The following is a 72,089-nucleotide window of genomic DNA, read 5'->3' as shown; positions in this document are numbered from 1 at the left end:
GCACACGTCCGGCAACGGCGCCAAAAATTAATGGAGAAAAAATCGTCGGTAAAGAATTTCACAAAAGTAATCGCGTTGCAAGTATATATCTAAACCGACAATTAAACCTCAATCAAATTTAATTTGTTTGTCACTTAAGCAAACCCAATAAAATTAACCGAAGTATTAAACCTCGGGTCGTCTCTCAAGGAATTACAGGGAAGTGTACTTATAATTGGTTATGAGATTGTATCTTTTTGGGTTTTGAAATGAGGAACAAGAAAGTAAAATAACAAGGAAATAAAATAACAGTTAAGAAAAGTTTTAGCAAGGATTGATAATTAGAAATCCTATCCCCATTATCATAGTCACTTGTGATAGTAATTGCCTTTTGTTCTCACTTAGTTAACCTCTAAAAATTGAAGGTAAGTCAAGTGAGAAAATCAACTTAAATTCACAAGTCCTAATCAAAGACTAGAGTTAGTGAAGCTCAAGCCAACTTATGATGATTCAAGAATTTCCAATTAATTAATTCAAGCTAAGAATATAAAAATCTAACTTAAAACCCTCCCAAGCATTTTATCAAACACTTGGAAGGCACAACATAAAAACATAGAAAACTAATAAGGAATATTAAATCTAAACAACCAATTGTAAACATCAATAATAACAAACGAAGAAAGGAACAATAATTATGAAATACTTCAAATTGCATTAAATAGAAAATTGAATCTAACATGAGAATTCATAAACCAAAATAGCAACATAAAGAGATCAACAAGAGAAATAGATAACTAAAGTACTAGAACAAATAAAAGTAGAAGAGAAATTAAATTGAACTAAGATAGAAATCTGAAATTGAAAAGAATTGAAACTAAGAAACCTAAAACCTAGAGAGAGGAAATAGCCTCTCTCTCTCTCTCTAGAAAACTACATCTAAACCTAAAATTATGTGAATGAATATTGAATGATTGATTCCTTCACTCTGCAGTCTCTAATCAGTATTTTCGGGCTTGAAACTGGGCCAAAAACAGCCTAGAAATCTCCCCCAGCGTTTTCTAATACGTTCAGCACGTGGCTCTGTCACGCGTACGCGTCGCTGAACTTTCGCAAGGTCACGCGTGTGCGTCACCTAACTGCATGGAAACTATGACAAATTGCATATCATTTTGAAGCCCCAGATGTTAACTTTCCAACGCAACTGGAACCGCCTCATTCGGACCTCTGTAACTCAAGTTATGATCGATTTTAGTACAAAGAGGTCAGAATTGACATCTTAGCAATTCTTTCAATTTCTTGTATTTCTTCCACTTTTATATGCTTCCTTTCCATCCTCTAAGTCATTCCTTCCCTATAAACTCTGAGAATACTTAACAAACATATCACGGCATCGAATGGTAATAATTAGCAAATTTAAGGTCAAAGAAGCATGTTTTTAATCATAGCACAAAATTATGAAGAAAAATGTAAAATATGCGAATTCTATGAATAAGTGTGAGAATAATGGATAAAATTCACTCAATTAAGTACAAGACAAACCCTAAAAATGGTGTTTATCACGTTGCCATCCCTAGGCGTGGATTACGCCCACTATTCCTAGCAAGGGATTGCTAACCGTCACATTCTCTTCCAACATACTACATTCCATATGTGATGTTAACTTTGCCGAAGTTTGTGCAATTATAGGAACGTTATCATTTATGGATAATCCACTATTAGTATTAGAGATTTGGTCCACCATATGTATAATCCTTTCACTTCTAAGTTGCATAAACTAAATCATCACAAAAAATTTTTGACACACTTTCTCAAAACTGTCCCACCGGACGTGCCAATTTATTATGCAGATTTTTAGCAAATCTAGGTTGGTTCAATATCTAATAATTTAGAAGCGAAACCTACTCCTCTTATGAGTACCAGTTTCGAGTTGTACATTAAAAGGTCCCAATTTTGGATGAATAAAGAAGAGGAAAAAATTCAAAACGTAAATAGAATTTAAATGACTTGAAATTAAAATTACAGAACCAAAATAAATGACTTGAAATTAAATTAAAGCAATAAAATACCTTCAACAAAAGTCAAAGAACTTTGAATTCAAAAGACAATATGAAAATGTTAAAGAAAAAAAAAAGGCTTTGCAAAAAAGTAAATTTGCATAAATGAAAAGATTACAAGAAAGTTAAAAAAATTTAAAAGGCTTGGAAGAAATCCTACAGAAAAGAAAGCTTTTTGCAAACTCAAAAAATCGCTGGAGATGTGAGTGTGCGAGAGTGTTTTCTGAAACCGAATTACAACTCCAATTCCTTCCAAGCTATGTCTATTTATAGCCATCTTCAACCAATCAGATTTTCTTTACGTACTCCTTATACAAGGAAATCAAACATAACTCCTTAATCACTGACATCTCCATGGCTTCGATCACGAACCTTTATTTTCAATTTACACTTTCGATCAATCTAGCTTATTCATTGATGATTTTTTCCGATTACGTTTAAGTACTTTTTCGACATAGTCCAAACAAATATCTTTAATTTACTCATCATCAAATTATTATTTTTAGCCAACACTAAATTTTCACTCATCTTCATTTTAATATTTTGGATCTTTATCCATCTCTATTTTTATAAAGTAATTTTATTTTTCATTCTTATATGTATTTTCTTATATCTTTAAGATATTAAGATATATATGAATATATATGAATTTTTATTCATTTATAATTAGAATTTATTTTTGATATATCATCAAAAATATTTTATATAATTATTTAATTATATTTATTTTTTAAATACATATATAAAATTATTTTATATTAATAATATGTTAAAATTAAATTCTTGTATTTATATAAACATAAAAATACATATGAAGAATAAGTTACATTGAGATAAAAAAAAAAAAAGATATAATTAAAATATACTATCTCATTATGTACTCCATGTAAAAATACTAGTATTTCTCTATTTTTATTGTCCGAATATTTCCTTTTTCTCAGTCTCTTGTTCCAAAAGGGCCACGACTTTAAACATGATTCAGGTTAATTTACATGACTTTCCACAATTGGAAACTTTTCATAAATTTTCAATGTCTTTTATCTTTGAGTTTAATTATAATTAATGGTGTAAAATATTTTATATAATTATTTAATCATATTTATTATTTTAAATAATTATTTATATAATTAATATAAAAAATAATTATTTTTATTAATTTAATATTATATAATTAAATACATATATATAATTATTTTATATATAGTGTATTAAAATTAAATTTTTTATTTTTACAATATATTAATTAAAAACTGAATTCTTTTATAAAAATATTGAGAATCATAATATGTAAATCATAAAGAGTCATTTTTTTTTACTTTTTAAATGTATTTATTTTTATTTTTTATTTATTATTAAAATAAATAAATAATTTTAAATATAATAAATATATAATTATAAATATTAAGTTAAATAGAATAATTTTGTGTTATTAGCATTATTCTTCTTTTAAACTATTAATTATTCTAAAAATTAAATAAATATAATGATATGTGACAAAGAAAAACATATAATTAAAGAAGAAACAATAATAATAAAACTATAAAAGTAGGAGTTTGACAGGGGAAGCGACAAGTGCAGGTGGGATAATCTTGTCTCGTGGATTTCCGATCGAAAACAAAGGAGATCTCTCGCCAGATATGGATCCTCAGAATCTGTCACCTTTCAACCTATAAAGCAAAAGCAACTTCCCCTTCTCTTTCTCAACTAACCTTTTTCTCTTCCTTCTCCCTTCTCTGCCTTCTCAGCCTTCCTCTTTAGTCTTTCTCTGCTTTTCTTCCAAACACACTCTCCGTCTCTCCTTTCTCATTTTTCTTCAAACTTCAAAGGAATATTCTCTTGATCGGAGATGGCAGCTGCCGCCGATGTTTTCATTCAGCGACTGCCTGAAGTGTCCGCGCGTGAGCTTCACGTCCTTGCCGTTGATGACAGCCATGTTGATCGCAAGGTCATTGAACGGTTGCTCAAAATCTCTTCATGCAAAGGTAACAAAATTCGTTGTAGTTGTTTTTATTTTATTTTCATTCCTTGGATTGAAAATTCTGAACTCTAAAAGCTTATTGGAACTTGGTTTTAATTTTGCAGTGACAGTTGTGGACAGTGGAACTAGAGCTTTACAGTATCTAGGGTTGGATGGAGGAGAGAAAAATAGTTCAATTGATTTTGATGTAAGCAAAAAAAAGAACAAAGGCTTTAAAATTGTGTTACTCTTAATGAATTGAATTGAATTCCACCACGGAAGTGTTGCTTATTTTTTTTTTTCATTTGTTTGACAGAGCATGAAGGTTAATCTGATAATGACTGACTATTCCATGCCGGGGATGACAGGATTTGAACTCCTAAAGAAGATCAAGGTGAGAATCTATGCTGTTATATTATTTTTGTATGGATTATAAAAGGGGATTTTGAATCTTTGACTGTTAACGTATACCAATTTATGTTTGTTTAAGCAGGAATCATCGATATTTAGAGAGATTCCGGTGGTGGTGATGTCTTCTGAGAATATCTTGACCCGAATTGATAGGTAAATAACACCTTCACCTTGTTTTGTTCTAGCTAAGCATGGTTTAGGGTTTAATGATGGTGTTTGTTAATTTCTAGCTGGTTTATAATGATCTAGAATTGTAAAAAAATTGAATTCTATTACTCTTTTTGTGGAACATATGTATATGTATGTGTATATAGAACGCAGATCTCTAATTGTGAAAAAGATGTATATTTGGATGATTAGATTAGTTCAAATTACATTATATTCCTTATATTTTCTAATTCAGGTTTGCTCAAACAAAAAATTGCTTGATGTAAAGATGCAAATCTTCCACAAATACAACAATTATAACATTAACACCCTTGTGGGGATCCAGAATTTAGAAATGATAATCGGGAGGAAAGGGTGTCAAAGTTTCTAAGATCTTTTGATATGATAGCCACTTAGGTTTAGGCTGGCATGGCAGTTTGGTTGGGTTGGGGTTAGTGCTAACAAGACATGAGGATAGCATATGAAACTTTTAATAACACTAAAAAGTTGAAATTTTCAATGCTTTTCTATTTAGTAAATCTTCTACAAAAATGCTTCGTGTACATAAAAAATCAGCCCCCAAATTAGCCATCATATATTTGTGTATATATACATGTGTTATTCAACTTTTTTTCATTGTATATTTTATATTTTAATATGTATTTTATATTGGTAGGTAATTTAGTTATTGATTTTTTATTTAGTTGAACTTTCTATCCTAGGTAGGGGCACTTGTTGGCTAGATTAAAATATCAACCCAAGAGTAAGGTCTAAAGGAATTCTGGGATTGCCAATTATGCTAGGCTGGCAACAGTTATTGTTTCTCGGTGAAAACAATAATTCACTAGACAACACATGGCCAAATATGATTTTCCCGGGATTTGAGGTTATTGACATTATCACATCCCATGTCCTTGATTTTACAAGCAATCTTGCAAAGACCATTCAAGTGATACAAATGGATATCTAAAGCATTGAGTAACATGCTGCCCTTAATTGCCAATTTTGACCTCAATGATTGAAGCAGCAGGATCAAATACTGATTCTGACTTGTCTGCTTGTCCACACAGATTATCGGCAACAATTATTGTCATTGCAATATAATTATTAATTGCCATATATAATTGAAATTTTTGTTGCTTGTTTGAATGGCCATTATTTATAGAATCACTGATCATAGTTCAATTTAATAATTTTCAGTTGCTTGGAAGAAGGAGCAGAGGAGTTTCTGTTGAAACCTGTTAAGTTGTCCGATGTAAAACGTGTGACGGATTTCATCATGAGAGGTGAAGGGATGAAAGGAGGCAAAAGATCTCAAAAACGAAGGCGTTCCGTTGATTGCATTCCGTCTCTAACAACTGAACTTTCACCATTGTCTCCATCCACCTTGGCCTCAAAGAAATCTAAACTATGAGAAGTTGTATTTATCTTATTATTTCTCCATTTTTGCCAGAACCATTGTTCATATACCAAAGCCTCATGATGTAATGTGCATTTTACACTATAGATTGCTGACAATGAGAACTAGGAAAACAAAAGAGACAGAGGATTGAGGTTTTTTCTCTCCCCCCCCCCCCCCCTCTCTCTTTCCTTGGCTGATTTTGTTGTTGTACATATAAAAATTCATTAATAATTTTGATTAATGAAACATTCTATTTTGAGTCTACTTTATTTTCTATCGTATACTGTTCATCAGAAATTATGTATCCTTTGGAATTTACCAAAGTACTCATTCTGAGCCACAATGTTAGTGTTGTGCATAAGCTTTAAGAAAATGGATTTGGATTCTCTAAAGTTTGAATTTTACTTTAGAGAGTAAAGTGTGATCTCTTACCATTTATTTTATAAGTGGGATTAAAAATAAATATAAGAGAGAAATCATTTAAAGATAGAATATCACACTTTATCTTCTAAAGTATAAATTTAAAATTTAGAAGATCCAAATTCTAAAAAAATCATTATGTTCTAAACTTCTAAGAACTAAATAAAAGACTAAAATATCCTTCGCTCTTTTCCATATCATAATTTGTAACTATATATCCCAAAAGGAGTATAAGGATAAAATTGGTCTGAAAATTGTGTTGCATTGAAATTCTATACTGACAATCAATTTAAAATGTTAAATTTTTAACAGAGACTAGCATTGTGGAGTGTGGACTTGAGGAAATATATGAATAAATAAATAAATAAATAAAACAAAAACATGTACGCAGAGCCTTGAGATTGTAATTTGCTGCTTCGTAGTGCTAGATAAAGACAATAAAATTGTTTCAATGACATCCACAAAACCTAAAGAGATAAACTACCTAAAATAATATGAATTTTGTAATTAAAATCACAATAGCATTATTGTGAAAATAAAGAAGTATCTTATCAAGTGCTACTACCAAAGGAATGATTACTTACGCATAAAGTGCATGTAAGGAATCCTCACCAAAAAGAAATTGCATATAAGGAATAGGTTTCCAAGTGGATACAACTCCAATTGTGACAACTCTACAATTTATATCCATGATATTGCAAGATAAAATCTGCCCAAGATAGTAGTGCATTCTCAATGCGAACAATCATTTTGGGCATTTAAAGGATGCCTTAAAGAAAGACTATACTGCTGATGTTTTTTTTTTTTCTTTTTTTTTTTCTATGTTCTGAAATCTTAACTAGACTTTGTTGCTGAATTTTCATAAAATTAACCTCAAAATTAAAATTAATAATAATAAGAATATTCATTGAAACATGTATTATTTTAAGAGTGCAATATATTTTCATGTTAAGACCTACCAAAAAGCTATTTTTAAATTCTAGTACAATTTTGTCTCGATTCTATTATGGGTCTTTATTTAATTTTTTTTTTTGAAACAAAGAAAGTTCAACATAATAGAGTGGAGCATAAATAAACAGAAAATAAAAGGTGGCTGCTTACAAAGTTATCAATTTCTTTGGCATCTCCTGTATTGCCATCAACACCCAAGGGGATCCCTGGAAGTCCATTCTTGGTAGCTCGACACCGTCCTACTTTGTATGATCTCAACACCTGCTTCTGTATTCTTGAAAATTCTGTCGTTCCGTTCCAACCAGATGTTCCAGATAACTGCAAAGAACCCAGTCAACCACGTCCTCTGCTCTTGTTTTCTATTGTGCATGCCAGTCCAACTTTTAAACAGCCCTTTCATTGTTCCAGGAACAACCCAAGCGGTACCAAAATACCTCAACCAAGTGCACCACACCTGACATGTAAGCTCACATAGGAGAAATAAATGCTGAACCGATTCTATCTCCTTTTTACACAGAACATAAATACTATCACCATGAGGAATAACACCCAATCTGCTCAGTCTCTCCTTGGTATTCACTCTACCAACTAACACAAAGCATCCAAAAAGCTCCACTCTCGGAGATACCACTCCTCTCCAAATCGAACTTGTAAAACTATAGCTCGTGATATCGTCCGACAGAGTTTCCGATTGTATGACCTGCATAAAGGAATTCGTAGAAAAGACACCCTTGTTATCAAACTTCCAAACAACATTATCCTCCCTGCCAGTTGATAGCTTCACTGGCCTTAACCTATCATGAAGTTGATGAACTAGTTCCAACTCCCATTGGAATAACTCCCTCCTCCAGTGAAAATTCCAAATCCACTCTAACCCATCCCAAAACCCACAATCCCGTATCACATAGCCCTGTTGGTTTGAAATAGAGAAGAGTCTTGGAAAACTCACTTTCAGAGGACCGCCTTGAACCCAGTTATCTTCCCAAAACCAGGTTTTGCTTCCATTCCCTACCTCCATTGCCAGGCCACTAACCATTTTCTGTCGTACCTGATGTTCTTTTATATTCAATTGGCATATGTCTTTCCAGGGCCCTCCATGTACCGTTAAGGCCTGATATGCTAGCATAACATTCGGGTTCAAATTGTTACACAAACAAACAATCTTCTTCCACAATGTGAAATCCTCCTTTGAAAACCGCCACCACCACTTAAATAAGAGCGTTGTGTTCCTAAGCACTGCATCTCCAACACCCAAGCCCCCAACCTTTTTCGGTGCCTGAACCAGCTCCCACTTAACTAGAGGTATACCAAAATTTCCATCCTCCTTACACCACAAAAAGCGCCTCTGTAATGCAATCAGCTTATCAGCAACCGCCTTCGGCATCTTATACAGACTTAGGTAGCACATTGGTAGGCTATTCAGCACGGATTTAATGAGGACAAGCTTACCTGTCTTGTTGAGAACCTTCACTTTCCATAAGCTAAGCTTCTCTTCCACCTTATCTATGATCGGTTTCCAAGTCTTCACCAGGCGTGGGTTTGCTCCTAAAGAAATTCCGAGGTATCGAACAGGTAAGACAGCTTGCTTGCACCCCAAGAGATCACATGCCTGATCAACCCAACCTTGCTCGCAGTTCACCGAGATCATATTCGACTTATCAAAGTTGATGCTCAACCCGGACATCAGTTCAAAGCACTGCAATAGCCTCTTGTAATTCACAATTGTCTCTGTCTCAGGAGGACAAAACAAGATGGTATCATCTGCGAATTGGAGATGTGACAATTCGATATGACCTCCCCCGATCAGTAGCGGAGCAATACGTCCGTTCCTGACAGCTTTCCCTAACATCCTATGTAAAACATCGACCACAAGCACAAACAGAAGTGGTGAAAGAGGATCCCCTTGTCTCAGGCCCCTTTCTATGTTGAACGGCTTGGACGGTGACCCGTTAACCAGGATTGACATAGGGTCTTTATTTAATTTTTCTCATAAAAAAGAAAGACGGATATATGTAGATATTGATGTGAAAATTTGCAACTCTACAACTCGACAAATGCACCAAATCATATTAAGTAATATCACGGTGAATGAGTTATCGTTTTCACGAGAATTAACAGACTAAACAACAATGATTAATTGATTATTCTAGTTAGACAAATCAAATGAACAGAGGAATGAGGAATTAAAAGCAAACGTGTAAAACAGAGGCAATAAAAGTAGCAAATAGTGAGTTGTGAAAACAATGATGGTGAGAATGTTAAGGTTTCAGAGAAATTCACTTCTTAGGAAGACAATCCGTGTGTCCATTTATTTGAGGCATGCAATGATCAATCACGACAAATAATAAATAATCCAATTCTAATTCCTTGGCAATTCAATTTCTCTTAACCTAATTAATCGTTAATTTCTTAGTCAATTATTTAAGAAAAGATGTGAAGCACAATTCTGATTTAATTTCAAATAAGATTCGAGAATAGTTCTTATGTTGAATTATATGTCACTTATCTAAACTACTCCTAAATAATTGAAACTTACAAAAAAGAATGATTTTCAAAAGTTTTCTAATCCGAATTATACGTCACTTATTTAAACTAGAGTGATTGAAAATCACAAAGTGTCGCACACTCTTTAAAACATTATTCCTAGTTAAGATAATTCCTATACTACATTTTCCAAAACAATATTTAGAATCTAAAATGGAGTTAGAATATTTTTCAACAATTCTAAAGAGAATCTTTAGGGATGAAGAACGAAAACTCAATCATGAAATAGATCAATGCATAAACTTCAAATAAAGTAAACACTTAGATTAATGATCCATAAAAAGATGAACAGAGCTCCTAACCTTAACAAAGGAGATTAGTTGCTCATGATAAAAAAAAAATCTAGAATTATGAATTGTAAAAACTGCCGAAGAAGGAGAGGAGAGGAGAAGAGAAAAGAGAACTCACGTATGTGGCTCCTCTCCTTATATATGTTATCTTAAAACCTAAAATTCAAAATTCAAAATAGAATCAAATTAAAATAGAATCAAATAAATCTAACTAATTAATGTTTTCCTTCTCAAATCAAGCTTTAGATCCTTCTCCAATTGATCTTCAATCAATGTTTCACATGGGTCTTATGCCTAATCTTCAATCCCTCATTTAAACTTAAAGGCTTAGAGATTAGTGAAAAAAAAAATTAAGAAGCCCGGGAGGGAGAAAGACCCATGAGTTGGACGTGCTATGAAGAAGCTTGATGGTATGTTAGACTTGAGCTTTCTCACGTTGGACGCATGGTAGGAAGTGAGACCCTGGAGGGAGCCAAGAATGGCACGTCCAATATGCCCTTCCTTGAGTTGAATGTGGCTTTGGATTGAGTCCCTAGAGAGTGCCAAGAATGACACGTTGGACGTGTGTGAGGGGGAGTTGGACGTGAGATTTGAGATGAGCCACTAGAGGTGCATTGAAGGAGGTATGTTGGACATGGTGTGGCTTACGTTGGACGTGAGGTAAGGAGGCTTAGAGATGCATTGGACGTGCTACTAGGCACATTAAACGTGTGGCTTGAGTGAACCACTAGAGGGTGCCACCAAATGGCACGTTGGACGTGCCCCTTCTTTGGGTTTAATGTGGGCTTCTTTTGGCTACTGGATGAGGGATTCAAATGGTATGTTGAACATGCTATGATTTATGTTGAACGTGAGCTCAAAAGGTAAGTCCCTGGGAGTGTTTTAGGATGGCATGTTGAACGTACTATAAGTCTATGAGGCACGTTGGACATGGCAAGGGATTGTCATCTCTTGGAGCCTTTCTTTTGAATTCAGCAACCTTTTTGTTCAGTCCAGCAATTTTTTTGTTTGCTTCCTCCTTCTCTTGTTCTTGCTTATTTCCATCACTTTTCTATACATACCAAAACTCAAAATAACTTCAAAAAATATTGATCAAAAGCACTAAAATCTCAATTAAGAATAAGAAAAACACTACTTTATTCAAAGACTTAATAAAAAAATAACTAAAGATGCTCATGCATTAGATATCTATAGATATTAAAAAAAAAACATAATCCAATACGATTTAATACAATTTAACATAATCTAATACAGTTCAACACAATTTAACTTTATTCACATAATAACAAAACATAATTAAAATCCAATATAAATCTATAAGAACATTTTTAATGGAGTGTTTTTAGAGTATCACACACTTTCAAGAAGTGAATTGATTTAAAATTAAAATTTACATTGGAATTGATTTATCAAATGAAATCGGTATCATCTTAGAGATACGGTACTGTTTTGGACCTAATCCTCGGGTCCCCCTAACGACCGAGCTAAGACCCAGCTTCCCGGGTCCAAGCCATCACTACGGCTCAAATTGGTCAGAGACCCCAAAAACCTCTAACTAATATTTAAACTCAACCCTTATCTTAGCTGACAAGATAAGATAAGATAGCAACGCAAGCTATATAAGGAGAGTCAGGAGCTCCTTCAAATACATCACACATTCCTACCCTCACCTATACCTCTTAGACTCATTCTGACTTGAATATCGGAATGTCTTTGCAAGTACCATCCCTCGTTGCTTCAGAAATCCAGTCCTGTCGTTATCTTGGTCGGCGAGTCCCTGATCAATCTTACAACCCGTACCAGAAATTTCATGTACAAATATCACTTTAATGAAAAACCAATAAAATTTTGTCACTTGTATATATGTTGATGAATATATTTAAAAATAATATAAAATTCTAAATGAATTAAGACTAAACATTAGAAAAACAAATTTTTCTTTTAATTTGAGATGTTTAACATATTCATGGATAGATGTATATATAAAGAGAAAGTATAGTGAAATAATGACTTTTGTGAATAATGTGTACAATAGACTTAAAAAGAAAGGTATTTTAAAAATTAAAAATCAGATTCTTAATTAATTATTTAATAATTATTTAAATTCAAATTTTAAAATTTAAAAAATTAAGATTAGTAGTTAAATTCATTCACATTACGTATGATAACTCTAATCTCATAATAGCCGTCGGATATCCCCTCCCTCTCATGCCACCGCACCCTCATCTTTGCCATTCCATCCCCTCCACGCCAACCGTGTCGCCGCCGCTGGAGGAGACTGCCTACACCACCAAAGCCAGCCCTCGTGCACTTGTTCATTCGTAGCAGGGACGGATCCATCCGCAGCCATATCCGTGTCTCCCTTTGCCGCCGCGACACCCGTCGGACGTGCCGTTGCTGCCACAACCACACGCCAACTCTCGCCGGAGTGATGATATTGGGATTCGTGATGGACCTGATCGGGATCCACTCGATCTTCGGTGCACTGGTGTTCGGATTGACGATTCCGAAGGGAGGGAATTTCACGGAGAGGCTGATAGAGAGGATCGAGAATTTCGTGTCCGGGTTGTTGCTGTCACTGTACTTTGCTTCGAGTGGGGTTGAAGACTTACGTGGCAGGAAGGCTGGTGCATCGGATTCAAGATATCAAGAAGGCGAGTGCTTTGTTTCATGGTGTTGCGGAGGTTTCCAGCGAACTTGGCTTTCTTGCTTTCTTGGATTTCGCTCCACTTACGTCTTAAAGGTATATACATCAACGGACGAATTTAGATGCTGAATGTTCAATTCACTAGATACGTAGATTTTTATTTTAATTCTTAATTTGATGGTTATTTTGTTTGATTCAGTTTAAGTATATACAATTAACAAATGTTAGATGGTCATTTCACTAAGTAGTCGGATGATTATTTTAATAATTACGTGAGTGGTTGTTTGATGGCCAATGAGGCAATTTCTAACGCCGGAGAGGTAGGATGATTAATGAGGATGGGGTAGCAGACGGTGGGAGAGGAGAAAGAGAGTGTTTGGATAAATTCCATTGGTAAATTAAGGTTGGGATGGTTAATTTTTTAAAATAATTGTTTGAATTTTTTTTTTTGTATTGAGCTAAATTTAAAATTCATTGTACACATTATCAAGATTTTTCATTGTCTTCCTAACGGAGTTGGTATATAAATTCGGGTAATTAAAAAATTTTACATTTAAAAAATTTTAACAGGTCGTATGATGCGGGTATCTATACCCCGTCCTTGTTTCCATTTATTAGTTGATCGTAGTTTGTATGTTGCGAGTCTCCATTTATTCCTCCATCATGGATAATTCTAGCAGATTGACGGACTTTTTTTCCTTTTCCAAACTTGACTAACTCTTAGACCTTATTAAATTCCGATAAGGGAAGAAATAAAAGTCTTTCATCAAGGATTTTACTATTATCAGGTTCAAAATCAAAACATTAATTAATGGATTAAAATATTCATCATCTTCAGTCTTGACCAATTTATGTTCATGGACGCTAATTTTTTAACTCGAATGTTGATATGATGCCACTCGGCAGCTTGCAAGTGAGTCCGAATTCTTTCATTGATTGTTAAAATGTCCTAATTGATTGTTTTTTGACAGATCCTAAGCGATTCTTGAAGATGACGCCATTACAATACGTCAACAACCAAAAGAAAATGAGACAATACCTTGAAAACATGACGCACATTTGCATTGCCAAATTATGGTTCGCCATAACAACTAACCATTAGTACAATAAATAAGTTGGTTGATAACCTTTCAGCCTTCAAATGGATCACAATCCACAATCAATATATATAGTTTCCTCACAAGAAGTTATCATTTGGCTCGTGCATGTAGTTATGTAAATGATCATTAAAATAAGTCAAACATCAGCTATGTGCACAAGCACAATTAACAATTCCAATAAAAAATTCAAGTTAGGACGGCTTTAACCATTATATTGCACCAACTATGAACAATGCGTACATTAAGATTTGGCCGACTATGTATTTTTTTTAATTATTATTTAAAAGATAAATTATTAGATGTCACTGCTTAAAACTAATAATAATAAAGTCACCAAAAAAAAAAACTAATAATAATAAAAGAAAAGGTTATTAGTGGGTCATATTAGTTTTATGAGCATCCAAGAATAATTTTTCTAATTTACGGTTCACAAACTATATTATGAGTATATGTCACTTTGGTGTTATGACTTTGATAGTATCTACTATCTATAAAAATTAACTGCAAGAACAGTTAAGAATAATAAATTAAGAAAAGTGGCCAGTTATATTAAAATTATTAAAAAGGACCTAAACCTATTAATTAGAAATTAAGGGGAAAAAAAGATTACATATCTCTTTTACCTATTACACAATAATGCCCTTTTATTTATGTTTAAAGTTTTTCTCCACCTTACATTACTGAATTTTCTTGTCTGCCTCATTGAGTGGTTATTGCACATCTAGATAATTTTTGAGATATTGGATTGCGTATAAAATCGTGCTGAATAATTTCTTGATCTTGTTTGAAGCAACTAATTTTGACGATATGAAGATGGTTGAAAATCATTATTCATAAAACTAACTTTTGAATTTTCTTTGAATTTGAATTTAAATTTTCATAGTTAGGATGAATTACTATTATAATAGTAAGTTTTAGGGCAAAAAACCATAATGAGCCAAAGCAAGAATCGTGTAACCAAAATGCGCCAAATCCAATTTCGTTTCAGCAATGAGCCAAAGTGTATTTTAATATAATTCGAACCAAGCTGGTTCGAATTGCTCTCCTTCATAATTCGAACCAACCTGGTTCGATTTAGTGTTGTACGTATTTGAATAATTCGAACCAATAAGGTTCGAACTCCTCCCATACATAATTCGAACCACCCTGGTTCGAACTTCTCTCATACATAATTCGAACCAGGTTGGTTCGAATTATGCTTTGAAATCGATTCCATGTAATTCGAACCGGGCCGGTTCGAATTACTCCTAATGCACTCCTTCATAATTCGAACCAGGCTGGTTCGAATTAGGTGTGATTCGAGTATATAAGGAGTTCGAATCACCCTCATTCGAACCATTATCCCTTCACCCCTACCCCACAAAATCTCAGAGAAAACGACCCAGATTCTCTCCGAGGAAGACCTGAACGGACTACTCTGCTGATGGGGGACGATCCGGCACAGTTATATCGGTTGGACGGAGTCGCTCATATAGCCGGGGTCATCAACGACGAGGTTAGTACGGAAATATTTTTGATTCAAGCGTTAGTTGTGCTTTAGTGGTTTTGTATCCTGGTTAGACGGTACTTTATGTTAGTGGTTTATGTAGGTGGTTTAGGTGAGGGGATTATGTAGGTGGTTTATGATAGTGGTTTAAGCTAGTGGTATTAGTTAGTGGTTTATGTTAGTGGTTTAGGGTGGTGGTTTAGGGTAGTGGTTTTTGTTAGTGGTTTAAGTCAGTGGTTTTTGGTAGTGGTTTATGTTGGTGGTTTATGTTAGCGGTTTTTGTTAGCGGTTTTTGCAAGCGGTTTTTATATGTGGTTTAGGGTAGTTGTTTAATGCTAGGTGGTTTAAGTAAGCCGGTTTATTGAATTTCTTTCTTGTTAATGGCTCTCGTTAATTGTGGTATATGCTAGCGGTTTAGTTGTGTGGTTTAGGGTTTGTTTTCCAGTTAGTTATCTTTCATGTGATGTTATGCTGTTTAATTTAGCGAAATGGTTAATGTAAACCGGATTATGGAAACCGTTTTATGTAAACCCGTTTATGTAAACCGGTTTACTTTAAACCGGTTTATGTGAACCGGTTAACTGTAAACCGGTTTATGTGAACCGGTTTACTGTAAAACCTGTGTAGTTATATATCTCAGTATGCGTTTCTTTTCATGCGCAGCCCGAGCGATGCATTAGGAGCATGAGGCGGCAGCAGGGCATGCGTCTTGATGACAGATACGTTCCATACTTGCAGATGGCAGGGCTATACCATCTTGCAAGGCTGAACGACCGGTGGTTCCGGCTAGACGAGGCGCTCGTCAGTGCATTCGTGGAGAGATGGCGTCCCGAGACGCACACATTTCATATGCCGTTCGGAGAGTGCACGATCACACTCCAGGACGTGGCATACCAGCTGGGTTTGCCAGTCGATGGCCGTTACGTGAGCGGGTGCCTGTCAGAGTTTCATATATACATCGATGGCGGCCGTCCACCCTGGGTCTGGTTCCAGGAGTTGCTAGGAGTTATACCTCCTCCCAGTCAGGTTCAGAAGTATGCAGTGAACTGCACCTGGTTTCAGGAGACCTTTGGTGAGTGCCCTGAGGATGCAGATGATGACACTGTTCGCCGATATGTCCGGGCGTACATCATGATGTTGCTGGGCACGCAGCTATTTGCGGACAAGTCTGGCAACCGGATTCACATTAGATGGCTTCCATATGTAGCGAGGCTGGAGGAGCTGGGTACGTACAGCTGGGGTTCGGCAGCACTGGCCTGGTTGTACCAGTGCATGTGCAGGGTGGCAAACAGACATGTTGTGAAGTTAGCGGGCCCGCTCCAGCTACTGCAGTCTTGGATCTTTTGGCGGTTTCCTCAGTTTAGGCCTACAGGATATGAGGCCTTCAGCTGGCCTTTGGCGTCGAGGTACTATACTGGGCCTATTCTTTTTCAATATGACTTACAGAATTGCGTGTATGTTAATACTCTGTTGCATAATGTAAACACATATATCTGTATATGTAACTCATATGTATGGTGCAGATGGGCAGGTTACAACCCTTCCGGTAGCGAGAAGGGTCCGAGAGTGCGGGCATGGAGGCTTAGGATAGACCGGTTACAGTCCAGGGAGGTTAGTATGCTAATTAATAACTGATGCTCTTTTAGTTAAATATTTTACACTTGGCTCGTACAGTTGCCCTGATAATTGTGGGTTTGTTCTGCAGTTTATATGGATGCCGTACAGTAGCCCCGACGTACTTCAGTGTTGCACCCGGAGGTTTTGGAGCCTCGGCACATGGCGGTGTGGCGCTCTGTGACCGCGCTGATCTACTTTGCTGTCATAGAGTGGCATCAGATAGATCGTGTTCTTCCTCAGTTTGGAGGGGTACAGGCCCCTCCGCGTCCCGCCTTGAACATCGACTTTCTGATGTCCAAGGACGGGAGAGGCGGCGATCGATGGTTCCCCTCTTCCATGCCGAAGTGGCATGCATACTGGGACGCTCGTCAGGACAGTGTATTGAGGTTCGATGTTGTTGCCGACCCTGGACCGTCTCATCAGTTCCTTCAGTGGTGGAGTCAGCATGGGAAGAGGTTCCTGGCACCGGACACTCAGCTGGGGGATCCGAGATCAGTTCCTATACCAGTTGAGGCCTCACAGCGGGGTCCGGGGCGTGTGCCTGACATGGATCCTCCGGATGACGTGCCTGACAGGCGCAGGGTTGAGAGGAGGATGGGTGTAGGGACACGGAGGAGCCAGCGTCAGTGGAGGTGGCCGGATCATACGGCGAGGAGTGGTTCTGACCATGGGGACGACGATGACGACCAGCCTGGCCACGTTGGAGGATGCACACACGATGGAGGTACTAGTACACACGATGGCGGTCATGGAGGTGAGTGGTATGGCACAGGGCTCGGTGACGGGGCTGACACTGGTGACGCTGGACCTGGACCTGGAGCGGGCCCGCTTGGAGATTACTTCGTTGGTGTGCCAGCGGATGATCAGGCTGAGCAGGGTGGTACACCTTGGCGCATATCAGGATCACAGTGGGCAGACTTTGTTGGGTCAGACTCGTTTGTTGGAGACTTCGGGAGTCCACGCTTCCTAGATGAGATCACCGCCATCATGCAGGGTGAGGTGACCCCCCGCAGAGCTGGCCAGACCTCAGGGATCCAGGCCCCCTTAGATGTTGATCTGAACGAGCCTCCATCCTCATCCGCTGGTCAGCAGTTTCGTCTTGGAGGTACCCCTACATCCGCCTTCACCGCTGCATCAGATTCTATCGCAGCATCGTCTGCAGCACCGTTGCGTGTTGCGCCACCAGTACAGCCTACTCCGCAGGAGGAGGAGGACGAGATAGAGGATGAGGAGCCGCTTGTCCGTCGAGGTCAGAGGGCACGGATAGCACGTCGCTGTGGTACTGGTTCGCACCTGTTTAGATGAGTCACACTTCATGTATTTGTTTTCCTCTATTCCAGTCATGTATGATAGTTAGGTGTAGTTCTCTTGTTATGTAGTGCTCTGTTTATGTCTGTTTATGTATTAAATGAAACATAATAAGGTGTAATGATTTCGTTTAGTTATTAAAATGAGGATCAACGAGTCCTGTAGCATAACTTGTAATGGAAGACAACATATTCATTACTACTCACAAATACCAAAGTTCAATGCATTAATCTCAACAAGTTACATACGTGGTCAAGCAATGCATCTAACAAGACAACTTAAATGTAAATAACACTAACAATAACATCATGGAAACTAATTTCGGCCTGTCTGAGACGATCCTACTACCTGTGGGCATCTACGTCTAGTGTGTCCGGGTTGGCGACAAAGGCCACACCGTTTTGGCCTGTTTGGATCTGCCTCATCCATATTCGTCCGTATCCTTGTGGATCTAGGCCTCCCCTCTCTCGCACGCCTTCTGTTTGGGTCCGGAATCACCGTGGGCCCATCGTAGGGTGGCCAGTAGCCCTCCGGGATTGGTGGTGTGAATCCCATCCGATAGACATTGAACACCGAGCTAATCTGATAGACGCTGTGAACATAGGAGCTCCAACTCACACGTGCGTAGGCACAACATGCTAGTGCGTGCTGACACGGGAAATGAAGCGCCTGAAAGTACCCACAGTCACATGTCCGGGAGGCAAGCGATACTCGGTAAGTACCCAAGGAGAAAGTACCAGTCGGAGTGGTCTTCGCTACGGTGAACTCAGAGTTATCACGGTCATACAACGTCACAGTGAAGCACCTGGCCGTCTTCAAGTTGGCCTCGATACACTTCACCAAATGCTGACTGAACTGCTGTCCGGTGCCCATCTGGGCCTCAGCCTCTCGCCCCTTGCGAACAAAGAGTTCGGCCAGCCTGCCATATGTTGCCTTCACCAGGGATGCTACAGGAAGATTTCTTACACCCTTGAGGATTGAGTTCACACACTCGGAGATATTCGTCGTCATGTGACCGAATCTCCTCCCCTCATCGCGATGCTGCGTCCACAAGGAGTAATCAATACGGTTCGCCCAATCACACATCGCCGGGTCTTCAGACCGCAGTATATCAAACCAGTAATCAAACTCAACCTCAGTCTTCGCGTACGCTGCATTCACGAGAAGCCTCCTAGCGTCTTTGCCCTTGAAGGTAAGGGCGAAATTAGCCGCTACGTGTCGTATGCAGAATGCACGGTACGCAGATGGTGGTAACCAACCTCCGTCCGGGGCCTCAAGCGCAGATTTGATGCCGTTGTGCCTATCCGATATAACCAGCAGACCGGGCTGCGGGGTCACGTGCTGCCGAAGGTGCGAGAGAAAGAAGGTCCACGACTCCGCATTCTCACCCTCTACTAGTGCGAATGCGACAGGTAGAATGTTGGAGTTCCCGTCCTGTGCAATCGCAATGAGCAACGTTCCCCCATACTTACCATATAGATGTGTGCCGTCAATGCTGACTAGCGGCTTGCAATGCCGGAATGCCTCGATGCACGGAGGGAAAGTCCAGAAAAGTCTGTGGAAATAAGCTTGAGAGTCGTCCACCTGTCCTCCAACTATAACCGGGCTCGTCCTGAGGACCGCAAGAGTACCAGGCATCGTCAGCTGGACACCCAACACCCACCTAGGTATCTCGCTGTATGACTCATCCCAGTCACCGTAGATGAGGCCAACGGCCTTCTGCTTCGCCATCCAAACCCTCCTGTAAGTCGGCCTAAAACCAAAATGCGCTGCCGTGGCGTTCAGGAGCACCTTGATGCTAACGGATGCGTCAGCCCTAACCATTGGCATAATGAACGCCGAAATCACAGAATGATCCAAACTTCTGTGATCACTTGATATGGATGTGGCTAGGCAAGTGTGAGGGCCATTGTACCGTTTGACCTCCCAAATGCCCTTGCGCTTCCGGAGACTTAGCCGAATCAACCATGTGCAACCATTCCCGAACTCGGAACACTTACCCACATACCGGCGGTGATCGGACTCCACCACCTTGTACTGTACCCCTCGCCGGATGCTATAAGTCTTCACACTTAACAGGGCCTCATCTTTATCCTGGAATTGCTGACCAACTTGGAACTCTGTGAGACCAGCATTCCCTTCCGCATCTCTAGCTCCGAATCCAACAGGGTGCCCTAGCGCACCCTCATGCGTCATGGCGTCCAGGTCCAGCGAAGAGAAATATGGTGGATACTGCTGTGTGCCAGAGCTAGAACCACCGCCAGCCAATGCAGGCCCAGCCGCTACAAGCTCGTCCCCGCTATCTTCCTCAATCGTTTCGGGCTCAACGTCGTCCTCATCAGGATCACCCAATTCTCCGTCTCCGACGCCAACCGGTGGAACGCCGTGTAAAGCGTTTGGCAGAACATCAAAGGATCCTACCTCGTCGCGGACGCCGTCATTCAAATCAACAGCAAATGACGGAGAGGCGACAAGTTGGGCCGCTGGCTCGTAAACTGGGACGGAGGAAGAAGCCACAGCAGCCATCGAACTGGAGCCAGCTGCAGTGGCTACATTGGCGGTATTCCGGTTCGAACCGCCTGAGCTGGATACCACATCAACCAGCTTTGCCAGCAACTCTGGTGTGCGGACCTCCGGAAACTGCCTCCGACAAAGAAACATGACTTGGAGGTCCTCATCACTACCAATCGTGAGACAATCATACTTCACCGTATCGTGCAGGATCGTGACTGGAATGCGATAGAAAAACTTCTTAATCCGCTTCGCACCTTCCAGGCCAAGTTTCATCAGCACAGCTCTAACCAGGTCATCATAGCTTGTCGTTCGATTCACCACAATATAGAGAGGATTCTTATCTGTGAACTTCACTCCGGACCGAGTTTTCCTCTTGATGGATCCTCTGTGGTGTACCAAAACAGCAAAACTCTCCTCTTCACTAGCCATATTAAGTCCTCTAATGAGAGCAAATCACGTTTACAGCGTTTATATAGAGCTCTGACTCCTACTAATTCGAACTAACCTGGTTCGAACCATGATACATGTAATTCGAACCAGGCTGGTTCGAATTATAACAATCAGCCTCTCTTTGGTTCGAACCAGGTACATGTAATTCGAACCAGCCAGGTTCGAATTACTTCAGTCGACCTCCCTTCCCATAATTCGAACCAACCTGGTTCGATTTATTACACTTGACTAATCTCCACATAATTCGAACTCAACCGGTTCGAATTACATGCTCTCCTGGTTCGAACCTGACCGGTTCGAATTATTCACATTTTTTTAGTGGTAGTTCGAACCAATGTGGTTCGAATTACTTGCTAATAGAGTTCGAACCTTGTTGGTTCGATTTATATAAAAATGCCTCTTAGCTTATTGCTGAAACAAATTTCTGTTTGGCGTATTTTGGTTAAACTTTTCTGCATGTGGCTTAATATGGTTTTTTGCCCTAAGTTTTATATACCAATATAAAGGAGGTGAAAACTTAGATATATTTATTTGTATGTAAAGTTAATAATTACAAACATGTCAAATCTTTTAATAATTTTTAATTATCAATTTTATATAAAAACAACTACACTTATATTTAGGATAAAATGATTAAAATTTGAAAAACTGAACTTTAATTTGAGTTTTATTGTCCATTGGTTGTCTATTATCTTTTAGTTATGTGTTAATACTTAATATTTATTCCATAAACACAAACCATGACAAACAATAGCTGTGCTCAATTCAAATTGATGGAGCTGGCACTAATCACAACATCATTGAAATTGTCAGCATCCATCGACAGTAGATACATTGTAAACACTACCACACCAACATATTGCGTAATAGGAAACATCAATATTTAACTTTTTAAAAAATTTTATTTTAAAATTTTAAAAAATTAGATTTACTCTAAAAAAAATATGTGCCCTCTCTTATTCCAACTTCTCACGCCACACTCTCTTTCTCCAACTCCTCTCGCCGCGACGCCGTGCCATTCCTCTCTCGCCCTGCCGTCGCGACGCCTTCCCATCCTTCTACGTTTCCCTTCTCTCATCCACGCCACTTCGAAGCAGTTTCCATGCACGCTTTTCTTCTTCTTTTTAAGTTTTATATGATTCTTTTTCTTAGTTTTTAAATTTTTTTTCTTATGTTTTAGATATTTCATTTTGTTATCCGATACCTCTAAAATTTAAACATTCGAAATCCGAGTATAAAAAATATCTAAAATGATGTCTTCTTCTTTTAATAGTTTTCTTTTATCTTTTTATTGTACATTATCAAAAAAAGACATCTGCTAGCAGCGGATGACGACTAAGCGACTAATAGTGATGGGTGGTGCGGCACAGTGCCGCGGTTATGACGTGACACGGAGGCCGAGACAGTTGGAGCCTTGGAGATTATTAAGTTAAGAATTGTTTTGGTACTTTATGATGACAAACATAATTAACTATTCTCTATTATAACTAGCCATTATGATGAACATTATAGAAATCAATCAAATATGATATCAAGCCATTATGATAACAAACATAATTAATTATTCCTTATTATAACTAACTATTATGGTGAGCATTATAAAAACTAAATCAATCAAGTATGATATCAAGCTAAGTTAGAAAAGAATCTGTATAATCAAAATAGCAAGTAATGCACTCCAAAATCAAATCTTATTCATAAGGAGCTGCTGCATTCGAACTTGAGGAATAAAGAAGAAAATATCTTTTTCTTAATGCCAACAGCTATAAGCATAATTGGTGCAACGACTAGTTTTGTGAAAAAAAAATTATATCAACCTTAAAGAAGAGTATATCAATCTCTATATAAAATAAATGAAGATAAAGAAAAAGGCAACCATTCAAATAAAATCTGATTTGATACACAAAGCCTATTCCTTTGTCATATTGAGTATGTTCTTGTTTTCATGTGTTTAGAATTAAAATCAATTTAAAAGATAAAAATGGCAAAGAAAGAAATTTATACAAAAGCCAAAATTTAATCACTGTTTGAGTGTTTGTATTCGAAAGTGTGCTGGTTAGAGTACACTTGGTTTCCTTTAACTAAGTTGGGTTAGCACTTAGGTGATTTATTAAGCTTGGAATAGCTTAGATGGTTTACAAGAGTATGAGTCTCTTAAAATTAGTAATTGTAATCTATCTTGATTATAGTGAAAATTCTACCATTGTTATAATGGAAACTGAAGTAGGTCATCGTGGCCTAACCAAAATATATCAAGGCATCACTCTTTTCTTTCTATCTTTTTTCATTGTTTCAATTCTATTATGCACTTACAAAACAAAACTAGAAATAATATCGTAAAATCAAATTTCAGTATAACTTATTTATTCAAATCTAAAATTTGTCCCGTATTTAACCCTCTTTTCAAATCACTTGGAATTTTCAAAGGTGGTACTAAACGCCCTGAATAAGGGACGTGGAAGAGAAGGTAAATGGTTTTGTGGTTGTTTTTTTTATTGTAAATGAGAGTGAGAATGAGAGTGAGAGTGAGAGTGAGAGTGGGAATGAGATTAGGATTACTCTTGATTTAGAATCGTATTTTTTTTTTATTTGTTGAACTTTTTTTGCCGTGCATATATTAATTAGTTGCAGTTAACTGGTATTCTAATTGATTATCTAACAAAGTTGATTTTATAAGTATCTATTTATTTTCATATCATCTTAGTATATTACTATTCAAAAAATATTATTTGTGCATTAAACAATAAATATTTTTTATACTTGTATAAAAATACAGTTATTATTAATTAAATATATATTTAAATGATTTTTTAGTTAACAAAAACAAAGAGAGTACGTGTTTGATTATTTAAAAAATACTGATATCAAAATTGTATTTATTGTAAAGGGGGTAACCAAACATTGTTACTACCCTTGTACTACTTTATTTTCTTCTCCTCTGCTCTTCGTATTCTATAGTATACTACTCCTTCAAGACAATCATTAGTGGCTAGTAGTATTATATAATATGTGTAGTTCGTTCCTTTAAAAGAACAATCAACAAATAAACATTGGATTGGAACCTTAATTACCAATTCACAAATTTATCAATGTCAGACCCTAGTTATGCAATTGCAAAGGCTGTGGCTGCTACAGCCGGAGCTATGTTACTTATTGCAGGGATTTTCTTTTACTTGTTCCAAAAATATGCACCTGCTACGTACCCCAAGAGGAACAAATTTCCATATGATTATGAGGGTATAAGGAAACTTGTTGGCGGCAATGTGAAGGGACTAATTATGGAAGAAAATGGGGTTGATGTTCTTTACATGTTGGACACTGGAGGCAAAGAGTTGGTAACGGGATTCACAAGTAGTAGCTTCAATCCTAGTTTTGAAGATGATGATTTAAAACAAGAAAAGAGAATTGATGTTGTGGTCCAAAGATCCAAAATATCAAAGCCTAAGGTGATTCTAGAACCTCCACTTCCTCCACTATCACAAGCTTCACCAAGAATTGATCAAGAGAAGAAAACTCAACCACCACCTCCTCCTCCGCCTCCACCTCCTCCTCCACCACCGCCTCCTCTCCCTCCACTACCACCGCCACCGGCACCAAAGGCACTGCCACCTGGTCCACCTCCACCTCCAAAGGCTGGTGGCTTCAGTTCATCATCCTTGAAGCCCCCACCTGTGCCTAAAGGGAAACCAAACAGCCAAAGAACCAAAGAGGGTATTCTAGGAGAGAGCTCAAGAGAGAAGAAGGGTGCCGGTGAAACAAGGCTTAAGCCTCTACATTGGGATAAAGTTATGGCTAATGTTGATCATTCAACAGTGTGGGATCAGATCAACGATGGTTCTTTTAGGTATGTCACACAGGGTTTTAAATTTTGGTTGCATTTGCAGGATGAATCACAACACTTGCAGTGTGTTTTTTGTTTTAATTTTCTTTTGATCGTGGCAATGATTTAATTACACTCACATCAAATTATATGAATTAAAAAGTGAAAACTTTCGTATAGTAGTCTTCATGTAAAGTTGGATAGTTGAAATCATCTTATAACAACTTAGTCAAATATATTAAGTTATCTAAGAGTTCTTAATTATCAACTTCACATAAAAACAAATCATATTGAGTTTCCAGTGCATTAAAAACACTTCAATTGAGGTATCATGAGATTGAAATGGTAATTGCATCTGCAAAATTGTGACCACATCATATGTTCAATTACAGCCTAATGCAAATGTAACGGTGACGGCAACCATAATATGGGTGTTTATTTCAATGATAATCTTAATACGAAGATGATATTGTGAACCGTTAAATAGTTCAATTATATAAATATAAAAAATTATCTACCGGTTCTCAATATCATTTTAGCATGAAAAATGTCATCAGAGTAATCATCCCACAATATAGTGGCCACATTATGATGCGGCAATTTGAAACCAGATTGTTATGATTGTTTTTTCTTTGCATTTACAGGGTTGATGATGAGCTCATGGAAACACTCTTTGGTTATTCAACCACCAACAAAACTCAAGAAAGAAACAAAAGTGTCTCAACTTTGACAAAGTCCAACTCCAACACACCAACTCAAATATTCATTTTGGAGCCAAGAAAATCCCAAAACACTGCAATTGTTCTAAGATCACTTGCCACCTCTCGCAGGACTATCTTGGAAGCACTACTTGACGGCCAAGGACTAAGCCTAGAGACGCTCGAAAAGCTCACCAAAATAGCTCCCACACAAGAAGAAGAATCCAAGATCATGCAGTTCAATGGCAACCCTGAAAAGCTTGCAGACGCCGAGTCTTTCCTCTACCACATCCTCAAAGCGGTTCCAACCACATTCCATCGTCTCAAAGCCATGCTTTTCAGGTATACTTATGACTATGAAGTTCTTCAACTGAAAGAATATTTGCAAGCACTCGAAATGGGTTGCCGGGAACTGAGAACTAGTGCTTTGTTCCTGAAGCTTCTTGAAGCAATTCTCAAAGCTGGGAACAGAATGAATGCGGGAACATCAAGAGGGAATGCAAAAGCATTCAATTTGAGTGCTCTTAAAAAACTCTCTGATGTGAAAAGCACAGATGGAAAGACTAGTTTGCTTCACTTCATAGTGGAACAAGTGGTTCAATCAGAAGGTAAAAGAAAAGCTATGTACCAAAGAATCAATGGCGAAAAAGAACACATAATGCTTGGTTTTGCAGCCCTGGATGGGTTAAGAGATGAGATATCTGAAGCAAAGAAAGCAGCGAGTATAGAGTATCAAACTTTTATCACAATGTATTCCAATCTCAATTCTCATGTTATTGAAATCAAGGAGATTGTAACAAAATGTTGTGGCAGCAGCAACACTAGCGTTGATGGGTGTGGTGGGTTTTTAAAGGAAATGAAAGGGTTCATAGAGGAATGTGAGGAAGAGCTTAAGGTTGTGAAAGAAGAGCAAACAAGGATCATGGATCTTGTGAGGAAAACTAATGGTTATTACCTACCAGGAACATTTTTATCTAAAGATAACGGCAATTTGACGAACCCCTTTGAATTGTTTGTGATTGTGAAAGATTTTGTTGATATGGTGGATCAGGCTTGTGTGGAGCTTAAAAAGAAGATGGAAAAGAAGGGTGTTGTAGGAACAGCAGAAGGTGGATTGGAACCACTACCTTTGTCTCCTTCAAAGAGGGTACCACCTAGATTTCCCAACTTTGATTTATATTTTTCGTCAAATGTGTTGGAATCTACTTCCTTCAGCCAATCAGAAGATGATTCCTGAAGCGTGTTTTTATGCACTTGTTTGTCTCCTTTACATAATATCCTGTTAGACACAAAGGCCATTTATACGATGACAACGGTTTCAATTATGTTATGTGTATATTAAAAATTAATTATTAATATAAAATATGTGTTAAAATATAAATATATATTAAAAATAAATTAAACAACATATATTTATATATAAATATAAAGTTACAGATTTGATAAGTGATTTCTTTTACATATAATATTTTTTAACAGTTATCTTAACAAAATTTTTTTTTGGTAATGTTGTTGCTATCCTCCTTAAAAAGTGTTAATTGTTTCTTTTTCCTCTTTTAATTTTTAACGTAGGTTGTCATTTTGATTGACTTTGAGACTTAAGAAGGACTAAAATTTAAGGAAGGCGAAATACATTCTTTTAAGTTGCAGTTTCTGTGAAGATTTATGACTTGAAAGATGTTTTGTTATTGATAGTCTTTGGACAAGAGTAGAACATGTTATGTCATAGAATTGAAGTGTAGATTGGTTTGCGTTCGAGCAAGGGTGAAAATGGGTCCGGTTGGATAGAGTTTTGCATTAAATGAGTTTGATTTATCTTGTCCGCTGTGAGTATGCGACATTGCGACCCAAATTTAGGTCTACTAGTTCGCTTTATAAATTATAAAGGTAAATACTAAATCGGTACTCGAAAGATTTTAACGCTGACAAAATAGTACTTGATTTTTGTTATTGACAAAATAGTCCTTAAAAGATTTTAAAATTTGACATGCGTGCCCCTAAGCTCGCCGGAACAAATCTCCGACAAGCACAATGCTGATGTGGCCACCATATTTTGCTGACTTGGCAAACCACCCCCAAAGCCTCCTCCCCATCGCACACTCCCTCCCCTTCCCTCTCCCTCCCCGTCGCAGCCCCCATCCCCAACGCACATTTCTCCTCCCATCGCAACCCCTGCCCCATCACAACCCCTTCCCCAATGCACACTCCCCCTTCCTCCCTCAACACCACCATTCGCAGCAACAACAGCCTTAATATCAACAGCAACAACAACTTCTACCACACTCTCTCCCCAACGCACACTACTCCTCCCTCCCTCAACCCCACCACTTGCAACAACAACAATCTCAATATCAACAGCGACAACAATCTCCACCACTCCCCCTTCCCCAACACACTCCCCTCTCCCTCCCTCAACACCACCACTCACAGCAACAACAACCTCAACATCAACAAAATTGTCCCAATCATGAATTGTCCCAAATTTTTATATTAATTTAACATTCAAAAAGATTAATAACAATAAAACTCAGAGAAAACAAACAAATTCATATACAATAATCAAAATAAAATAAATAAAATAAACTTAATACAGACATCACCAAAGCAAGAAGCAGATTTAGACAGGGCCAGAAGAAGAACACCAGAGACAGAGGAGGCACGACACGACGGAGCCAAGATGGAACATAGATAGAGGAGGCAGGGCAGCGACTGGGGACGAGCAGCAAGCAGTGAAGGCGACAGCAGTGAAGGCGCACAGACGACGCAATGCCGACGAAGGAGATAGACGACGCTGGCAAACGCAGAAGACCTGACGACGAGATGGCGATAGTACGGTGTCGGTGACACTGGCTCTGTAAAACTGAGAAGGTTGAGCTCCACTGCTGTTTTAGGGGAAAGTGAGTTGAGAGTGTGAGATAGTGTATTGGGAAGGGGATTAGGGTTCAAAGGGGCAAGTGAAGGGGATTAGGGTTCAGAATGAGAAATTTTGGATTGAGGAAGGGGGAAGTGCGTTGGGGAGGGGGTTAGGGTTAGGGATGTGGAGGGAAGGATTAAGGTTGGGGAGGAGGGAGAGTACATTCAGGAAGGGGAAGGGGGAGTGCGTTGGGGAGGGAGAAGAGGAAGTGCGTTGGAAGGGAAAGATTATGGTAGGGGAGGGTTTTTGCCATGTCATCAAAACGTAGTGGCCATGTCAGCATTGTTCTTGTCGGAGATGTGCTCCGACGAACTCATGGGTACGCTTGTCAAATTTTAAAATCTCTCAAGGACTATTTTGTCAATAACGAAAGTCAGGTACCATTTTGTCAGCGTCAAAATCTTTTGAGTACCGATTTGGTACTTACCTCTAAATTATAATTTAAAATTAGAAATTGTTAATACAAGCATACACATCAAATGTCAGTGATCGTTTTGACAACAAAATAACAGATGAGAATGACATCATGGGAATTGACACATGACGTCCGGATTCAACTACTGACTAGAATTGTCGAAATGAAGAAAGTTGAATCACTTTCTGAAAATCGAACCAAACTAACCAATTAAACCGGTTTAACTGGGAAGTGGGAACTGATGTCTAATACGACTCGGTCCATAAGTAAAATACTAAGAAAAGTTCTATGGTATGAATAGAGTTAGACATCCAAAGGTATGGATCCGACGTGGACGGGACGCAGTTACTACGCGTGCACGGGAGCCCTGTGTCGTTAAAGCATGTGAGCTGATAGAAAGGCTGACAGCAGCAGGTGGGGAGCAGGCCTCGTGTTTCGTCCATAGAGTGTTAACAATTTAACAAAATTGATTAATGTGTGGTGTGATTAAGCTTTAGGAAAAAATTCAAGTGTACCGGGAACATCGGTGTTCCAGTTGTTTTAACCGTTGATTTCAATTAATATATTATATATATTTTTTATAATTTAGATCAACGATTAAAATAACTGGAACACCAGTGTTCTCGGTACACTTGAAACTCTTCCTAAGCTTTATTGGATGATGTCTGAATAAAACGTTGGAAAGTTTTTTTGATCCGTTGGTTGAATTTTAAAAGCCCATGACAATTAATTGCTGACAAAAAATGTTATAATATGAACAAAAAAGTCAATTACCGGTCCACTTTTAAAAATCTTTAATGTTAGGAGTCTCTCTTGGACACCTCAAATAGGAGTCTCTCTTAATAATTGGAGAAATGTAAAATGATCTTTGGGTGGAATCGTAAATATATGTTTTTTGCAAATAATACTTATAATTTGTGACGTCTTTTTTTGCATTTTTCATTTCTATTGGATTGAAAATGTTTCTATTTTTAGGCATTTTTTAAGTATATTAATATAATTTTTAAAAAATATTAATATTTTTTATTATTCATATCATTTTCACTGTTAATGAGTTAAGCAATAAATAATTAAAAATATTAGTTTAAAAAATTATTTTTATAATTAAATTTAATTAAATATTTGTTTTTTTCCCTTCTTATGTGCGTTTTCTTTTTTTTTTATTGGACTAAGGTAATTATTAAAATAATTTAGTCATGCAATAGCATTGCCGTAAAAGATTCTTTATTAATGTTGTTTGCAAAGGAAAGACATTTAAGAACGACATTCAACGTATGTTGTTGTCAGTAACAACGAGATATAACTATAGGAAAGTTATCAGATGTACCGTTGTCTTTTTTGGAATAGCGTTGTTCCTAGCGTTAATGGGTAAAATTGTTTTTTTTTTTTTTTTGTCGTTATGCAAACTTTGAAATTACAATAACATCCTCGATTTTTATTTAGAAAATTACGTGCAGGGTCAGCTGTGATGAGACAGAGCGTGTGGGTAACAGACTCGTACTACGTGTTGTAACAGACTCGTGAACGCCGTACAAATTATCAGTGTGTTAGCAACTGAATGTGGTGCCGTAACACATTATTCATTAAATCTTTTCCTCACATCTTGGCTCACCAATGTGTTAATATTTATTGAAGGGGACGTCCAAGGGTATGGACGTGAAAAAATACTCATATATTTAGAAGAATACTCACCCATGCAGAAACTGGTCAAATCTACCATTTCCAAAAGCGTTAATTATCGAAATTTATATCTTATTCCATAATTCTAACTACAATAGCACCCATCGAAATTTACAAAATTTAGAGTTCTACTTTAAAATACCCAAAATACTAATTTCAATCCACAATGTAAGTTTTTTTAGTTGTCACCTCTTAGTCAAAATCCGAATAAAAACTCGTCACCTTTGATTTCGACAAATTGTTACAATAAGATTTTTTTTAACAATTTTTTTTTATAAAGTTCAATATTTTTTGCCATTAATGATCAGGATAACAAATACTACAAGAATAAAGAACATTCATTAGTCACCAAAAAAAAAAAAAAAAAAAGAACATTCATTTACCAGAAGGTATAGTATAGATTTTTCAAACATCAATTCTCACTTAACGATTTATCTTAACATAATAAAAAGGTTAACCAATATCTCTATCATCGTGCACACACATAGCTAACACATAAAATAATATCAACATAAATTCAATAAAATCATTATCACATAAATAATAACTTTTACTTCTAACAAATTTTTACTACTCCACTTAATGATCCAAAAGTATCGAATTCATACATAAACGCAAAACAAGAATTTTTAACCCTTAAACGACTCTTTCAGCCAGATCTACACAAAACGTCGCTCCTTCCAGCACGGATTGAAATTTACATTATATTATTTCATCAATTAACCTACGTTATTAATTAATTAACAAGTAACTTTAACATGGTCAAAAGTTCTTTCCCACCCAAATTAGCATGCATGGCATGTTGTTCCTAACCTACATTAAATTTTCAAAAGAATACCTACATCAAAAATGTTTAATATCAGCCAAAACAAATTTTATTAATTACTATATTTCCAAGCGTTTTTTTTTTCTAATTTGTCCTCATAAAAAATTTTTTCCATGGCACTATGTTTTTGTTGTGCCAACAAAAATTACTCCATCGTTACATTCCCATAAAAAAAAAGAAAGGAAAAGTCTATGGGGCCAGCAATTTTGTTAAATTTTAGCCAGCATGTAACCAGCAAAGAAAAGTGAGCCATTGGATGAAATCTCACACTAATCTCATACCATTAAAACCATTATTGATGGCTATTTGCTGGCTACAAATCACAAAAGTTGCTGACCCCTAACATTTCTCAAAAAAAAAAAACTCACTATGCTAAGTCCATTTTATTGAGTCCATGGCCCAACTGAATGTTAGCTCGGCTCAACTCCCTAATCCCAACTAAAACAATCACCTCAATCTGGCTGACTTGTCACAGCTTTGACCACAACGCTAGCGTTCAACTTTTCGAACTATGCACAACGACACCACCGGTTTCCAGAGTACCGTGGGGCTCTTTTGCTGCTTCTTCACAATACATTTCTTACGCTGCATCAACACCATCGCCTTTATCTATATTAAATCTACACGGATCAACTAATTGGAATTGAAATGTTCCATATCCATACGCTGGTACACTTGATAACCTTCCATAACTATATTTGCAGTATGATTTAAATAGATTCAAAAAATAAAATTTATTTAATTTGTTATGATTTGGATAATATCCGTTTGATTTTTATTGTTTACAAATAATAAAATTTATATCAAATGAACTTAAAGCTATTTTGCAATATACTCTAATTCAAATTATTGTAATAAATATATAAATAAATGATTTATTGGTATATTATTTTTAAAAGAATTTTAAATTTTATAAAAATATGTGTATTAATGAAATAAAAATATAAATATTTTAAAAAATATAAATACAAATAATTAACTTAGGTTATTTATTTCAAAAATTGTTTTATTTAATTAATAAAAATTTGTTGACCTATATTAAAAAAGTGACAACGTCCACACCTAATTATGTTTGGTCTTAGAAATAACTTGGGGCAATATTTTGAAAAAACAAATATCATTTGAAATCTTGAATCTTAAACAAAACACAGCTTGTCGTATCTTTTGTGTTGCTTACATTATGCAATTTTTTACGTGAATAAAAAAGATAAAATTGTATAAATTTTATCTGAAAAATATAGAATTTTTAGTTGCATATAAAAATTGTTACCCTACTCTACTCTATCTGTTTTTTAGATTCTGCAAATTTTTTTAGTTGAAAGCAATGGAAAAAAATATAAATTGTACGTGAAAAACCTAAAAATTTTAGCTAGACGAACAAAAGTTGATTTGAAATGCGCTAATCTTTAGAAGGGACTAACAAAGAAGATCTACTAAACTTTTACAAAATTAAACAAAAATTTTTGCTATACAAATACTAAGGCTGTCTCCAGTTTTGAGAATGGAAAAAGATAAGACACTGAAAAATAGGACACAGAACTAATACGAAAAATAATTAATATTCTTGTATTCTATTTAGTAATAAAGTAGAACAAATTCCAAAAATTCAATTTATTCATATTTTTTTATTCCAAAAATTTGGAATGATAAATATAATAATAAAAAATATAACTATAAAAAATTGATAAGAATAATGCAAGAAAAAATGAAAATTAACTTGTATCTCTCGCTATTGTCTGTGTATTTTTTTTTTTTTGCCAGGATGAATACAGAATATAATAATTATGTGTCTCTTAACACAATATTTCTGTTTATGTCGTATTTGCTAAACATGATTATATGTTTCTGTGTCTCTATCTCAATGTTTTGTTCCTGTAACGAAATGCACCCTACGAGTTACTCTAAAGATAGGGTTGATTTTCGTATAATAAAATTACAAAATCTAAAATTAAATAAAAAATGTAACTACATAGTTGATTATAAATAATTTAAATCAGATGTATTCATATTTTGAATGCAAAATGCAACATTGTTTGTATGAACGTTCCCTTACATTGAGCAAGTTCATTGGTCCACTATCAGTTGATGGTGCCTGATTTTTCGTTGTACCTTAAATTACGAAACTAGTTTAATTTATGATTTTAGATTATCTGAATAAAGTTACTATCTGTTTTCGTTTTTCTATCCCTCTCCTTTTGTGTCTTCATTTGTCTTTTCTTAAGTATCTTCGTCTCTTTGTTGCTATCTGTTTCACTGTTTTTGTATCCGTTTATCTCTTTGTTTGTGTTTATCTCCCTTGACTCTCTATGTCGTTGTCTCTCTTTGTCAAAATTATGGTTGACTCTCTTGCTCTCACTCTCTTTGTTGCGTTGTGTCTTCTCTGTCTCGCTATTTGTCTGTCTCTTTTTTTTATCTTTCCATCTCCTTTTTTGTATGTTTGTATCCCCCTAGTCATGTTTTTGTTCCATTCTATCTCGCTTCCTCTGCCTCTCTCTCACTATTTGTCTCTTGTTTTATCTGTCTCGTTATCTTCTCTTCGTTTAGACACGACGCCTCAAACGTTATGGAGATCATAGTCTCGTAAAAAACCAGACCGAATCGGCTAAGAGTCCAATTAACCCCCAACCGGTCCGGTCCACTCCAAAGACCGCTTAAGATCAAGAACCAGTATGAATCGGTCAAGCCGGTGAAAACCAGTTAAGATAGACAAAAATCGGTCCAATTGAACCGTTCATAGAAAGATTCCAACAATTGATGAAGATGTTGGTTTAAACCCGAATTCTCTTTGTACAGCATGTTCTCCTTGCCACTAATCTATATTATTTTTATTTTTTATTATTTCATATATTAATTATTAATTATATAGTAAAATTGCACAATATTTTTTTATAATTATTTTCACTTATATTAAAATTAATTATATTTGTTATTATTCATAATTATTTATATAAATATTATTAAATATGTATAAATAACAAATATAAAATATTTTTATTAATTACAACATTATTTTTTTTTATGATTATATAATATTTATTAATATTATTTTTTAATAAATACATATAGTATATACGGGAGTAATCATCATGTTTTTGCTCATCCAATCATGATCTGATTTTTTATCCCTTTACCGCTATCATCATCATTTTTTACACACTCTTAAAAAACATATTTTTACGTTTTATATCATCACTCTTTAAAATTTTTCAAAATTTTTCATCAGCAATTAATTGTCATGGGCTTCCAAAATCCAACCAACGGATCAAAAAAACTTTCCAACATTTTATTCAACCCATCATCCAATAAAGCTTAATCACACCACACATTTAATCAATTTTGTTAAATTGTTAACACTCTATGGAACAAAACACGAGGCCTGCTCCCCACCTGCTGCTGTCAGCCTTTCTATCAGCTCACCTGCTTTAACGACACAGGGCTCTCGTGCACGTGTCGTAATTGCGTCCCGTCCACGTCGGATCCATACCTCTGAATGTCTAACTCTATCCATACCATAGAACTTCCCAAATACTAAAACCGTCTTTTGTAAGAATCGTTAAAGAATCGGAAAATCATTTGGGAACCGTAAATCGAACCAAACCAAAACCGGACAGTTCTTAGAAGAAGAACTGAAGAAAAGAAGGCGGAAATGGAAAAAGAGAAAAAGGCAGTGGACCAAAAAAGAAAAAGAAAAAGAAGATGGCGGTGGACGTCGGAACAGGCACAGACGGTGAAGGTGGCAGAACGATAATTGAGAGGGGAAGCGAAAATCAAGAAAGATGGGGAAAGAGAATACTATAAGCCTATAACACAATATAGCACAAGACAAATCAAAACGAGAATCAAGGAGAGTAAGTTTCAATAACAAACATTTATAAATTTTTAAACATCCAAGGAAGGATTAAAGCAACAAAGACCTCAGGCCTTGCAAAGAAAAATGGAAAATGCTCCTTGGCGGCCACTGCAAATATTATGATGAGAAGAAACAGCCACACATAGATTCTACTCGGGCAATTGAAATATTCGGGTTAGTAATTGAATGAGTTCTAACTTCTAGACTTTCTTTTTTGTGTTTTTGGGTTGACAACAAGAATTTGTTTTCCTCATTTAAACAAGATTTGTCGTCTTCTATCTTTCTTTCCTTTTTTTGGTTTTTTTTTTAAATATTTTTTTTATTATTCATGACCAAGAAAAACTTTTTTCATTATTGCATAGTTGTAAAAATCAAACCGAATCGGCCAGTTCGATCGGAAAACTGGTGAACCAGACCATAAACCGGTTTAGTTCGCCTTTTAGACCGTGTAAGGATAAAAACTGGCATGAATCGATGAGAACCGGTCAAATTCGGAAAGAATCGATAGAAATCGGTCTAATCGGTTTAGTTGCCACTCTATGGTGCTCCATAGCAGCGCATCTCCACCTGTGATCCACTACGACGTACGGTCCTCAGTGCGCCACTTGTCAACCTATTAGCATGTGTTATTTTGGAGAAGTCTCGCCTGTGATCCACTGGACGTACGGTTCTCAGCGCGCCACTTGTCAACCTATTATCATGTGTTATTTTGGAGAAGACTGCTTCCTTGTTGCCACTCTGCCACTATGGTTCTTAAGATTTTAAACGACAAAGACTAATTATATAGTAACTCTTGAATGAAATAATTTTATAAATATCTAATTTAATTTTAATTTTATATTCTCTATCTTTTGAATTAATTATATTTTTAATTATGTACTATTATTAATAAAAATATAAACTTTACTAAAAATTCTTTATCTATTTCAATATTAATGTTATGATTAAAGTTATCTTATTTGATACTAGTATTGAAATTTACTGATATTATGGATTATTATTCTTATTATATCAAATTAAGATACTAGTGTAATAGTACTAACTAATTTTATATCTATCTTTGTATTAGTTGTCTATTTTATATTTTTTATTTACATAGGACCGGTTTTACCTGTTCAACCAGTGATTTATCGGTTGAATCAATAAACTAGTAAACTAGTAGTCTGAGCGGTTTGATCACCGATTCGATTCTTACAACTATGCATTATTGTATATAGGTATGTTTTTTTATAGAAGTATTTTTTATTTTTTAATATATTAAATTATATTTATTTTATAGATAATAATATAGTACATCTAATTTAAACTATATATATATATATTAAAAGATATAAAAGAATGCGCTTATTTTTCAAATAAATTTTTTTTTACAAATTAAGATAGTTAAATTAATAGCTTTTGTGTGTTGTTATTCTTTATTATTTTATTACATAAAATATATAAAGGATTAATACTCAAAATCGTCCCTGAAAGATCACGCGTTCTCTATTTTCGTCCCCGAATTATTTTTTTAATCAAATTAATCCCTGAATAAATATTATTAAAGCATGTTCGTCCTTCCGTTAACCTCGTGACGATGCCGTTAAAAATCTGCTGACCTGGAACGTTAGTTGGCAATACGAATAACACCTGGCATGGTATGTGTATTGCTGACGAGATATGTTTAGGGTTATGAATCAATTTAGTCCCTAAGTCTGAAGTAAATAAACCCTAATTTCCTTCTTCCCACGAACATGAATGCCTTGCTTGAGTGTTGTCGCAGATCCAGCAGCTGTCGAGGGAAAAGGAAGTCGATTTCGGCGCCAAGATGGGGAGCAGAAGTGGAGGTCCCAGTGGTGGGTTGCCGTCGCACTCACATGGTAGCTATGCTTCGAGCTCGTCCATGCGAAGAAGAAGAAAAAACGATGAAGAAACGTGTTTCTGCAGTTTAAAAACTTTGATTAAGAAATCTGGGACACCACAGAATCCAGATAGGTTGTTTCATACCTGTCCAAGATATCGGGTGAGTTTAATTTTGTATAAATGATAGCATCATCTTGGCAATCACTCTTTATGTGGGGTTAACAATTTTATTCAATATTTTCAAAAAGGGAGACACTGTAATTTTTTTAAATGGGTGAAGGAAAATGAATATGTAGCTGTTGCAGAAGGTCCAAGGGGAGTCCCAGAAACTAATGGAGAACTGGAGATTGATTATGAAGATTGGAAGGTTAAATTAGCATGGAGAATAGGTAGTTTAGAAGCAGAAGTAAGAGTACACAGAATGTTAATGTGTTTCGTGTTCACTGGTTTGATAATGGTCATAATAGTAGGAGCTTTACTTTGCATGTCATATATGTACAAGTAGGAGACAATGAATGTGATATGGTGGTGTGATTTAGGGTTCTGATTTTTTTGTTTCCAGTTATCCTAGCTAAACTATTGCAAACTGAAAGTAGAGCTTATAAATAGCAACTTGAATTTTGAGTACACCTGTGAAGGAAATATATTTATGCATCACTCACACTGTCATATTTAAAGAAGTAAATGGAAAATTAGAGACATAAAAAGATAATAAAATTTCTAAAATTTCTTAATATAAAGTCTAAAAGTTGCCAACATTGTGTTTGTCACCACAAAACATAGTAAAGTTCTTAAAAGTGATTCCTCATAAACACTACATACCAAGGCAAAACATGCATCCAAAATAAAGGCTTTACGAAATAGTGAGAGTTGATAGTGTTTAACACCATGATATCTTTCCTAATCTATAGCCTTATAAAAAAAAAGCATATGTTCCGATGATGGTCTTTAGATAGCGTTATCTTTCTTCCTTGGCCTTTTGAACTCCGGAGTCGGCACAAAGGTCATGAAACTTGCAAGCTACTTGGTTATCGCAACACTAGATCCTTTGATTGTTCCAGCAGAAATTGGAATTGTTGCAGTTGTTGCAGCAGGTTGAGGAGAGACAGCCCTTTTTCCTTTTTCCTTGGAAACCTGAAGCTTGGGTGGTCTTCCTCTCACCTTAGCCTGCATGACATATAAAGTAAATACATGAATAGACAACCGCAGATTCATGTATATGAAAATGAAAAAATGTAATTAATCAAACCACTACAGCTTCATTGGGTGGTGACGATTGTGTTCCTTGGGTTGCTGGGATTCCTTTCGGTTGGTTTAGGACTCTCTATGAGGCTGTCACAATCCAAAATGAATCATGACAGGCGCTCAGCAAAAATAATCCCCTAACAATCCTAACAAACTCATATATAAGTTGAATAAGAAAATTTCAAATATTTTACAAGTTCCAAAATAAATAGTTATACATTTTTAATAAAAATTAAAATAATTAAGAATGATTGGATCCTGCCTGTGACATATAGAGCAGATGACGTCTAAGAACTCAACAAAGAATAGGTACCCATTGTAGATCATTACTCTTGAACAGAAAGGCTCACATGACCAAATATTTATTCCTGAAAAATATTTTTAGAAAAACGGGGTGAGTTTTGCAACTCAGTGACTAGACAATACATCTATAATCGACATGAAACCATATAAACATCATTATTAAAGTAATTTTTAATTAGAAAATAATAGTTGATAATAATAAGTGAATCAATAAGGGAGTTCTCATACAGAAATCAAATGAAAAGTCTACACTTGGACGGCTCCATCTCAATGGGTAGCCCTTTCCTCTCGTGTGTCCTAACAGAATAACAGATCTAACGTGTGGCCTACACATTAGGCTAGCAACACCCTTGCTAGCTGGGGTCTGAGTTAGATGCATCTAAGTTAACGTTATAACCGCCGTTAACTACGGTTTTCTAATACGGGCCTTCCAATCCAATTCAAAACATATAATTTCAAATACAACAAATCTTTGATCTTTCAAATATATAAGGTATTGAATCAAATCAAATCATATTATACTTTCTCATCAGAATCTTTTCCAATCATACTTTTTCAATCATAAGACATTTCAAACATATTTCACAATCTTTAAACTAAGTGAATATAACAAATACTTCAATGCTTCAAAAACAGATATTCAAGTAAAATCAAATATTTTAGAATAATACAAAATTTCATCAAAAATATATATGGTCTCAAAAACAAATATTCAAGTAAGATAAAAAAATTTAAATAATGCAAAACTTCATCAAAAATATATATGGTCTCATGTATAGTTCCGAAAGTATAAACTTCATAAAAATGAATTATTCAATTTTAATAAATCAATTATTCTAATCAATTTAAAACCGTTCAAGACAAATATAGTGAGTATAATTCGAAGATCATAATAGATATATGTCAAAATAATTATAGATGCACAATCAAACAATTATAAATGTAAAGCCTACTCACAACTTGGTCTCAAATGACCGAAGATACCGAACCCGGAGTGCCAGAATCCAAGGTGAGGAGGATTGAAGTAGAATGAAATGAATGAGCACAGAATTTGGATTGGGGCAGCGATAAGGTGGAGCTGGCGATAGTTTGGGTTAGTGACAGGAACGGTTCAGCTCCACCAGCGGCACCAACAGCTCCAGTAGCAACCAAAGTTCCCCCAAACGGCGACGCAACATCAATGACGGAACTGCCCTCTATTCACGGCGGCTCCTCTCGCATATCGTGTTTCTCTCTCTTCAAGCTCTCTTTTCTCTCTCAACAATGGCGACAGGGACTTGGCATGGCGGTGGTTGAAGCTCAACGGCGACGGAGACAAGGAGCGGCGACACCCAGCGGCTCCTCCTTCCTCCACGCAACCCAGACGGTGACGATCTAGGCTTCGCACAAATGGCAAGAAATGGTGACGAAGGTGGCTGGCTCCAGCGACGGTGATAGGTCACGATGAGGACGACGGTGGTGACCCTTCAGCACGTGCGAACAGCTTCCCTCTCTCTCTCCTCGTGTTCGCCTCTCTCTCTCATCCATCATTGGTGACGACGACGGTAAGGCGGCACGACAGTGAGCTAAATGCAGCTGGGCGAGATGGGTGCAATGGCGGCGTGACGGAAAGTTGGATGATGGTGAGGCACGGCGCCGGTGCGGTAGCCCTCTCCCTCCTTTTATTCCTTCTCTCCTCCTCTCCCTCACTCTCTCGATCTCCATCTTTCTTTTCTTTCTTTCCTCAGCTCGTGGGTGTGTGCTGTGAGAAAGAGGGTGTGGGGGGAGTGAGGGTATGTGTGGCAGTGAGAGGTGAGTGAGTGTGTTAGAAGAGGGTTAGGGTTTGGTTTGAAAAAAAGGGAACAAGAGTATTGTAGGGATTTTACATTCTACCCTCCTTATAAAAATTTTTGTCCTCGAAAATTGATATAATCTTCAAAACTTTACATGGTTTTAGCACTTTACCAAACATGATAAATAAGTATAACGAGGTGTAAAAGTTACAAGATAGGTGTGTGTTAAAACGATGCAGTTGACATTCACCGACTCTCATTTTCTTGACAACTCAGATATAAATAGCACTCTTCACTTCGTTCATCAATCTCCTCAAAATACAATCTTGCTTCATAATCTCCTTGGTTCTATAGTATATATCTATGGTAGCAACCAGTCTTATGTCAAGTATTTGAATTACAACTTCCAAAGTTCAGCATCGATAAGCGGTGTCTTAAAGAACTAATGTATCGCTTGCTATATCTAGGAATCCCACATGACATCGAAACCAGAACGAGTTTACTTAAAAGGATTCAAAACTTCATCAAAAATATATATGGTCTCATGTATAGTTCCGAAAGTATAAACTTCATAAAGATGAATGATTCAATTTTAATAAATCAATTATTCTAATCAATTTAAAACCGTTCAAGACAATTATAGTGAGTATAATTTAAAGATCATAATAGATATATGTCAAAATAATTATAGATGCACAATCAAATAATTATAAATGTAAAGCCTACTCACAACTTGGTCCCAAAGGACTGAAGATACCAAACCTGGAGTGCCAGAATCCAAGGTGAGGAGGATTGAAGTATAATGAAACGAATGTGCACAGAATTTGGATTGGGGAAGCGACGAGGTGGAGCTGGCGATAGTTTGGGTTAGTGACAGGAACGGTTCAGCTCCACCAGTGGCACCAACAGCTCCAGTAGCAACCAAGGTTCACCCGAACGGCGACGCAACAGCGGTGACAGAACAGCCCTCTATTCACGACGGCTCCTCTCGCACATCCTGTTTCTCTCTCTTTAAGCTCTCTCTTATCTCTCAACAATGGCGACAGTGACTTGACATGGCGGTGGTTGAAGCTCAACGGTGACGCAGACAAGGCGCGGCAACACCCAGCGGCTCCTCCTTCCTCTATGCAACCCAGACGGCGAGGATCCAGGCTTCGGCGGCGGCAAAAATGGCGAGAAATGGCAACGAAGGTGGCTGGCTCCAGTGACGGTGACAGGTCGCGATGAGGACGACAGTGGCAACCCTTCAGCACGCGCGAACATCTTCCCTCTCTCTCCTCGCGTTCGCTTCTCTCTCTCGTCCATCATTGGCGACGACGACGGCAAAGCGGCGCGACACCGAGCTGAATGCGGCTGGGCAAGACGGGTGCGGTAGTGGCGCGATGGCAAGTTAGACGACGGTGAGGCACGGCTCCGGTGCGGTAGCCCTCTCCCTCCTCTTCCTTCTCTCCTCCTCTCCCTCACTCTCTCGATCTCCATCTTTTTTTTCTTTCTTTCCTCAGCTCGTGGGTGTGTGCTATGAGGAAAAGGGTGTGAGGGGGAGTGAGGGTGTGTGCGGCAGTGAGAGGTGAGTGAGTGTGTTAGAAGAAGATTAGGGTTTGGTTTAGAAAAAAGGGGAATAAGGATATTGTAAGGATTTTACAGAGGCTACATTCGATCTTAATGGTGGTGGAGAAACAGACACTGGAACAAGGTTAATTGTGAGTTCATTTGGTGCATTATCATTTGGGAGTTCATTTGGTGCATATGTGTTAGGATCAACAACTACAAGTTGCAGTTGCATTAACCTTGCTTCTTCTTCAGCATCAGCTTGCCAAAGAGGCATTCTTTGGTAGAATTACTTCATCATCCTCACTCATGCATTCCACCACGTGTAGCTCTGAAACTCCATGTTCAAAAAATATGTTCATGACGTTGTGATTCCTTCTGCAAGTCTTACACATTTTAAGCAGATCTTTATCAATCTCCAACTTTCTCAGCCCACCCTCAAGCGACAGCCAAGGAATTTTCCACCAACATATGTCCCCCCCAGCACATCCCAGTTCTTTATAGTATCATTTAAACAAAAACACATCAAGTGTATCCCCATCAACCCCCGTCAAGACTTCTGTATTATCTAGTTCATAAATTCTACTTCCTTTCTCATCATTTTTAAAATTTCCACCATGATGAAATATGAATGTCATTGGAGGACCGTCCATTTACATAATAGCAAACAATAATATTAAGAAAAAAGTCAATGTAGCAAGCCATCTAAGACTATCAATGTCTCCAAACCCTATCAAAAATTAACACAGAACATGCATAACACCAACTCATCACCAACACAACAACTAAATATGTAACCATTACTTCATTAACACAAACAACATGTATTATGTTTCCAAGCCATAAAAACAGAGTCTTGCCATTGTTACCCATATAACCGATCATAAACCAAACCCTGGGATGAAACCCTAAATCATATGCACTAACAGATTCTTCACCATGACTCAATAATATAATAAGGAAACTAAGGGTTTACATAGTGTTACCAATTTTTTTAACAAGATACAAAAATTTTACCTCTCACGTCGAACACAGAAACAACGTTGTGTCATTGCCTTCAAGATTTCCACCAAGCTCAACAACTGACGCATGAACAATGCTCCAGAATACTCTATTGGTTGTGGACAACGGCGCGGTCTTCTTCGTCTTCGTGATGGTGGCTTATGCGTCAGAGAAACAGGGAGTCACGGTGAGAGTAAAGAAGAAGAACAAATGAAGACTTGTTCAGGAGACAAAGTGTTAAATGTTACACTCTCTACTCTCAAAACGGTGGCGTTTCACAACTTTCATACTCTTAAAGTGCAAAACGACGTCGTTTGGTAGGATGGGTTGCTAGCTAACGTTCCAGGTCAGCAGATTTTTAACGGCAGCGTCACGAGGTTAACGGGGGGACGAACGTGCTTTAAAAATATTCATTCAGAAATTAATTTGATTAAAAAAATTATTCGGGGACGAAAATAGAGAATGCGTGATCTTTCAGGGACGATTTTGAATATTAACCCATATATAATATTATGAATTTTTTACATATATAAACTTTGATATTTAATTATTTTATCTTTTATTTAATTCATGTATTATACTTACAAGAGATTATAAAATTTTAATTGATTTTGTATTTTTAATTTATATAATTTTTAAATTTATATTAGTATATATTTATGTTTTTTTGTATTATATATATTTTTATATATTATTTTATTATTATTCGATTTTTGTTGTTGAATCACAATTGAATTAGTTGAACTTCTAAACTGGTAAACCAATAGTTAGAATGGTTTGATAATCGGTTCAATTTTCAGAATCTTGATAAAAAGTGGGATGCAATTAACACGTGAGAATAAATTTGATCTTAATGGATAAGTATTAGCTGAAACTAGGGATGTATATGGCCCGATCTGTTCTGAATGTAAAATTCTGATAAATTAATTAATTATAAGAAAAAAGGATTGGAAAATTAAAATTTTATAATTTGAGAGAGAAAAAATAATTAGGATACGAATTAAAACGCTAATCTTAAAAGTTTTGGCTCAAAATTGGGCTAACGAACTAAAACAATTGAACTGGGCTTCACTTGGGCCCAAGGCCCAAACCCACACATTGACACCCCTCTCTCAACACTCATTTCAGCACCATTTCATCATTTTAGAGCATGGTTCTGAAAACCGAACCGGACCGGCCGGTTCAACCAGATTAACCGGGAACCAATCACTAAGCCGGTCCGGTTTGGCCTAAAAACCGCATAGCGAAAAACCGGTTACAAAACCGGTCGAACCGGTGAACCGGCAGAACCGTTCGGTTTTTTGGAGAGTTTCCGGTTCGGAAATAAACTCTCCTAAACGCGGCGTTTTGTCCCTTAAATTTAAAAAAAAAAAAAAAAAACGCAAAACGGCAAAACTGAAGTAGTGAACCCTAAATTAAACGCAGCCCCCATTTGATCTTCTTCTTCCCAGAGCCACAAACTCATCTCCTCTCCTCTCTTCTCTGAGAACCATAGAAGCCACCGCAGCCCGCTGTCAGAGCATCCCGCAGCCACCGCGTCGTTGTCATCGCCGAGCTCGCCTTCTCTCTGTTCGCCGGTGTTGCGTCCTCTGTCGTCGCCGTTGCAGCCCCCATTTGTTCTTCTTCTTCACAGAGCCACAAACTCATCTCCTCTCCTCTCTTCTCTGAGAACCATAGAAGCCACCGCAGCCCCCAATCGCACAGCCACCGCAGCCCCCAATCCCGCAGCCACCGCGTCGTTGTCATCACCGAGCTCGCCTTCTCTCTGTTCGCCGGTGTTGCGTCCTCTGTCGTCGCCGTTGCTCGCCTTCCACCTCGCCGCCGGTAAGTAATACTTTGTTCGCAGTTTCGCACTTCACAGCCATCTCCTCGGCGTCTGCTTGCTGGTTTAGGGTTTAGCAATGATTTCTGATAATACTTGTTATTTGTTTCAAATTGATTTGCTTATTAGCTGGATTTTCTGAGGTTATTGTTTGTTGATTTAAGTTTTACTGTGGAGTTTGCTGAGTTAATTTCATTCATAATTTTCTGAAATTTTATTCTTGAGTTGCTGTTTTTTTCTGTTGTGTTCTGAGTTGGGGTGAGTTGCTGTTTTTATCTTCCAACTACTTAGTTGTTTGGGAAGCTTTAGTCAATCTCTTCAATATTTGTCGCTCGCAGGGAACAAACTGACTGGCAATATTCCTCAAACTTATGTGAAAGGAAATGCCCTTCACTGGATTGATTTTAGTTCTAACAAGTTGTATGGTCAATTACCAAGAGCACTTGTCAATTGCAGAATGCTAGAGTTTCTTGATGTGAGACATAACCATTTCAATGACTCATTTCCTTTCTGGTTAGGATCTCTTCCTAAGTTGTATGGCTCTTTCTTTATTGATTTGTCTTCATTTTCATTGTTCAACAAAGGAGTTGTCATGGATTATCTTGGGGGTCAATACCTTTGCGGCCATGAAGTACCTGCTTGGAAGTTGAAACAATGTTGGCATGGACTAAAATATTTGTGGTTTGTCCTTGTCCAATTAGTATGGAACTTATGGTGAATGGTTTTGTTAAATTTTGATGGATGATAGTTTAGGTGTTTTGTTAAATTTTTTGAATTAATTTTATTGATGATTGATGATGTTTTTTAAATATTTGAAGTTATATATTTAATTTTTAATAATTTTATTTAATATTTAATAAAACCGGTTGAACCCCGGTTGAACCCCGGTCGAACCAGTGAACCAGTGAACCAGTCACTCTACCGGTTCATTGACCGGTTCGGTTCTCGCAACCTTGTTTTAGAGGGAGAGGGGCGGATAGAAGAGAGAAAGGGGAAGAAGAAAATCCTAAAATTCATCATCATCTTCATTTGTCCATAACTTTTGTCCTGGAGCTCCGATTGGCGAGTTGTTTATGACCACGCGTTCATCTCAGATTCTTCTTCAATTTTATTTAAGTATTGTAAGTAAGTAAACACAAAATTCTTGCTCAGTTTTCTATTCTCTTCAGTTTTGCATTTTTGGGGTATGTGTGAGTTAAAATCTTGTGATTTTGATTATTTAAGAGTACTCTTTGGGTTAGAACAAACTCGGTTTCACCCAGCACATGTACACCACTAGCTGAAATGTGGGAAATCTTATTTGACTCTCAAGGTGAGATAAGAACGTGGGTAGCTAACTTTGGAAAGTAAGTAAAATAAGAACGTGGGTAAAGAAGATAACTGTTAAGAGAAGCTCAGCAAGACAAGGATTTTTTTTTTCTCTATAAAAAGGAGAATCAAGAGGTTCCAAAAGGACTTCAATTCAACACCGCAAATCTAATTAAAGCTCTACAAAATTTTCAGTCACACTAATGCCAAGAAAGATTATGGAGTACAAATGCATGTGATTATTAGGAGTCAATTTATTTCTTTTTCAATATTTTACTTCAATTTAATTCTGTTTAATTCAATTTTATGATATTGTTCTTCATTTTTACTTACTTGTATGTTTTCAATTACTTCAGTTCTGTTTAATGTTACTTTGACTTTTGTTCGTGTTAAACATTCCTTTGTGCAAGTTTATCATAATTAATGCAAAAATTCATTTTTCCACTATTTGTAAAGTTAGTGTTGATACTAAAGTCGATAGGTCTTGGGTTGAGCTCACTTTTTTAGAGGAGTAGTATCTGCTTTCTGAATTGAGATAACTAATACAAACATGATCCACACCTGTATCGAAGTCGAACAAAAATCAAGTGAAACAAATTGGCACACCCGGTAGGACCTTGGACTAAGTTTAATGCCTAACTTTACATTCGATTATGCAGCGGAGAGATAATAAGTATGTTTGATAGAGCTTCTACTTTGACGGAAGGGTTGATTAGAGACACTGGACATGCTGGGAGACCAGCATAAGGTACGCAAATGTTGAAGCAGCCTCTCCAGCCATCAGTGAAGGTCGGAAAAAAGAAAGGGCTCTTTTTTGCATGTGTTTTTGCTTAACTTTTTGTATTAAACAAATAGTAACATAAAAGTTAATAGCATAAAGTGAATAGTGTAACAGTTATATATAATTGATATACACTTAATTTTTTATGGAATCCAATTTTAAGATTTGAACTCATCATTACCGTCATTTAATTGTATAAATGAAATCATTAAGTAATAAGAATATAATACATAATGAAATAAAAATGCAATTGACATAGTTGTTATATGTCATTATTGTATAGGACATATATTGAGGTTTGAATATAACTAATAAATCAATAAATATTAGTTACACAAAATATAAATGCAAAATTATGTTGAATAAAATATATAATTTTACTTGTGTAAGTAGAAAACTTTGAAAAAGTTAGCAAAATTGATAAGTGAGTTTGTACTTGGATTGATTGAAAATCGAGTTTTTTTTTTTTTTTTTCAAATTGGTTGAAAGCCAAGTTTGTTCTCGGATTGATTATGACATGTGAAATATTATGATACATTAGATTAAAATTTGATAAAATGTATTAAAAAAAATCTTAAATAAGATTGTTGAGATTGGTTCAAAAATTTGAATGTTATTCAAGTTTTATGAACATGGGGAGTAGGAATTATTTTACTCATTCCCACAGACGACGCCAATTGTTCTTGCTGAGATTGGCCGGTGTATAACTCGTCCGCGAATACTTGTAAGCTCTCCGTCAAGATGAGGTATACGTCGGCAATGAGATTGGCCGGTGTATAACTCTGACGCTCCAGTCAGTAAGTGTTTAAGAGGTATAAGAATAATTCTATGAATATAGAATGTAAGACATGAAATAGAAGGTATCATGTGTTGTGTGTAATAATTCTATGAATATAGAATGTAAGACATGATATAGAACTTATAGAACTTATCATGTTGCCCCCTGAGATTAGATATAGAAGGTTCCTTTTATAGGCATAGAATTGACGAATGATATTCACGTTATGACCGTTTGGTCATTAAGATTGAAATGATGGTCATTAAGTCGGTAATGAAGGCGTCGGTTACAAGCAAAGAATAAATGATAATTAATGTCGAGTTATAACTCATAATGCACAATAAAGACTGAGTTATAAGGTGACGGGTCAGATATTATTAATATTTTTTATTATTTTTAAAAAATATATTTTTATATTTATAAATACACATATCTCGTTTATAATGTAAATGAGATATACATGTATCGCGTCCACCTATCTTAACTTGTTTACACTGTAAACGAGATACGTGCAAAATTATCTCTTTTACAGTGTAAACGAGATAAGAAAAGAAAACGGATTTCGGTAATAATTTTTAAGTTATTTATTTCGGTAATTATTATATTTATTTAATTCATTAAAATAAAAAATCCTGATAAAAGTGGGATGCAATGAACATGTGAGAATAAATTTGATCTTAATGGATAAGTATTAGCTGAAATTAAGGGTGTATGTGGCTCGGTTAGTTCTGAATGTAAAATCCTGATAAATTAATTAATTATAAGAAAAAAGGATTGGAAAATTAAAATTTTATAATTTGGGAGAGAAAAATAATTAGGATACAAATTAAAACACTAATCTTAAAAATTTTGACTCAAATTGGGCTAACGAGCTAAAATAATTGAACTAGACTTCACTTGAGTCCAAGGCCCAAACCCACACATTGACACCCCTCTCTCAACACTCAATTCAGCACCATTTCATTATAACACTCCTTTGAGCACCATTTCATCATTTTAGAGGGAGAGGGGCGGAAAGAAGAGAGAAAGGGGAAGAAGAAAATCCTAACATTTATCACCATCTTTATTTGTCCATAACTTTTTTTCTGAAGCTCTGATTGATGAGTCGTTTGTGGCCACGCGTTCATCTCGGATTCCTCTTCAATTTTATTTGAGTTGAAATATTGTAATTTTAGTTATTTAAGAGTACTCTTTGGATTAGAACAAACTCGGTTTCACCTAGCACATGTACACCACTAGCTGGAATGTGAAAAATCTTATTTGACTCTCAAGGTGTGATAAGAACGTGGGTAGCTAACTTTGTAGAGTAAGTAAAGTAAGAACGTGGGTAAAGAAGATAAATGTTAAGAGAAGCTCAGCAAGACAAGGATTTTTTTTCTCTATAAATAGGAGAATCAAGAGGTTCCAAAAGGATTTCAATTCAACACCGCAAATCTAATTAAAGCTCTACAAAATTCTCAGTCACACTAATGCCAAAAAAGATTATGGAGTACAAATGCATGTGATTATTAGGAGTTAATTTATTTCTTTTTCAATATTTTACTTCAATTTAATTTTGTTTGATTCAATTTTATGATATTATTCTTCATTTTTACTTACTTGTATGTTTTCAATTACTTCAGTTCTGTTTAATGTTATTTTGACTTTTTTTCGTGTTAAATATTCCTTTGTGCAAGTTTATCATAATTAATGTAAAAATTTATTTTTCCACTATTTGTAAAGTTAGTGTTGATACTAAAGTCGATAAGTCTTGGGTTGAGCTCACTTTTTTAGATGAGTAGTATCTACTTTTTGAATTGAGATCACTAATACAAACATGATCCACACCTGTATCGAAGTCGAACAAAAATCAAGTGAAACAAATTGACACACGCGGTAGGACCTTGGACTAAGTTTAATGCCTAACTTTACATTCGATTACGCAGTGGAAAGATAATAAGTATATTTGATAGAGCTTCTACTTTAACGAAAGGGTTGATTAGAGACATTGGACATGCTGGGAGACCAGCATAAGGTACGCAAATGTTGAAGTAGCCTCTCCAACCATCAGTGAGGGTCGAAAAAAAAGAGAGGGCTCATACTACTATATTCGTTAAAAAAACTGTAACTTAGATTTTGTTTAATCTATATGCCCTTATGACTTGAAAGAAATAAAATTGGAAATACATAATCATTATAATGAAACAGTGACTAATAGCCTCATAAGCTTGAATTAAGGCATTTCTAAATCACACTAAAATCTTACCAATGAATTGAAAATGTTTAAACTTCAACATGTATTGCAGTTTTCACATAAATGCTAACCTATAAAATTTCTAATTTCAGGAATACTAATATGGCTCAAAAGCTTGAGGCAGGAATTTGAATCTGAAAGAAGTGTATGGCCTTGGAAAGTTTCAGACGGAATTTGCTGTGAGCGACTGGAGAAGACAAAGGAACAATGACCGACGTAGGAAAAATGAGTTTTACTACCGGAGAGCTTCAAAAAACGATTTCGTCCGAAGATGATTCTATTGACGTTATAATTGAAATATATTTCCTGTTAAAATTAGAACAAAAAATTGAGTAAAACAATATGCAAGTTCTTTTCAAATTTCTGAGCCACCACTTTTCATAATTCATAATACTCTTAATTTATTGTTTCGGCGTTTTGGGTGCATTAGTAGACAAGTGGTTAACTATGACAGGTTGAATCCAATATCATTTTTCGGTACGCAAGTCTCCAATAGGAGCCCAAAACAATATTCTTCAATTATTGTAACTTTCCAAGTCAACTTCCACCCTGACCAAAAAATAAAGAAGTCAATTTCCACGAGTCCTCCTCTTTAGTTTTCTTTTATCAGCGAGACAATTTCTATATAAAACTCTCCCCTTTTGTGAGATGCAACAAGAAGAAACCAAGCAAGCAAAGCAGAGAAGAAACATCAAACATGGCTGCTGCTGTTGGAGTCACAGAATTTATTGGAGCAGAGATGATTGAGAAGGCAATTTCTTTGGCCTGGAAGGCTCACAAGACACCAGAAAAACCTTTCATTCTTGAAAAGAATCGCAAAGGGGACCCTCAACAAGTGTTCATCAGCTTCCCAGCATCAGGTTCTGCAAAAGATTGGTACTCTCAGAAGCCTTTTGGGGAAGTCCCAATAGACCTTGATCTGTTCCCATCACTTAAAAGCATTGGTTACAATGATGCTGCTAAAGTAAATGAAGCCTTTCAAGGAAGGTTCCAAGCTATTTTGTCCAAGCCGTTACTTGAAACTGAGGTATTAATTGACCATAGTAGATAGTTTAGCCTAAGATCTACTATCCTATTAATTAAATTTTCATATATCACCTGGATTTGGAAATTAAATAATTAACTGTTTTCTTTTTAAAAACTATTTCCCTTTGTTAAATAAAGCACATACATTTTGGAATGAATCTGTAGGTGAAAGATGCAATGGATAAAAAGAGGCAAATAGTATTTACAGGGCACTCTTCTGGTTCCCCAATGGCCATTCTAGCAACCCTTTGGACCTTGGAGAAGTACCCATCCACAAAATCCAACGGTAGGGTACCTCCAATTTGTGTAACTTTTGGTTCTCCTTTAATTGGTAATCATATTTTTTCTCATGCTACAAGGAGAGAAAATTGGTCCAACTTCTTCATGCACTTTGTCATGAGATATGACATAGTACCTAGAATCCTCCTTTCTCCACTCTCTTCTTTTGATCAAAGATTTGAACCGGTTTCGCAGTTCTTCAATCCCAACCATAAATTCAAGTCTTTCATGAGCGAATCGGTTGGAAAATCCTCACACACCTCTGATTTCTTTAGTGTTGTGATGTCTAATACTGCAAAAGTTACAAGCCATGCTGTTTCTAAGTTAATAGGTACCACAGATTCAACACTTGAAATTATTGCAAATTTTGTTCCATTAAGCCCTTATAGACCCTTTGGAACCTACATTTTCTGCACCGGAAATGGAAAGCATGTTGTTATTAGAAACCCAGATGCAGTTCTGCAGATTCTGTTTTTCTCTGCTCAATTAAGCACCGAAGCAGAAGTTGCTCAAGTTGGCAATAGAAGCCTACAGGAACATAGAACCAAACTGCAACTAAACTTTGGAAAGGAGAATTTTGTGTTCTTGGAGCAGGACCAACTTGAGAAAGTTCCATTGACTGATGATGGCTCAAAGGATGATATTAGCATGGCCTTCAATGATCTTGGCCTGGTAAGTACCCATTTGCTCGAAATAATTCTTTACTTTCACTATATTACTTGGATTAAGATAAGTATGGTATTAAAAGATTTGCATAATATTAATTACCTTTTTTTTTTACTAAGAATTAACACAAGGGAAGAGAGCCAATGACTTCCTAATTAAGTGACAAAGTCAATTAAGAAAGAAGTGTTCCAAACAATATAATCCTTTATTTTGTGCACAACGTCAACACAAAGAATCTAACCTATCAAGATTTTTCTTATTATCTAACAATTCCTCATGTTGAAATCTCAGAGCCCAAGAGCAAGATTGTGTCTTCGAGCAGCAGCAGGGTTAGAGAAACAAAGACTGAAAAACGAGGAAAGAATGAAAGAGAAGATAGACTCTGATGAATTCGAGGAAAAAATGAAGGAACTGGAGAAATACAAACAAGTGATGGAGCTTAAAAACATTTGCTACTACGATGCCTTCAAGAAGCAAGAAAGCTCTGAGGACTTCCAAGCAAATGTGAAGAGGCTACAGCTGGCAATGTTGTGGGACGAGATAATGGAGAAGCTAAGAAGTTATGAACTACCAGATGAGTTTGAAGGGAGAGCTGAATGGGTCGAACACGCGAAGCGATTTCGGAGGCTAGTCGAGCCTTTAGATGTCGCCAACTACTACAGACACTTGAGGCAAATTGAGGCTGGTACTTACATGGGTAAGGGAAGGCCGATGCGGTATAAATTCACTCAAAGGTGGCTTGAACATGCGGAGGGAAGTAAGTTTGAAGAAGAGTACTCTGAATCATGCTTTTGGGCCGAGGTGGAGGATCTTTCCCACATAACAAATAATGCCACTAGTATTGTTAATGCTTCATTTCATAAAGATGTTTTGGATCGAACTCAGCAAAGGGTTGCGAGTTTGGTGGCTAGGATAGATGTATGGATTGACAATAAGGTGCTAGATAAGGATGTGTTATTGGAGGGTTCTACTTTGATGAATTGGTGGAATTCTCTACCATCGCAATTTAGGAATGGCTCGAGCATTAAGAGTCTTGTCAAGTGTAAAGAAACAAAGTGAGAAGAAGCAAACATGCATGAGCAATGAAAACTTTAGATGCTTTCATATTTATGCAGGCTTCTTTACATGAATAAATTAAAAAGAAATAAAATTACGTGACTCTTTTAATTTCTAAAATAATTTGGTTACATCCATGTTTTCTTTTATTGTATATAAATCGTAACTATGAACAAAAATTTATGGCTAAGCAATCCAAGAGTAAATTGTGATTTTGTTCTAGGATTTATCCATGATTTTAGAGCAAAGAAAAAGAATATAAATTATGGTTGTTATCCACAATTTATAACAAGTAGCAATCGAAAGAAAATTGTGGTTAAGTTTCACAATTTAAGAGAGGTCATAAATCCCAATTTGAGATAACGATTTACAGAGGTTGAGTTTCTATAAATTCAGACCACTACACATTTTGTAGTCATTGTTGAGAGTTTGTACTTGTGTATTACAGGCAAAATTGAACAAACCGTAGATGAAATATGTACAAAATTTTTAAAAAGTTCGGATTTTACAAGTAAAGGATATTTTTTATTTAAATTATTAAAATACAATAGTTTTTGAAATATGTAACGCCTAAAAGATTTAGCATAGGGAAAGTAGGAGGAGCTAATGAAATATTTGTACAATGTGTACAATGGAAGATTAGGAAATATTAGAGATATAACCATTAGTGTTACCTTTTGCCATCAGCTGAAGTTTTTGGGATGAGTGGTATCATGACATGGTATTAGAGCTTTGGATCCGAAAGGTTTTGGGAAGATGTTTATTATTCTTAGGCTTGGTTTGGTAAAGCTTTTTAAAGAGGTGCTTGTGCTTTTTAAAAGTTTAAGCACTTTATTTTGTGTTTGGTAAATAAAAAAATCATGTGCTTGTGCTTGCAGCTTTTAAAAGATCGGGTATTTTTGGAAGCACCTAAGATAGAGCTTTTCAAAGTTGGCTTGTGCTTTTCAAAATTTAAAAGTCTAATATAACCTCACATGTTAACTAATTTTCAAATTTAATACTTGCATTTATGTCTATTATAGTATTTTTAAATTTTAAAAGCTATTTTACCAAATGCAACTTGCTTGTATTTATTAAAAGCAATTTTTAATTTGATTTACCAAACATAAATGCTACAACTTTTAAAAAGTCATCTTTTAAAAGTTAGTTTTTATAAGCTACTTTTGAAAAGTAAAAGCTTTACCAAACTAAGCCTTAGTACTGGGATGGTTATTCTAGATAGTTTGGGAGATGTTTATTTTGTAACTCAATAGCCCATTGTATACATTGTACAAATAGTCCAGTGCTTCCCGAGTATTTAATAAGGGTAAACAATTTAAATAAGTTTTTTTGAAAAAGAAGCTTAAAGTATAAGGATTTTTATTAATAGCAACTTATAAATAAGTTATTTTGTATTTGGATTTTTAGTTATAGAAGTACTTATTTTAAAATTGTAGCGTTTTGATAAATAACTCAAAAAATACAATTTTTTTACACAAAAAAATAAAAATTAAAATAACGATGATAACAAATACTTTTTAATATTAAATGTTAATTTTACATAGTCTAATCACTAAGATTACAATGGTTTAGGCAATTGATTCTTTATTTGCTTTTTTATTAGTTCCATTTTTTAGACAATGAGTTCTTATCACATAATATCATTAGAAATTGGTTCTTCTACTTCACCTTCACCATAACGGTGTCCTTGTATGTGGTGAATAGTAATAAAATTTTAATTTACAATAATTTACCAAATGCAATTGTTGTTGCTTGGCTATACCAATTCCAGAGGCATCACATTTAATCTCAAAGATTTTATCAAAGTTAGGTAAAACAAGAATAGGAGCAGAACACAAATAATCTTCTAGGGTATGAAATGCAATTTCTTGTTCCTTTTTCCATTTAAATCTAACATCTTTTTTTATAACCTCGGTGAGAGGCGCAACAATGGTAGAAAATTTTTTCACAAATCTCCTGTAAAATCCAGCTAACCCATGAAAACTTCTGACCTCAGAAGCATTCTTAGGCATTGGCCATTCATAAATAGCCTTTACCTTTTTCTCATTAACCTCAATTACACTCGCACTCACAACAAAATCAAGAAATATAACTCGATCAATACAAAATGTGCACTTTTTAAGATTGTCATATAATTTTTCTTTTCGAAGCACTTTCAAAATAGCTGAAACACGTGACAAGTGGTCATCCAAACAAGTGCTATAAATGAGAATATCATCGAAATAAACAACAAAAAATTTACCCAAAAATTCTCGCAAAAAATGATTCATTAGACGCATAAAAGTACTAAAGGCATTAGTTAGCCCAAAAGGCATTACTAAGCACTCATATTACCCTAGCATGATTTACGTGCAACTAGCCCCCCTCAATATCCTAGCACAATTTATGTGTTACTATGGTAAGGCACATTAGGCTGGACGACTTACGTTTTTGTGTTTTTGAACGTGAATCGTCCTAGCCTAATGTGTCTTACCATAGTAACACATAAATTGTGCTAGAGTCTTGAGAGGTGGCTAGTTGCACGTAAACGGTAAATCGTGCTAGGGTGATGAATTTTAGGGTAAAAAACGTAACTCATGGTGACCTAGGACGATTTATATATATTTTGTAACACACATGGGCCTGGGACAATTTATATGTTTTTGAACAATGCATTTCATGCATAAATCGTCCCAGGATAGCATGATTCATATATTATATGGTTTAGGAGAATCACGTTTTCGAAATTCATTTAGAGAAATCATGTAATTTGATTCTCCTATTAATTTATTTAAATAAAAATGCCTTTTATTAAACCAACTGTCTTGGACCTTATGTATTCTTATATCAAACATGGTTTCAATGTCACTTTGTAACGGACTTTTTGTATTCTATGTTAATATTTAATTATTTGCTAGTACTTGGTATTTTGTTACGTATTATTAATTGAAAATAATTTAAGAAGGTTTTTAATTCCCTAGATATGATTAGAACATGTATTCTTTTTAATTACTGTAAAAATTAAAAAACGAAAAATCGAACCAAATCAATCTATTACAATTGGTTTGTTTTGGATGGTTTCATAAAAAAAAGAACCAAATCGCAAACTAAACACCCCTACATACAAATTTTATACATACTACAAAATCAATAAATGTAACACATAAACAAGAAGAGTTACATTTATCTCATTTCTATCTATAAATTGGAAGGGCACCCCTACATACAAACTACATACATACTACAAAATCATTTAACATAACACTTAAACAAGAAGGGTTACATTTATCTCTACTTTCTATTTATAAATTGGCAGCGGGTTCTCACACCAACTAGCAAAGAGAGACTGGCACAAAAATCTTCTAGCTAAAAACATGTTATTGCCTCTGCACCATGTCAAATTCAGTTATATCTTCTATTTTCACCTAAAAGTACTCTTGCAAAGATATTAAAAATTTCTGCTCAAGGTGATAGTTCGAAACCTGCCCCCACAAAATCTGTATCTTGATCATCAAGTTTTTGTCTTTTTTGAGCTTCAAGTTTGGTTTGGTTGCCAATAGCATCAGAGATGGTTCTTGTTAACCAAAAACCAGGTTTCTCAAGGGACCGGGCCCGGTCAAGGACCAATGGCTCTCTTAAGGTTACTTCAACACCATCAAAGGTCCACAGTTTCATGGTTGCTTCCCCTTTGAGGCACAGAGAATACCAACCTAAGCCAGCTATCGCTACGTCAATACTGTTGACCTCCCAACTAGTTCCAGATACCTTAATTTCCATTTCTTGCCATGTGCCTAAGTCGGCAGCGCGTTTATTGCCAATGGGAGGCTGAAATAAGATGCAAATAGAAATGAAGTTAGAGCAAAATTAGATATCATGTATTTTAGGGGAAGAGAGTATAGATTATATTTAGTAATCCTCAAATCAGTCTCTAAGTAATTTCTAGACGAACACTTTAACTCCCAACAAATCTTAGTTACCATATCAGTTCTCAACCTTTTGTTTTGTTAGACAACTTAGTCACCCATCCGATTTTGTATAAATCCCTATCATTATTTAATAAGATATAAAAATTCTTTGAACATTGATTTAGGATATTACCCTTGTTTTTGTTACATTTTTGGACAAAAATGTATTTAAATGCAAATTATATCTACATACATTGATATAAAGAAGGAAATAACGTAATGGATATACTATGCACATGAAATGCTGTTTTATTTCCAAAAGAATTTGATATATAGAATTCGGGATGTTTCCTAGATTATTTGCTTCGAAACTCTAAATTTTTAAATTCTCAAGTGAGACTTTTCTTCATCTTCAAGACTTCAACACACTCTTTTTTGCCCCTTTTCCAACTAATTGACTATTATTTTAACCTATCAAGTCCCATTATCAAATCCGATTCCACACTACAAAAAATATGGTAGTTTTCATCCCGTTCCTAACCAAAGGATTGTTTCTGGATTATAAAGTACATTTCTTTGACAAATAAAGTCAAAATGTCTCTACCTTTCCTTTTTATAATCTAACAAAATCAACTGAAAAGTAACATAAAAGAGCAATTAATCAAATGAAAAACATATTTGAAGCACAGGTAAAATGCAAATTTAAACCTTAATACTAAAATGATTTATGTAGTCATGTTTAGATTTGTGAAAAAAAAAAATGCTTACCTGCAACCTAACACCAACATGATTACTCCAAACCTCTTCAGCATTTTCTACTTTTCCCATGTGAAGAGAAACATTTGGTGATGCCCAAACTGTTACATATATTGTTTCAATAGAGGCTTTAATAAAGTCAATTCTTGTCAAGCCTCCAATATGCACTGCCTGCCCTACCTATAAGTTAAAACCAGTATGTAAAGTTCCAAACCACATCTTTATTTTTGAAATTTACATACCAACACCAAAGAAATTGCTATCTCAATTTATTAACGGGAGTTTCCATTTATTTGGGAAAATAAAGAAAATAAAACTATTGTCCATGATACCCCTTAATGGATAACAATGTGCATAAAGGATACATATAATCTACATAATAAAAAAGGCTTAATGACAACTTAGAGAGCATCAATAGCAGTAAGCCATTAAATAACTTGCCTTGATTCTATATGATCGAGGCCGAAGTTCCTTTCGTATCTCAACCATCTTTTGCTCTTCCCTGTTCAATCTCATCGACATTAAATAAGGATGCAGGATTCCTGGAGTGTCAAACATCTTAGTCTTAGCTGACAAAATTCCTCCAATTCTCAAGATCCCAAGTGTTGTCCCAGGAATAGAAGCTTCTGTGAGTTTTATAGTTTTAGCTCCTTGTTTCTTTGAAAATGCATTGATTAGGGTAGACTTCCCTGCATTCTGAGACCCAATCACCCACACACTCCCCCGAGGACCTGCCAATTCCTTTATGAAGGATAGCAAATTCCTTATGCCTAAATCCTTTTGAGAACTTACAAGATAAACCGCACTTGGTTTAGGTGCTCCCGCAGCACTTGCTCGGTGTCTAACCCATCTATCCAACCTTGTAGGGGAAACCTCTGATGGAAGGAGATCAATCTTTGTAGCCACAAGAACAAGTTTTAGCAATTTCTTACCCTTCTTCGAGTGATCCTGGATTTTTTCCAATGCCTTAAACAACGATTTTGCTACCGTCCAAGGAAAAGAACTATCAAAATCAACACAATCCACAACCATAACAACAACAGTAGCACTGCCATTGCCAGAATGGTTCATCAACCGAGTGGAAATCAACCTATCGAAATCAAAATCGGGTATCAAATTCTCAGCAGTATGATTTTTCACCTGCCCATAATTCCTCAAAGAATGACACCTGGCGCACACAGTACCATCTTCCTTTACCTTCTGAGCCTCCCTAGCCAGCTTCTTTTTCTCAGCTTTTGATACTTTCTTCTTTCTCTTTCTCTCCAGGACCTCCTCAGTGATGTTACCATACCCAACCCCTGCAGGCACAAAGCCATTTAAATCAGTCTCATCATCCTCTACACCCAACAACTTAGCTTTCCACTCATTAGAATCCCAATTGAAATGATCTGGTAATACCTCAATATCTCCTCCAAGTTCATTTTTAATGCCATCCAGGAACCCATCATCATCATCATCATCATCACCATCACCATCATCATCTTCTTCTTCTACACTAACATTATAAAAAACATCATCATCCTCATCTAATAATTCATCTTCCATTTTCACCTTCCTCTGTTGATAGTACCCAGGAAGGTTAGAGTCTTCATCTTGCATGAAGACCCCACAACCAGGGCAAATTGGTCCACGACTCTCATCCTCATCTCTTCCCTCACTCAAAAACGGGTTCTTACCCTCTTTCCTTGGTGTGTTTCTTTTCTGTATCATTTGAACAGTGGAGCTGCCGTTTACCGCAAAAGCAATAAGGCAAGAAACTTTTCTGGCCCCAACACAATTATCTACACTCCATTAAAGTAAAACGTCGCTTCAGTTAAATGAGTATCAAAAATCGAAGAGCATAGTGCGATAAACTAAAACAACATGAAGTTCTAGGTTCTTACTTGTGAAATGGCGCAAACTCTTAAGTGCTTGATTAGGTGCATTGTTAAAGAAGGAATGCTTGGACCCAGAAAAACTAAAAGGAGCTACAGAGAAGAATATCGCCATGGCTTCCAATGCATGAAGCGAAGCAGAGAGAACAAAAAAATAAGAAAAGGATTATAACAACGTGAAAAAGAAGAAGAAAGAAGAGTAAAAATATTGGACCCAATTTGGGCTTCGGCTTGTTACTAGGGATGTCAACGGGGAGGGATGGGGTCAAGGGATACCTTCCTGCTCCCCGTCCCGGCCCTGATTCCCAACGTGGGGGTATATTTACCCCATCCCCATTTCCAGCATTCCTCACGGGACCCCATTTGGCATCTACGGAGTTGATAATTTCTATAGAAATTCTAATTAAAAAAAAATTTAAATTGATAAAAAATCATAAAACATTAGAACATACAAAACATCTTGTCTAAGAAATTAATTAAAATTCAAATATCATGTCCAAAAAGATAAAGTAACACACCATATATTTCTCAATAGTTTTAACACAAATTAAATTTCTAAAAATGTCTAACTTCAAATATTCTCCCATTGCCAAAGTACAACTTCCAACATACAACTCCAAGTTCTCTGTTAAAATAACAAAATACGTAAATATGACGAGATACATCATAAAAAAAATACTATTTAAAGTACAAAGACTTAATTTCTCTTAATGGATTCCATGCCCCTTCATTAGCTTGACTAAAACTCTTTGCTCAACCATAAAGACTTGTAATTTGTCAAGCTTAATATGTGTTCACACATTAGCATCATAAAAATGAATAATAAGCTCCATAAAAAACACAAAGAAAAAGATAAAACGAGAGATAGTGAAGTTGAATAATTAGATTAACCTGCAGAATAGATGAAGAATTTATAATACTATTACAATTAAAATTTTTTTTTTCCTTAGCACATTACTTTTGGAATTCAATAAGCACACACTCTATATACATTATATGCACCAACTACAAAAGGTTTTTCATTTCTCCACTGGAACAATCATTTTATGGCACCACAAACAACAGATACTAAAACAGATCATTTTTCAGATATAGCTAAAGACCAAACATTTATCATGTGAATACAAATTAAGGAGAAACAACCCTATTGATTGTCCATCTGAAGTTCTGAACATACCTAACCAAAATTCTAGCCTTTCTAACCCTTAAAATGCACCAAACTAAATTCAAATCCAAATAAAAATTAATTCATTGTTTGTACACTCAAGACTCCAAAGCTTAAAACTTGAACACGTGCACACAAGCCAAGCCATTACCGACTAAAAAACCTTAGCCACCCAAATAATTTAAAAATAATTTTTACTAGGAGCACAGATTAAAATTTAGACTATTAAAATTTCTTTTGAAAGTTTTTGCTTATTAAATCATTTTTTTAATTAAAAGCTTTTAGTTCCTTAATGCTTATATTCAGGGGAAAACAGGCACACAAAAAAGTGCACAAAACAAGCACAAGCAGCGGCTGCGGAAAATCAAGCAAGGTTCACAGCACAGGTATGCTGATAATCACCAAGATTCAGAACAAACAAGCACAAAAAATGCAGAATTAACCTTCAGCGCAATAAATTACAGAGAGGGCGAGAGTATCCAACCTGAAGTGGAGGAGGAGGAGGAGAAGGGGCAACCAACGGCTGCGCGGCGATGCTGTCGACGGCAGACTGCGGTCTTATTTCGAGCGGACGATGAGCGGCGACGCAGAGCACGGAGCAGTTGGACGAGGTGGGGGACGGCGCAGCGTACGCGAGCGGAGAGGAGAGCACGGAGCAGCGGCGGAGAGAAGAATGGACGCGGCGGAGAAGAGAATGGACGCCTCGAACTGAGAGAATGACGCGTTGAGCGGTGACGGCACGATGAGCAGGGAGATGGCTGCAGAGAGGTAAGTGGTGATGGCGCAGCGTGATAAACAAAGGAAGACACAAATGAGGATATGCCATCCGAAATGACTAGAAAACCTAGAGTAAAAACAAATTTTAAGGGTAATTAAGTAAATTCATAAATTTCAGGAATTAGACCGGCTTCGCTCAGGTCCGCGGCTATCTTGGAAAAATTTTGTCCGCTATTTTCGTTCTCGCGAAAAACATTATCCCCCCATTTAGTTATTAGAATTATTAAACTGATAATTAATCAGATATAGATAATAGGGTAGCGTTTGTTTTGAGGTACTGAGACAGAGACTGAGAGACTGAGACTCAGTATCATGTTTGTTGGTTCAGAGACTGGTACTAAAATTTCTGTCTCTGTCTCCAAAATTTCAGTATTTCAGTACCTCCAAAAAGTGGGGACACAGGGGACTAAAATTTTTAGAGATGGAGACTGAAACTTTAATAACATTTTATACCTAAAATACCCTTATTTTAATTAATTAATTCCAATTTTATCCTTTGTACAAATTAAATTAGAGTTTTATTCTTGTTTCAATTTCTGTCTCTCATTTTGCACCAAACAGAATACTGAGATTTATTTCAATCTCTGTCTCTTAGTCTCTGTCTCTCAGTATCAGTCTTTATGTCTCTGTCTCTCCACCAAACGCTACCTAGATTAATAGGATTGTTGGTTCAATCGTTGAATGACCGATTGATCCGTTTCACTCGATAATAATATAAAATAATTTTTTTATTTATAATAAATAATTTTATTTATTTTACTTTTATATTTATTTAATGGTTTTTTTAGATTTAAATAATTTTTTAATCAATTTATACTCATTATATTTTATAATTTTTTATTATTAATAAATATCATAGAACTGTAAATAAAAATTATTTTATAAATAATAAAAATATTTTTTGTTTCTTAATAATTATATATAATTAAAAATATAATTAATTTTAAAAAATTAATATAAAATTAAAATTAAAATAAAATAAATATGATGACAATTTTTTATTTGAGGGAATATATAATGATTGGTACATAGAATATTAAAGATAATATTAGTTCGGTGAAAAAGTCATTTTTATATATTATGGAAACGATCTTTTTTTTCTGAGAAAAAATCCTAAATAGTTCATAACAATTACTTGAAAAGACAACGAGGTCCTCAATAGAAAAAAAATACCTTTTTCGGTTTCTAATTTTTATTTTTATGAGACTGATTGACTCTTCTGTCAATATTTTTATTGGTATTAATGGAATAAGCCTATATGACATGTTAAACTGTTGATTTATCCATTAAGAACTTTGGGAGTTTTGTTGTTTTTTAAATATAATTATCAAAATTGTTTACATTAGTTCAATTTAGTGTGTAAAAGTAAGAAATATTAGTGATTTTTAAATTGTTATTAGTGATTAATGTGTCACAGAAGTATATTTTGAAGAACCGAGTTGGATATGCACTCTTTTTTTTTTGCCAAAGTTAAGAATGAGACTCGAACCCGCAATCTCTAGGTGAATATGGAAAAATTTTGTAATTTGAGCTATTACTCATATTGCTAGTATCAACATGAGCAATCAAATGTGTAAAAACATTGTAATTATTCAACTTTCATATTTCTAGATTTTAACCATTATTTTCGGAGTGTGTGCTTATTCTTTCTTGTACACTCACGGTGTTCCAAAGGAGTGTAAGTTTTTGGCACATAGCGATGTGTAAATTTATATTTTGTTTGGATGGAAGATAAAAATGAGAGGAAGAAAATAAAAGAAAAGAAAATAAAAGGAAAAGTTGTTTTTTTTTTTATGTTATTTGGATGAAGAGAAAATGGATAGAAAGGAAATAGGAAAAAAAAAATTTTTTGTTTGGATGGAAGGAAAAGTAAGAAGAGAAAAAATCATAACCAAGTGACATTAATACCCTTCCCTATATTATACATCAATGTATTTAAATTATTTTTCTAATAAAAAAAAGTGATCCCAATTATATTTCAAAATTTTAACGTGTTATCTTTATTAACAATAATATTTTTTTGAATTTATCCTTTTCTATTGTCTTTTAATGTCATAAATAAAAATATATATCATTCTTTTTAAATATATACAAATAAATAATTTTCTAAAAGAATAATAAAAACTACTCATACTTTACATCATTAATCTCCTTAATCATATTTAAGAAAAAGTTTCACTAAATTATATTTATAAAATAAAATACTATCAAAAGTGGCTAGCATTTCTTTCTTACTACGTGCGACAAAAAATCATATACAATTTTTATAAACATATAATAAAACGCTAAAAAAGTAACAACGACGACTAGGACTTCAGAAGAGTACTATTTTATCACCACACAACACTTTTCAAAAGGATAATTCTTTATAGTCAGAGTCATCAGTATACGCTTACTTCCAAAAAATCAATTCTACATAACTTGAGCCATCTGTACCCATATACTTCAAAAAAATAAAGTTTTTCCGAGTTAAAGATATTAACACACGATCAATTTCTACTTGTATTAAGCAGTGTACTCATTGTTCCCAAACATTTTCGAAAGAAAATTGTGGTTAAGTTTCACAATTTAAGAGAGGTCATAAATTCCAATTTGAGATAACGATTTACAGAGGTTGAGTTTCTATAAATTCAGACCACTACACATTTTGTAGTCATAGTTGAGAGTTTGTACTTGTGTATTACAGGCAAAATTGAACAAACCGTAGATGAAATATGTACAAAATTTTTAAAAAGTTCGGATTTTACAAGTAAAGGATATTTTTTATTTAAATTATTAAAATACAATAGTTTTTGAAATATGTAACGCACTAACGCCTAAAAGATTTACCATATTATAAAATATGTTACATCCTCCCATTACTTAGACCCGAAAAAATAAAAAAGCTCGTCCCGAGTATTTAAAGGTTAAACAATTTAAATAAGTTTTTTTTGAAAAAGGAGTTTAAAGTATAAGGATTTTTATTAATAGTAGTTTATAAATAAATTATTTTGTATTTAGATTTTTAGTTATAGAAATATTTATTTTAAAATTGTAGCGTTTGGATAAATAACTCAAAAAATACAATTTTTTTTAACACAAAAAAATAAAAATTAAGATAACGAGGATAACAAATACTTTTTAATATTAAATGTTAATTTTAGATAGTCTAATAACTAAGATTACAATGGTTTAGGCAATTGATTCTTTATTTGCTTTTTTATTAGTTCTATTTTTTAGACAATTAGTTCTTATCACATAATATCATTAAAAATTGGTTCTTCTACTTCACCTTCACCATAACGGTGTTCTTGTTTGTGGTGAATAGTAATAAAATTTTAATTTACAATAATCTTGATGGCAATGCCAAAAAATTTATTGTGTTAATTTACTATAATCTTGATGGCAACACCAAAAAAATTATTATATAATTAGTGTTTGCTGTTTTATTGTGTATGATATGGTAGGTAAAAATAAAAAATAAATATAAAATATGAGTCAATATATATTTTGTTGCTGTTTTTTATTTTTATTCTTTTACTCCTATTAGTCCCCTCCTTTATTGGAGTCAAGAACTTGTTATAACTAACTATAAAAATAATAGCAAACTATATAAAACTAAAATTACATGTAAAAAAAATAAAATTGAAATTGAAATTTCACACCATACACAATGTTAAATATAAATTTAATAATAAAAATAGAATGATAAAATGATAAAAAAATAACTGGAAGAAATATGTGCGGTATGTTTTAGATGGAACATTATTTTAAATGGTGGTGGAAATACTTTCAGCATATGAATCATTACGTAAAAATAATAATAGAAGTTGCTTGAAAATGGTGGTGGTATTTCCAACGAAAATAGAAAACATTTTTGTTTTGAAGTCAATTTTTTTTAGAAATTATGAATTAACTTTTTAAAAAGTTAAAAAAAAAATTTTAAATAGTGCCAAACACATATTGTGTGCATCCAGGACATGTAAAAAATGCCTAAACTAAGATCTGTGCACTAGGAATATACCTATATTAGTTTTTTATCTCAGTATCGAAGATACATACAGCTGCACCTGTCTATAGAGTGCAGCCAAGATAAAGGTTTTATTTCAGATTTTTTTTTTACAAATTTAGAAAATTTAAGATAAAGTTTTCTCAAAGTTCTTTAAGGTTGTGTTTGTTTACAGAGACAGGACACTGAAACACAGAGACACAAAATTGTATTTGGCAGAGGAAATATGGACAGAAATAATGTGTCCAAAAACATTGAATTAGTGTATTTTGTGTCCATCTCGATAGGAAGGACACAGAAACACTAACAAGGGATACAACTTATTTTTTATTTTTTCTTTCATTATTTTTATTAATTTTTCATAATTATATTTTTTATTATTATATTTTTCATCTCAAATTTTTTGAATAAAAAAAATGAAAATAAATTAAATTTTCATAATTTGTTTTAATTTATTACCAAACAAAATACAAGAATACAAAATTTTGTGTCTCTGTCCATCCGTATCTTGCCTATATATTTGTCTTGTTCTGTTCTCAATATCTTGTCCTGTCCTGTTCTCAAAAACAAACCAATCTAAAATACTATGACAGGCCGATAATACATGTCGTCAGAGGACATCAACCGGCTATATACAATGTGACATGTAGTTAGTATATTAAGTAAATAATTAGTTGACATATTATGATATTTTGATTTACTTAATTTATTTTAGTCGACATGTTACGGCTGCTTTTTTTTGGATATGGAAAGAAGTAACGTGATACACCATGAAATGGAAGGATTACAAAATATTGCACTGCTATGGGTCAGAGTAAAAACGTAAGTTTTGTTTTGTAATTGTTTATTTTTTTAATTTTAAAATAAACCAAACGTAGCTTACGAACCATTTTTTTTTCTTTTTTGAAAAGTATAAGGAACCAAAAGCTTATCAACCAAAAACTAAACAAAACTATATTAATTTATATTAATAATTAATTAATTTTAAATTTTTTAAATTCAAAATTTAAAAATTTTTAAATTGATTAAGCAAACCTAATTAAAACCTATAAAAACCTTTCTCTTCTCTCTCACATTAACCTACCCACCTCTAATAATCACACACACAGACCCCTCTCTCTCACCGTCAGGCCCTCTCCGCCTCCCCACCGCGATCCACTCATCTTCTATCACCGACATCTGGCTCGTCGGATTCGCCACCGTAAAGAGATGTTGTGGAACGTAAGGAATGGATAATCATGGTAGAAGAGTGTGATTTTCAGATATATCATAGGACGTGGCATGGATACTATTGATGGTTATTGCTGAAGGGAGGCTGTGGCGTTCAAGGTTTTATGTGAAGCATTACATGTTTGGTGATAAGTAGAATGCAATGCGACTTCAAGTGAGAAGGGGCTGGAATCCGTGTGTACTGGGTTTTGTTTTTATTAGGGTCTAGGGATAGTTATTATATTAGTAGTTAAAGGATATAGATGTTGACAGTGATGTTGGAGGTTGTATTCATATTTCTTTTGATTCTTTATCTTCTTCTAGGAGTTTCTTGACTGTTATGATCTAGTTCTCTTCTATTGAATGCGTTCTTTTGTATTTGGACACTCTTTTCTGAGATTTCATCACATTGTATGAAGAGATTCTACCTTGTACGCAATTGTTTTGGGATATTAGGTGCCGTTTTGATAAATTACATACTTGATCTTAACTAAAAGAAGTCATTGAATAATTACAGATATATAAAGAAAAAAACATCCTAATGCTTAACAAAAGAAACATCTAATTATATTTTAACAAAAATAATTAAATATCTATAAAATTTTAAAAATATATATAAAATTCTTAAAGAAATAGAGACATTCATATTTGCAATACAAAAAAATTCAAAAAATATATAAAAGAACATTCATTTAATATAAAAAAGAAACATTCTGATATTTAGTAGAAGAAACATCCATATATATTAACTCGTAGAGATTTTGAATTCATCCAAAGGTATTTGGCTGGGTTTTGGCTGATATGCTTTTGGTTCCTTAGCTTTACTCTTTTTTTTTTTTACTATATAAATCCCCAAACCTTCACTAATTCTTCCTCTTCACAAACTTACTCCCTCTCACCCTTAACTCTAACCCTTTCACTCTCAAAACTCACTCACAGCATGTAACATGAAAGGGAAACTGAAACTCCCATGGCCTGAGTTTTGGTTTTATAGGCAGGCTTCACCATTCTCCTTTACACGTGTCACACATGCAGGTGGGGAGACTGTCAAACGCAAGTTGCGTTTTGCTGTGCATCTGCCAAATGCATCTTACGTTTTGGAGGTTCGAGGTGTTGACATGCAGGAGGCACAGAGACAGTTTTAAAGTTGGATTATCCTCCTATGCCAAACGCAAGCTGTGTTTTGCAGTGCATGCAACCTTTTTGAAGTCACTTCAGTCAAAACGTAACCTGAGTTTGCAGATTACTGAATTCACCAATTCCACATTTGTGGATTACTCACTATAATACAATATTGCTACACATCACGTTTTTAACTTCCATAAATAAATTAATTTCTGACATGTTACGATATTTTGATTTAATTAGTTAAAAGATATGTTAGAATAATGACATATTAGATTAACTTGATTTAAATAATTAGTTGACATATTAGGATAATTCAAAAGTAGGTACTTAGAATTTATTGGAATTTTTTTAAATAAATAAATTAAATATTTTATTTATAGATATAGGTAATTTGTAGCCTATATATTTATCAATTTGTGTTATTTAACTTATCTCGTTTATAGTGTAAACGAAATAATTATACATATATCTCGTTTGATAAGATACCATTTTATTTGGCTCTATTTCATTTGATATATAAAATTTAAAAAGTTATATATATTTTATTTACAGGTAAACAAGATAATTTATGTATTTTTACCAAAAAAATTTATGATTAAAATAATATCAATTTAATTATTATTTTTAAAATAATATAATTTTTGAAAATTAAAAATGGAACACGATTTTGGTAACAGAAGAGTCATATTAAACCGGACGTGATAATTAATTAATGATACAATCGAAGGGTTGGTTTTTTCAAATTCCTTGACAGTTAAATATTTTTTTTATTTAAATTAATTCAATTCAACTTTTTTATGTATTTTTTTAGTATTAATTTAAATGAGTTAGTTTTTTAAAGAATAATTTACTAGTCAAATCACTATTTTTGAATAAAAAAATAAATTGATATTATTTTAATATTTTATTTTTTTTAGTATTAATTTAAATGTGTTAATTTTTAAAAAATAATGTATTAATTTTTAAATGAGCAGTTTTAAATTACGTGCTTACGTAAGTTAAAAACCGTCCATCTTGTCTATTATTTTGAAAATTCTTATCTTTTCTATTATTTAAAATTGTCTATCTTTTTTATTATTTGAAACGTTCTATTTTTATGAGTTCGGTACAAACAAACAAAGTTATTAATTTAAAATTTAAAATTTAAAATATAAATGATATAAATTAATTAATAAAGTGGATCTAAATAATAACATAATATATCAATTTTTATTTTTTAAATTGATTCAAATTAAATTATTAATATTTTTTATTATTTTTTAAAATTATATTTTTATATTTACGAGTATCTATATCTCGTTCACAGTGTAAACGAGATATAAACAATATTGATTTATTTATCCTATAAACGAAATATGTAAGTAAAATAAAAACTGGTAAATATACTATAAATTAATCTATATCCATAAATAAAATATTTAGATTATTTATTTAAAAATTTTCAAAATATTGACATCTTAAATTATTTTGATTTAATTAATTAATGAACATATTAGAGTAGTTGGATTTAATTAGTTAAAAGATCATTATTCAGAAGAGAACATAAAAATAATTAATTATTTTTTTATATTTATATGAAGTTTTCTTTTTTATTGAATACTTAATTATATTGGGATATTATTAACTAGTGTTGTTATATGATTATATTCATAAAATAGAATATTTTTTAATTAAAATATTTAATAAGTTAGAAAACCATTAGGTAGAAGAGAATATTAGAAGATAATTAATTATTTAAATTTAGATGAAGTTTCTTTTCAATCAAATACTTAATTATATTAAAATATTATTAATTAGTGTTGTTATATGAATATATTCATATAATATAGTATTTTTTAATAAATTATTTAATTACTTAATTCTAATATTTAATTACATTAAATACGAGAAATCTATGAATTAGATAAGGTAATATTTATAATTTAGTCATTGTTACATTGTTATACGCAATTAAAAAAAAGATTAATCAATTATATTCTTATAGATGTCTCAGTTGTTCTTGTCACGTTATGTAATGTTGTTCATTCTATTGCTTGACGTACTACTATTTTATACTAAGGAGGTCAAATTTGAACTTAGTAGAGTTAAAAAATTTTATGTTTGACAATGATTTATTCTATACATTTGTTGAACGGTAAAGATTCTGATGAGTTTGGAAAACTCCAAATTAATTTGATGATGATCAAATATTATTAAAATAATTAATTACAAAATTATTAATTTGATTTTCAATTCACAATTGCTAATTGATAATTTTGTTGTGCAGATTTATTTTGGGTTAAAAAGGGCAAGCCCAATATGATTAAATACATTCAGCCTTGTACAAAATTGTTATATGAATTATGGCTGAATTGTTATGCTTGTTGGGCCAGGAAAAATATTTTTAAGCCCAACAAAATAGTTGGTCCGAAATTAAAAAAGAATTGGGGCCAATGTTTAAGCTACTCATTTAACTTGATGGAATCCAATTTTTTATTAATTGGTTACATGCTTTCAACGGATTCCACTCTCTTCATTTGAAGGAATTCAAAATTTAATTAAATGAAGTTAATGCAGACATTGGTAATGTGAGAGAGAAAGTTTGAAATTGATGTGATTGCTATTATTGCTTCACACGCTCTATGAAAGAGGGAAGTGATTTTTAATTAAATGTAATTGATTTTATTTCCTTCTTTATTTCCTTTGAAAGCATTCTCTCACTTCTCTCTCTCCTTTCTCTCATCACCATTCGGTCACTTCACAATGAAAAATAGAAGACACCACAAGCTATCAGAAGAAGGTAGATGAAGCTAGAAGCAAGCTTGAAGCCATAGTGATGATGGCATCAAGAAAAAGAAAATCAAAAGTATGGTGTGGCTGAGATCTTTGCCACTAAAGGTAAGATGTGGTGAAGTAATCTCAAGCCTTCCATAACCAAAAATGGAAGAGATCCATTCTGCCAGAGGAAGAAGATTCCTTGGAAGCATGGCTCGTCTCTACTTTTTGCTCAACCACTACAAGAGGTAGCTACTGTGGCTACGTGGAAGATGAGGCAGAAGATAAGAGCAGGAGGAGTTGTCAAGCAATCAAGGATTCATCAAGGGCTAGGAATCCTTCTTGGAGAGCAAGTCAAGATGGAAGGCCCAGATTGATGGATCTTGGTGAGAAGGGATGATACAGAGGTAATTGCATGTTGGTTATAGTATTCGGTTTCCTCTCTCCTCTCTTTGGCCGAACCGATTTTTGGATGAAGAAGAAGAAGTTGGCTCGGTTCAACATTTTCAACCTTGGAGGCTTCCCCTTCTATAAATAAGGGAGAACAGCCAGGGCTTGAAACAAGGAGTGAAGAGTGCAAAGCACAGAGTTCTCATAGCTACCTAAGCTAACAGAAGTTCTTCTCGTTCAATGTTCTTCATTTTGTAATTTTTCTATTTAGTTTTGTTTGTCTTGAGTCTCATGGAAAAAGGCAAACAGTGAGGTTTGTAAGAAGAAGCCATAGAGCGAAAAAAGGCAGAGTATACAAAATTAAAAGAAAAAGCCATAGAGGTCCTAGAGGTCCTTTGTACATCTGTGTTGTATTTCATGATTCTGTGGGAATCCCCTTGCAAGTTGGGTTAGCACTTAGCAGTTGAAAGCTTGGTAGGTGACCAAGTCAAGTTCAGGATTGAGGTTAGATTCTGGACTTGTCCCAGATAGGAAGGGTAGTTCCTAGGGAGAATTGGTGTATGTAATCATGATGATTATAGTGAAATTCCATCATTGTTGTGATGGAGACTGGATGTAGGCTGCATTGCACTTGGCAGCTGAACCAGGATACTTCGTGGTGTGATTCTCTCTCTCTCTCTCTTCTACTCCATTTCTGTTTCTGCTGCATATGAGATAAAACTGAAAAATATCTCTTGCCTGGTTACGAGATAAAAAGAAAAAGTCTCGTGACTAGGTACGAGACAAAAAGCAAAAAGTCTCCAAAAGTTATTTCAAATGCCAGCAAGTGTTAATTAGTAAAAAGGGGGCTAAGATTCAACCTCCCTTCTCTTAGCCACTGATAACCATCAGGTTCGAAAGGTCGAAACCCATAGTTTCTACCTTCTCTGGAGTGAGGTCACCATTACACTTCAAGATGTGACTTTTCATTTTGGTTTGCATACATTTGGTTAGCCAATTGAGAGTTTCACTAGAGATTTTCAA

At 34.9% G+C, this 72,089-nt stretch overlaps 6 protein-coding genes and 1 long non-coding RNA gene across 13 annotated transcripts; 5 read left to right on the top strand and 2 right to left on the bottom strand.

The window, feature by feature from the left end:
* Positions 1–3,580: 3,580 nt before the first annotated feature.
* Positions 3,581–6,196, top strand: LOC107643924 (two-component response regulator ARR5). The gene is made up of 5 exons (XM_016347681.3): positions 3,581–4,015; positions 4,116–4,198; positions 4,307–4,384; positions 4,484–4,554; positions 5,749–6,196. The coding sequence occupies exons 1-5, from the start codon at positions 3,880–3,882 to the stop codon at positions 5,960–5,962; spliced, it is 582 nt and encodes a 193-aa protein (XP_016203167.1). The 5' UTR covers positions 3,581–3,879; the 3' UTR covers positions 5,963–6,196.
* Positions 6,197–18,628: 12,432 nt separating this feature from the next.
* Positions 18,629–19,186, bottom strand: LOC148565764 (uncharacterized). The gene has a single exon (XM_088487228.1). The coding sequence runs from the start codon at positions 19,184–19,186 to the stop codon at positions 18,629–18,631; it is 558 nt and encodes a 185-aa protein (XP_088343354.1).
* Positions 19,187–24,192: 5,006 nt separating this feature from the next.
* Positions 24,193–27,117, top strand: LOC107643923 (formin-like protein 4). The gene is made up of 2 exons (XM_016347680.3): positions 24,193–25,121; positions 25,742–27,117. The coding sequence occupies exons 1-2, from the start codon at positions 24,367–24,369 to the stop codon at positions 27,030–27,032; spliced, it is 2,046 nt and encodes a 681-aa protein (XP_016203166.2). The 5' UTR covers positions 24,193–24,366; the 3' UTR covers positions 27,033–27,117.
* Positions 27,118–37,114: 9,997 nt separating this feature from the next.
* On the top strand, positions 37,115–37,827 carry LOC148565763 (uncharacterized). Its single transcript, XM_088487227.1, has 3 exons — positions 37,115–37,123; positions 37,243–37,478; positions 37,563–37,827. Exons 1-3 carry the CDS (start codon positions 37,115–37,117, stop codon positions 37,825–37,827), a joined length of 510 nt encoding a protein of 169 aa, XP_088343353.1.
* A 6,774-nt stretch (positions 37,828–44,601) lies between these two features.
* On the top strand, positions 44,602–47,247 carry LOC148565762 (uncharacterized). 3 transcript variants are annotated; one of them, XR_015883261.1, is made up of 3 exons: positions 44,602–45,016; positions 45,353–46,135; positions 46,982–47,247. It is a non-coding gene; the product is annotated as an uncharacterized LOC148565762 (long non-coding RNA). The 3 variants fall into 3 exon arrangements; XR_015883260.1 differs by having other exon boundaries at positions 45,353–46,139; XR_015883259.1 differs by having other exon boundaries at positions 45,353–47,247.
* A 3,295-nt stretch (positions 47,248–50,542) lies between these two features.
* Positions 50,543–53,261, top strand: LOC107643922 (protein EDS1). The gene is made up of 3 exons (XM_016347679.3): positions 50,543–51,141; positions 51,306–52,091; positions 52,377–53,261. The coding sequence occupies exons 1-3, from the start codon at positions 50,812–50,814 to the stop codon at positions 53,142–53,144; spliced, it is 1,884 nt and encodes a 627-aa protein (XP_016203165.1). The 5' UTR covers positions 50,543–50,811; the 3' UTR covers positions 53,145–53,261.
* A 2,895-nt stretch (positions 53,262–56,156) lies between these two features.
* On the bottom strand, positions 56,157–61,638 carry LOC107643921 (GTP-binding protein BRASSINAZOLE INSENSITIVE PALE GREEN 2, chloroplastic). Of its 5 annotated transcripts, none has more exons than XM_088488366.1 (5): positions 61,305–61,638; positions 59,665–59,772; positions 58,219–59,562; positions 57,794–57,957; positions 56,157–56,945 (listed from the first exon to the last, which is right to left on the bottom strand). In XM_088488366.1, the coding sequence occupies exons 2-5, from the start codon at positions 59,768–59,770 to the stop codon at positions 56,583–56,585; spliced, it is 1,977 nt and encodes a 658-aa protein (XP_088344492.1). In that variant the 5' UTR covers positions 59,771–59,772; positions 61,305–61,638; the 3' UTR covers positions 56,157–56,582. The 5 variants fall into 5 exon arrangements, with proteins under 5 accessions (XP_088344492.1, XP_016203164.1, XP_088344495.1 ...); XM_016347678.3 differs by having other exon boundaries at positions 57,794–57,961; positions 58,223–59,562; XM_088488369.1 differs by having other exon boundaries at positions 57,794–57,961; positions 58,223–59,562; positions 59,665–60,043; positions 61,305–61,610.
* Between the last annotated feature and the right edge of the window lie 10,451 nt (positions 61,639–72,089).

This window comes from Arachis ipaensis, chromosome B5 (genome assembly GCF_059453495.1).
Source record: "Arachis ipaensis isolate K30076 ecotype BB chromosome B5, ASM5945349v1, whole genome shotgun sequence".
NCBI lineage: Eukaryota > Viridiplantae > Streptophyta > Magnoliopsida > Fabales > Fabaceae > Arachis > Arachis ipaensis.
This window is presented reverse-complemented; position numbering and strand designations above follow the sequence as displayed.

Excerpts from the sequence above, each read along its gene's own strand:
- LOC107643924 (XM_016347681.3), top strand. The coding sequence starts at position 3,880 with ATGGCAGCTGCCGCCGATGTTTTCATTCAGCGACTGCCTGAAGTGTCC. Across the intron at positions 4,199-4,306 it reads ATAGTTCAATTGATTTTGAT|AGCATGAAGGTTAATCTGAT; the intron begins GTAAGCAAAAAA and ends TTTGTTTGACAG. Across the intron at positions 4,385-4,483 it reads AACTCCTAAAGAAGATCAAG|GAATCATCGATATTTAGAGA; the intron begins GTGAGAATCTAT and ends TTGTTTAAGCAG.
- LOC148565764 (XM_088487228.1), bottom strand. The coding sequence starts at position 19,186 with ATGGGCACCGGACAGCAGTTCAGTCAGCATTTGGTGAAGTGTATCGAG.
- LOC107643923 (XM_016347680.3), top strand. The coding sequence starts at position 24,367 with ATGTCAGACCCTAGTTATGCAATTGCAAAGGCTGTGGCTGCTACAGCC. Across the intron at positions 25,122-25,741 it reads ATCAACGATGGTTCTTTTAG|GGTTGATGATGAGCTCATGG; the intron begins GTATGTCACACA and ends TTGCATTTACAG.
- LOC148565763 (XM_088487227.1), top strand. Across the intron at positions 37,479-37,562 it reads TTTCATACCTGTCCAAGATA|TCAAAAAGGGAGACACTGTA; the intron begins TCGGGTGAGTTT and ends TATTCAATATTT.
- LOC107643922 (XM_016347679.3), top strand. The coding sequence starts at position 50,812 with ATGGCTGCTGCTGTTGGAGTCACAGAATTTATTGGAGCAGAGATGATT. Across the intron at positions 51,142-51,305 it reads AGCCGTTACTTGAAACTGAG|GTGAAAGATGCAATGGATAA; the intron begins GTATTAATTGAC and ends ATGAATCTGTAG. Across the intron at positions 52,092-52,376 it reads CCTTCAATGATCTTGGCCTG|AGCCCAAGAGCAAGATTGTG; the intron begins GTAAGTACCCAT and ends TTGAAATCTCAG.
- LOC107643921 (XM_088488366.1), bottom strand. The coding sequence starts at position 59,770 with ATGGCGATATTCTTCTCTGTAGCTCCTTTTAGTTTTTCTGGGTCCAAG. Across the intron at positions 57,958-58,218 it reads ATCATATAGAATCAAGGCAA|GGCAGGCAGTGCATATTGGA; the intron begins GTTATTTAATGG and ends ACTTATAGGTAG. Across the intron at positions 56,946-57,793 it reads ATGTTGGTGTTAGGTTGCAG|CCTCCCATTGGCAATAAACG; the intron begins GTAAGCATTTTT and ends ATCTTATTTCAG.